The following is a 58,615-nucleotide window of genomic DNA, read 5'->3' as shown; positions in this document are numbered from 1 at the left end:
GTCCAAGTCGAAATTTTTAAAGCACAAAAAACATAGGTGTCTCCTCTTATCTAAATAATTACCTTAAATTCAAAATCAACAAGAATTGACATCCTCACTCAAGATCACTCAAAGTGTTTAAGGTTCAAATATAATGCACTCAACAGTCAAACGAGAAATATTATTACCATAGGCTTGCTTGAAAATCAAATCTCCACCACTATACAAAATGAGATGACACACCAATCAAAAGGTATCTCCAAGGTTGTAGTGGGACTTAGGTTAAGGGTATGGAAAAGGTCAGAAAAGTTGGTTATAATTGAGAATCGAGTTGATAAGTTACCAAACTAGAAAAAATCAAATGCTGAATTAAAAGAAACTACATCAACAAGAATATTCACAAATGGAAACGAGCTTTTCAGTAGAATATGACGCTAATTATTCAAGCACAATCATAAATTTTTTTTGTTTTTTTTGTTTTGTTTTTTTTCGATTATTTTCCTTTTTATTTTTTTAGAAAAAAACAAAACAAAATAAAATTCAACAATTCCAAAAAAAGAAACATAGTTAGGCAACTAATCAAATCAAATCTCGACAAAAACGTAGTCAATAAAAAGGATACATTTACAACATAGATTTGGGTTGAGGGTTAACATAAATGGGTTAATAAAAAAAATGTTAGGATCCATGGGGTTTACTAGGGGTTAACACAACAATTAATGTGGTTAAAGTTTAAATGGGTTAAATCATAAATGCCTCTATCATCTTAGTATATCAAATTAATAATATGGTCTCGACATGTATAATCAAAGCAAGTTCTAGAGTAACAAATTAAGTCGACATACTCACAACCAAAAATAAAATGAGCATGAAATAAAATATATGCTCTATAGGCTCAAAAGCTCACAAAAAATAATTGTTTTGATGTCAAACTTGCAATTTTAAAATTTCAAGATAATTCATTAGTTTAGGGAGACAACTTAAAATAATAATTTTTGAAAACAACTTATCATACGTGACTCTCTCGTGGCTTAAAGTATAAATTAACAAATACATAAAAATCCACAAATTAATCCCAAACAACATCAATAAAAATGCCAAATGGAAAAAATTCTCTCTAATGGAGGGTATGAGAAATTTACTTACACACAATTAATAATTTAGGGATTTTATCACAAAAATATAAACAACCTCCCCACACTTAAGATGTACATTGTCCTCAATGTACAAACATATATAAACACAGAATAAGCACAATATCAAAAGAGATGGAGAGAACTGAAACTGCTCTGAATTTGGATGAAATTGTCAGAATAGTGAAAATCAAAATCGTGGGTAAATCTAAATGAAGTACATGTTTCTGAGCAAACTAATAAGAAAACAGATAAAAATAAATAAGATAAAGAGATAACAAACTAGAAAAAACAACCAACAAAATAATAAAAATAATAGTGCATAATAAATGAAAAACAAAACATAAAAGTCTCAAATATAAAATAAAACAACTAACAAAACAAAAATAAAAAAATAAAAAAGAAATAAAAGTACAACTAGAAATAAAATAAATAAAGTAGAGAATTAAATTAGGTCATGGATACGCATCGTGTGAGATGTTGATATCGTGAGGCGCATGACCGAGTGGAGAGATATGGAAATGCTGGCAGATCTGCTGCAAATATGCCTCAATGGTATCGAGTTGTACTAAATGTTACTGCTAAGTATGATAAATATCGTCGAGTATGATAGAAAGCGTGGATGCAGCGGTTAATTGGACACAGCTGCAAATACGCCTCTCTGTAATCGCTCACTCTGACTATGAAAACACTGGGTTACAAAATGGGCTAGATTAATTGGATGTTGTCCATGCGTGCTCTATTAGAAAAATGCATCTAAAGTGCCCATGAAGCTTGTACTTTCTTTTTAGCCAGTCAAAGTATGAGCTAGGATAGCGTGAATGTATCGCAAGGCTGAAAGAAAGCAGCGAGCCATAAACTGGCTCGGGTTATATGGAACGGTAACCTCAGAAATCTTTGACCAGCAGAGAGAGGCCCGCATAATGGATGCGTCGTAAGAGGGAGAAAAGTTCGGTCATTGCTAAGAAGTCATCAAAGTATAGGTCGATAGCGACACCAAAACCTGTAATACTAAAGTGCCAAGTGATACCCCCAAGATGGAATGATATAACTCGTGGATCATCCCCCAACGGTAGCACTATTTGTAGAAAAAAAGGTAGAGCAAAACTCCAAAGTGAGCTGAATATAGGTCGGCTCTGCAATCGCGAAAAATTGTTCCCATGGAGTCGCAACCAAGAGTGAATAAATCAGTGCGAATAAACCCATAGTCTAAACGACTTCCCAATCGATGCACTGATCCACACCCAATTCTCTGTCCTTCAAATATTGATACCTCTCCTTATGGGGTGGGTGGTCGAAGGTGAGGTATCGGTGGTGAATGGTCGCAATTGGAGAGGATGAAAAGGAGGTCCTAGTGGCTTTTCTTTTCTTGGAATGAATGATGACCTTGCTCTTTCCTCGTGTGTTCTGCATCATGTACCTAAAAAACAAAAAATGAAAAAATCATCAGAGGCTTAGAAAAATTAGCACCACACAATAACGAGTCTAGCAAATAAAGTCAACATATGAATTGAAACACATCGACAAACGAACAATCTCATGCGAACAAAATTTACTCCTAATATGAAACTATAGCCAATACAAATACTAATGAGTCAGAAATACATCAACTAAGCTGACCAACTAATACTAAATATATATATATATATACTAATAATGAAGAGAAAAATAAAACTAATATTAAAACTAAACCACAAAACCAATACTACTAACACTAATAAGAATAATAATAATAACTAAAGTAAAATTATCTAAAGAAAAAAAAACTAAACTAATCACATGCACAAATGAGTAACAGTACTACCAAACAAAATTATAATAACAATAAAAGTAATAATAATAACTACTAAAAATAATAAAAATAAAAAAATAAAAAATGAGGGGCCAAACAGTGGTAGGGTACTGCAGCGACGGTTAACGGAAGCATGATGTAAGCGATAGGAATGAACAACGATGTGGGAAGGGCTATGGCGAGAATGGTTGTTTGATGGGAAAAGTGGACAAAAGAGGAGTACAAAATGGGGAAACGGGGAAAGGGGACTACTCGTTCACAGGTGATATGAGGACGAGATCGAGGTAGGCGCGAAAGGCTCTGATGGTGACTCGGGAAGGAAAGGGATTGTTGGGACGATTATGGCTTCGGCAAAGTAAAGGGGAATGTGAGGGACGACACGACTAGGGGTAGAGGTGCATGGTGGCGATGACAGGAGATAGAAAGGTGGTCGACGACGAAGATGGACGAACGAGGAAAGGGTTAATTTGCGACGAAGGGTTGGAGTAAAAAAGGGATAAACAACATCCAAGGGAAAGGTAATATGGAAAAAATTTAAGGTTTGTGTTTAAACAAGACACGATCGTGTAAATGGTCTGTGTTAGACCACACGACCGTGTCTATGGACCGTGTAAGAGATGTTAGCCCGTGTCCATTCAAAATTTGAAAAAAAAATTCTACCCAGTAACCATATGTGTCAAGGCCGAGTGTCACACGACCTTGTGTTAGTCCATGTGCGATCATCCTTCACTTCTCCCACGTCTGTGTGCGAGACCGTGTGAATCACATGGTCACACACATGCTCATGTGACAGGCTGTGTGTCTCACACTACTGTGTCTCGAGTCCATGTAACTCACTGTGTTAAAATAAAATTGAAAAAAACTAACTCTAATATGCACATGTCTCCAGTCCAGGTCATGTGGCCCTCACGACTATGTCTCCAGGCCGTGTGACCCTTTTTTTTTTTCAATTTGTTTTAGTAATAAATATAAAAATGAATGTCCTTTTTTGAAGTTTTTTTAGAAAATAAAATAAATAAATAACACAAAAACACTCGGGTTGCCTCCCGAGAAGCGCTTATTTAGAGTATAAGTTTGATTTCCCTTTTTAAGCTCACGATTAAAGCAGATCTTGGAGTCGAAGCTCCTATAACATCCCAAAAATCGAGCTAGAAAAAATTGAGTTTGAGACCAATAGTGGAAATCTCTCGATTTTGAGTTTAGATTTTGGAAAATTTTGATAAGTAAATTGTTTTGGTTTAGTTGTTAAATGTTCTAGTTATGTATGTGAGGAACTAGTTTTGAATCCTCTCTCTTGAAATTTTGCTACTTTTGACTAAATCCCTATCTTTGGACATGTGGGTTATAAGTTAGATTTAATCAATTGACGACAAGAATAAACCTGCTGGTTTAATGGTTAAGCTTTTGTGTACCTTTTGGTCTTGTGTTCAAATCCTTGTGAAAGTAATAGGGAATGTTTTATTTTTGAATTTCTTTGTAAGGTAGTTAGTTTCGGTTGGTTAAATTAAACTTCCTAGAAACCTTCTAGGTTGGTGGCATTGTTGTGTTTTTCTTTTTATTTTCCATTTTCTGTTTCTACCATTCCTCTGTTATTTCTTTATTTTTCTTCGTTTTGATTCTTCTCTTCAAACTACCTTCCTTTTTGTTCTATTATGCCAAATTGATTCTATAAGGGGTCAGACTAGTCCTTTTTGGTTCAATTCATTATTGGTAAGTTTGATTTAAATTTAGTGTCGAAAGTTCTTCAACGTAACTTCAGTCTCGAACATTAATCTTAGTATTTTGAGTTTGAATATGTTATCTGATTTGTTGTTGTAATGTCGTTTTAGGGACGAGAATTCACCATTGTTACTTCTGCATCAAATCCGTATCAGGTGGGTATTGATAACCCAACTTTCATTTCGAGTTTAGTCATTGGAAAACTGATTGTCGACGCCACACAGCTGTATACCAAGCCATGTGGTAGGTCGTGTAAGCCACACGGCTATGTAACTCATAGTTCATGAAAATTAGAGGCACACGCTAGTCGTGTGTGGTTATGTATTATGCAAAATTCACAGGGTCAATAACACGAGCGTGTATCCAGGCCGTGTAACTCACTGGTTGCGGATTAAGACCACACAGGCAGGTGACACGGGTGTGTGTTAGGGCCAGTTATCCAAGCCGTGTGAAACCACACGGGCGTGTGGACCAATATTTAAAATTTTTTCCTCGAGCCACAAGCGTCATTCGAAACAAACGTAAGCCTATTTTAAGGTCCGTATGATCTAAATTAGGCTATATAACTTTATATCTGATGATGAACAACTTGTGACCTATACATATGTCTGCTATGCTTGAACCTAAGTAAATAGGATCTGCCAGAACATAATGTGCTATTGTCTAATGTATGCAAATTATCTAAGTGCGATTTGTATTTTGTTAAGTTTGTTGGTACACCTTTATGTGACTCTATTGCTTAAAAACATGTGATATCTGAATCTATTGAATTGATTGGTACTGATTCTGATTTATAACCATGCATGTGACTTCATGGCAAATCTGATATTATTTTTTAAGTTTTGGTAAATATGTTTTATAACACATGGACTCCCATGCCTACTAACTCTGTTACTATATGATAACATGATTTACATGCTTGTCACTCTGCTTTTGTATATGCATGCTATGGCACATTGCATGAGACTTGGGATGATGTGAAAGAAGGAAGTTTCTAGTAGTTGGTAATCTGCATTCTCTGGTGGTTTATCCACGCTTCTATTCTGGCAACTTGGCTGCAATATGGTGGCTTGACCACATGTATTTGATCTGGTAGTTTTAACTGCAAAATTCTGGTGGCACGGTCCACAGTCATCTGTTGGTATGATTTGGTTGGACAAGTTCTGAGGGAGCTCTATTTTGGTTGTAGCGGAGTTGGGTAGGATGTTTTCTAATAAATTTGCATTCTGATCTGTTTGAAAAATACCGCATCTGCATAACACACATCCTCTACGTAGCTCTGTTTAGTTCTACTCTACTCTACTCTATTCTGTTATGTTCTGCTCTGTCCTGTCCTGGTTGGGTTATGTTATGTTGTTCTATTATATTACACTTGCTATTAAGTTCGATGTGTTTACTCTGATTTATATACTATGTTTTGTTAACTATAATTGATGTTGGTTATACACTGGGCTTTATAGCTCAATTTTTGGTTTTATCTTTGTGTGTTGAGGTAAGTCTCAGACTTAAAACCGAGCGGCGTGTGGGAGCTCGGTTTGTTTCGCAATAATGTAGAAATGTCTAATCTTGTGGGTTATAATATGTTTTTGAGCTCGTTTTGGTTTTTACTAAATTTATCAGTAGTTTTTAACGTGAAACTACAAAATCATTCAAGTTGACAAAATGGATTTCAATTTTCAAAATAAGACTCTGAAAATATGTTCCGCTAATAGTCAAGTAACCTTTGAACATTTCTGGATACTTTTTGAAATCAGTTTTTGATGTGTTGATGTAACTCCTCCAGATTTTGTCTTAACTTCTAGGCGGGGTTTGGGGTGTTACAGCTCTTCTCTTTCGTTATTAGTTTTACCACCAAAATAAGGTTTGAGACGGGTATTGTTTACCTTGAAGGTGCTGAATTTTTAATATGTTACCTCAATTGTACCGTATGGAAAAACGATTTTTACCACATATGGGTTAGACCCTCTTGACATAAATTCTGGAGGAAAAATTTGTGAATCTAATTTATCTAACAATACTGTCCCCAACTTTGAATTGGTTCATTCTCTTCACATGCACATCATGGCGTCGCTTTGTTTCTTCAAAGTGTTTTCTTGATTTCTCATCAACTTTCATTTGCCATTTATCTATTTCGTCGAGCTGCACCATTCGCTTTTCACTTGTCCCTTGAGTTCTATCACTTTGAATAAAATATGGCTCCAATATGTTTTCATGAGGGATTTCCTGCAAAGAACGTTGAGCCACATGGTTACTAACATTAACAAAATAATCAGTGTCATCTCACTCACTAGGAACTTTCACAAAATAATGTGCTTGAAGAGTAATCTTTTCATCACTTACACAAAGCACAAATTCACCAGTACCCACATCAATAACAATTTTAGTAGTGGCTAAAAATGGTCGACCTAAAATCATAGGTACCTCAATATCCTCATCCATGTCTAATACAACAAAATTAACAGGAAATGTAAATTTATCAACTTTCACAAGGACATCCTCAATAATTCCCCTAGGATACCTAATTAATCTGTCAGCTAATTGAATACTCATCCTAGCAGGTTTTGGTTCTCCAAGACCAAGTTGTTTGAACATCTTATAAGGCATGACATTTATACTGGCCCTTAAATCAGTCAAAACTTTTTCAACATTTGAACTACTAATGAGATAATGAATAGTAAAACTCTTTGGATCTTTAAGTTTGTTGGGTAGTTTGTTTTGGAGAATGGCTGAGCAAACTACATTGAGCTCCATAGTCGACAAGTCGTCTAACGTCCTTTTATTTGTTAACAGCTCCTTTAAAAATTTTACATACTTTGGCATCTACGAAAGGACTTCAACAAACAGTAAGTTAATGTGCAACTTTTTTAAAAGTTCAAGAAATTTACCATATTGTTCTTTTATGTGGTCTCTCTTTCATGTTGCTAGATATGGAACTCGTGATTTGTAGTCTTTAATTACTGGCTTATGATCTTTCTTACTTTCCTCAACCTCGTCACTTTTCACAACAACTTTTAGTTTCAACTTCTTTTCAAGCTTGACTAACCCTTCCACAATTGGAACAGTAATTGCGTGGATTTTTCTCATTTGGGTTAGTTTTAATGTTACTAGGTAAGCTACCTTGCGATCTTTCCGAAACAAGTTTGGGAAATTGTCCAATCTGATTTTCAAGTCCTTGAATCAATGCTTGCTGATTTTTCAAAGCTATCTAATTTGATTTTCAAGTTGTCCAATTTTAATTTTTCAAGCCTAGAATCGAGTTTCTGACACCGAAATAAATTTAGCCACCATCTCCTTAAGGGTTTATTTCTTCTCTTACTAGTTAGGTTGCTGAAAACCCGGAGGGGGTTGTGACCTTTGATTTTCTTGATCACCCCAAACGAATTTTTGATGATTCCTCCATTCTGCATTATAATTATTTCTATAGGGGTTATTTTGATATCTAAAATTATTACCCATAAAGTTGACTTGTTTATACTCCATGTCCAACTTGAAGGATGAATAGTCTGAATTAATCATCCCCACCCCATTCGCATCACATTGCATCACTAGATTCACCTGCTTAGAAAAATTTAAACCATCAATTTTTTTTCTATGAGCTTCAACCTGATTTGCCAACATAGAATCTGTATCAATATCAAAAACTCCGACTGCCTTAACAGATTTTACTCTCGTAACTTGCCACTAACAATTATTCAGTGTCATCTCCTCAATAAACTCTTGAACTGCCTCAGGTGTTTTGTTATTCAATGTTTCGTCAGCTGCTGCATCAATCATCTGTCTAGTCGAGGGGTTCAAAACATTATAAAAACTTTGAACTTGGAGCCACAAAGGTAGTCCATGGTGAGGACACATTCTCAATAAATCCTTAAATCTCTCTCATGTATCATAAAGTGTTTTAATATCAAACTGAACAAAAGAAGAAATGTCGTTCCTCAAATTAGCTATTTTAGCTGGAAACTCGTGATAATAAATTTAACCATTGTTTTGCCTTCCTCCTCAAAGAAAATGGGAACAACCGTAAACATATGATATCAATATTAACGTCATTAATCTTGAATGTGTCACAAATCTCTAAAAAGTTAATTAAATGAGCACTCAGATCTTCATCTTGCAGCCAATCAAACTAAACATATTGTTATACCATCTGAATTGTGTTCGGCTTCAATTCAAAATTGTTTACAGCAATAGTCAGTCTGACGATACTCAATTCAACCCTAATTAGATGGGGCTTAGCATAATCATACATAGTACGAGGAGGAGGAGTTGCAGTAAGCTACTGATTATTTTGATTATCACCCATCTCTACAGTAATATCCTTTTTCTTAATCGTCTACTATATTTTGTTAATTTTGCCTTACTTTTCTAATATTTCTACGATTTTTACGAGCAGCCTTTTCAACTTCACTATAAAAATTAATAGTTCTGACATGTTTCCTCTAGTCATAAACCAAAAAACCTATCAAAATCAAACAAACGAAATTAGAATGTAAAAATTAAATTAAAAAATGGCTAAATTAATAGAAATAAAATTTTCCTAATATTTTAGTCATTGGCAACGGTGCCAAAAACTTAATTATAGTCGTAAAACAACTAAAAATTTGACAAAGGTAAGTGCACCTATCAATTAACTGTATAGCTATGGTGAGCAAAGATATCCTTCCCACGAGAACTAAAAGTACTAGTAATTATCGCCTTCCTATTATTTAACCAACAAATTGGAGTAATTGATTAAAACTAAAATTAACTAAATCAATTAACTAAAGAACATGACAAAAAATAAATCAGAAAAATAAACGATTAACAACCAAGAAACAAGCCTAGACTTCATCTATCACTATAAATCTAAATTATGCAATTTCTTTACTTAGTATCTTGATCCATAGAAATTCTTAAATTATGCTAATATCTCTCTTTAAGATTAAGAGCAACTAACTCTAGGTTGATTAATTAAAATTTCTTTCTAATTAAAACTTATATTGTCACATTAACTCGATCTATGAATCCCCCTATTAGATTTGACTTTAATCCGGTAAATTTATGTCGCCCTATTTCTAGGATTGCATGCAACTCCACTCAATTATGCTAGATCTACTCTTAAACATGGTTTATTCCTCCTCTGATTCAAGCACATCAAACATGGATTAATAGTCTAGAAATATCAAACCAAGAATTAAACATAGATAATTAAGAACAAGACCTAAATATTTAATACTTAAAAAGAAAAATCACATAATAGAATCCATCCTAGAGTTAATCTCCCTAGGTATTTGGAAAATTAGTTCATGATAATAATTAAAAACATCTCAAAGATAGTATAACCACAAGGAACAAATAAACTCATAATAAACTTCAAAGACATCAAAAGATCTTTAATCTCTATAGAAATCTGTTTCAGAGTCGGCTCCAATGGTGTTTTTTCAAGTTTTTTTTCTTGAATATTTTCTGACGACACTCTCTATCTTCTTAATTTTGTCATATATAGGTATTAGAATGCCCAAAAAAACCTAAAAAAACACGCTTTCCCGCATATTTGGAGTATAATTTGTGAAATCGACATGGTCTGGCACACGCTCGGGTGGCTCACACGGCCGTGTGTCCAGCTCATGTGGCTTTTGAAACTTGTTTTGATTTTCACTCATTTTGCTTCGGGTTTTTTACAAAAATATTATAAAAAATAAAAATTTACCAAAATATTACAACTATTTTTTTATTTACCAAAATATTACAACTTTTCTTTTATTTACCAAAATATTTAAACTTTTTTATTATTTACCAAAATATATAAAAAAACAAAAAAAAAACAAAACCTGCAAAAAAAAATCTGACAATGTACTGGTCACGCCAATGGTATTGGCGGCACCAAAGGTGCCAAAACCATTGGCGGCACCAATGGTGCCAATACCATTGGCGGCACCAATTGGTTTTATGGGGGGTCGGTGGTGGGGCAGAAGAGAAAAAAGGAAAGAAAGAAAGGAGAGGGAAGAAAGAAAAGGAAAGGAGAAGAGAAAAAAGGAAAGAAAGAAGAAGAAAAGGAGAAGAGAAGAAAAAAGAAAGAAAGAAGGAAAGAAAAAAAGGGAAAGGAGAAGAGAAAAAAAAAGAAGAAGAAGAGGGAAGAAAGGAAAAAAGGGAAAAAAGGTAATTTTATTTATAAATTTGAAATTTTTGTAATATTTGTGTGTTTAAAATTTATGTAATGTACATTATAGTTATTTTATTATTTTATTTAGCATATATATTTTATAGTTATTTTATTATTTTATTTAGCATATATATTTTATGAAATATATTTAGAATGAAAAAAAAAGTTAAAGTACATTGTATGTTGATTAGGAATTTTTTATGAAATTTACTTATGAATTTGAAATTAAAATTTTAGGAAAATAGCATTAAAAGAAAAATGACAAAGAAGTATATTTAAGAAAACATAAAATACGAAAAGAAAAATGAGAATTGTATATTTATCGAAAATAATAAAATGCGAAAAATGTACATGTAATAAATGTAAAACATAATAAATTGAAAATGTAAAATTATAAAATATAAAATTACGATTATTTTAAAATAATAATATGCGGATAAAAAAATACGAATAAATGGCAAGTAAGATTGTATTAGTAAATGTTTTTAAAAATTCAGAAATAATTTATACAAATAATTGGAAAAATGTAGTGAAATAATATAAAATAATAAAATACAAAAGAATATATTTTTATTGAAAGTAATAAAATCGGAAAAATAATAATACGACCAAAGGGGGGGAAAGGGTTTATTTCGGGTTATTTACCAAAATATTACAAAAATATTACCAAAATATTATAAAGTTTTATTTTATTTACCAAAAGAATAGAGGAAAAAATGGTTATGGATGGGAATAAAAGGCGGTACCAATATGTGAGTAATTATTTTTAATCCTTCCTTATTTATTAATAAATTTCAAACATTATGCCTTTGAAATAATGTAAAATTATAAAAGACTAAGTTAATGATATTTTTAAAGTGATAAAATGCGGAGAAAAAATACGAACAAATGGCGAGTGTATTACTAACTTTTTAAAATTCGAAACAATTAATACAAAATATTTCAAAGAAAATGTACTAAAATAATTTAAAACAATAAAATAGGAGAATAATATTTTATTCTTTAAAGTAATAAAATTGAGAAAATTATACGAGCAAAGGCGGGGGTAAGGGTTAATTTTTACGCAAATTAATTTAAATAACACACTCGATTAATAAATTTCAAGCATTATGCCTTTGAAAGAATGTAAAAATATAAAATTAGGAATTATGATATTTTAAAGGAATAAAATGAGAAAAAATACGAATAAATGGCCGAAGTTAGATTTTTTTACTAACTTTTTTTTCAACTTGCAGGCATCGCAATGGCTCGATTGATTGGAAACGCTGAACATATATCTGATGCGGCTAATAACTCGGTATGATTTATTATTTGTTAATCAGGAGTTCTATTTATTTAAAAAGGATATACACAGTATATAGAAATAAATTATGCAATCGTAATATTTTTTCTGTTATTCAACACTATCAGGAATCGTACCGAGTATTAAGGGGCCGCGTGAGTGTTTTAAAGATAGCTCCGGATGCACGATTTATGCCGTACCTAGAGTTAGCCGGATTTGGGTCAGTAGCATTGATCCGGTCATCCGACTTGCAATTTGATTTATTATTCGCGCTAGTGGAGCGGTGGCGTCCAGAGACCCATACTTTCCATTTTCCGTGCGGGGAGTGCACAGTGACGTTGGAGGACGTTGCAGTGCAGCTTGGGCTCCCAGTTGGTGGGAGTCCCGTTACCGGACTATCTTCATTAACCGATCCGGCTGCAGTTTGCTATCAACTCCTAGGAGAGTCACCATGGGACGGTGATAAATTTTTCTCCGTCTTAAAATTTACATGGTTAAGAGCCAAAATTTGTCGACTATCAATGACCGCCAGTGAAGGTGAGTTGATGTGCGCTGCTCGAGCGTACATCATGCATATGATAGGGGCACTACTCATGCCTGATGTAAACGGCGACAGTGTCCATTTGTCGTACTTGCCTCTGCTTGCTGATTTGTCCACGGCTAGGTCGTACAGTTGGGGTTCGGCCGTTCTAGCAACGTTGTACAAGGAGCTTTGTCGGGCGGTAGACCCGCAAGTTAAAGACATTGGCGGATGCCTGATACTGCTGCAGTCATGGGCCCTTTATCGGATGCCATTTTTGGCACGAGTTAGTCACCAACCCTATCTATATCCACTGCCACTCAGGTGATAAAATGAAAATTGTCATTATTTGTAGTCATAATATATTGAGTAATGTTACCAACCTTAAACCCTATACTATTTTTGGTAGGTGGACGACCCGTCCAGGAATCAGAAAGTCGAGTGATGTCCCGATATACCGCATGAGGATTGAACAGCATGCTCGGGAAGGGGTATGTTTCTATTCTAATATTCATGACATACATGGTATTTCCATATGTTACTCACATGTTTCTATTCTATATGTTACTCACATGTTTCTATTCTATATGTTACTCACATGTTATCGGTCTAACTTGTTACAATGTTATTACTCATGCAGTTTATATGGATGCCGTATCGGAGGCCGGAAATTGCAAATGTTGTACCCCCGTTCGCACTCGTTGATTCCCACACATGGTGCACAAACACACCAATTATAAATTTCAACATCATCGAGTGGTATCACGGTGATCGGGTGCTTCGGCAGTTCGGCTGCATCCAACCTATCCCGGATCCACCATGCCAGTTGCGGGAAGATCACGGCTTGACAAAGAGAGGAAGGGTTCAATTGGACTGGGGAATATATCACCGAAAATACGTCGCACTGTGGTACGATCGAATGAGCCGAATTCCTCAGATGGTTATGGCTACCGACCTGCAGCCATCTCGAGAGTATACAGAATGGTACCATAGTCGCGGGAAGCCGTATTTACTTGGAGCGCAATCGACGATAATCCCCCCGTACGTTCAGCAAGTTAGGGAATCGGAAGCAGACAGCACGATGGATCCAGATCCGACGGCATTTTGTCTTGCAGAACAGGCAGAGCCCGGACAATCAGAACCAAATGAGGAATCACATGGCTATCATCCGGATTTGTTGGGCGGTGAACATTAACCGAGCTATGCAGAGGGCAAATATGCGTTTGATTTTGAACTGTTCAGCTCCCCCCGGCCGCAGTACGGTATGCCCGGCCCATCTAACACGTATCCGTCGCACTATGGGACTCATGATGGTTCAATTTCATCAGCGGCGAACGAGGGACAGGACATTCCCTCTATGTTTTCCACGCCCCCACCTGCGGATGATGATGATGTTGGTTGTCACCCAGGCCGTCAGCGTCGACCTCCGCGTAGGTATACCCCCCGGACAACACCATCGAACCATCAAATGTAGGGGTTTAATGCACTCATTCTATAACTCGTGTTATTTGTATTTTAGATATCTCGGATGTTCTGAATTTTATCTATAGATATCAATTATTCAATTTTTTCATTATATTAAAGCTGAATCGAATTATGAATGCCTCTATTTTTTCATTATAATCTTAATAATTCGACAACGCTCACATGGTATATTATAACTTCATCTGGAAATAATATGGATACAACTTAAGCGTAAGCATAAGCCGAATAAGAAAAATTATTATTATTAAAATTACCAATCCCGATTTCCCCCCAATCCCAACGACTGTCCGACATGAAAGTTTCGGTTAGGTCATTTATTCCGGCTATGACCACTTAACCTACATATTCCACAGCGGTTTCCGTCAGATTTCTCCCTAATGTCCATCTCATTACGGATTCTTTTTGACTGCGGACGACCCCTTGGATTCCTCCGTAGCCCTGCGTATGGGAGAAGCTCGAAAGTGATCCGCGGCACCTCCCACGTAGATAGGTCCGGCAGGACGGGGAACTCATTCTCCCAGACACGCAATGTGCGCTCCAGCGTGTACACATCATCCACATATTGTTCAGCAGCAATGTTGACTTTAGCACACGCTGCCACGACATGCGCACAGGGGTAATGAAGTGTTTGAACTTCACCTTTTCGCCGTCTGTTCCCGAGATCAACTCCGTAGAACCTAGGTCGACGACCGATGTTCTCAGTAACTCGAAACGTTTCCAGTCGTCGTGAATATATTTCCACGTTCATTGACCTCGCCAACCGACGATTTACGACCATTGCATCCCTCACATGTTCAACAAACACATGTCCCGCTTGAATCTGGTCAACTTGCTGCTGACCCATTCTTGGCATCAAAGTGGCCAGCCTGTAAAAAGTAGCAGAAAATACCGATGCAATCGGAAGATGACGTGTTTTCAACAAGACTGCGTTGATCCCCTCGACTAAGTTTGTGGTCATGTGGCCATAACGAAAGCCCTCGTCAGCACTTTGAGCCCACTGCCACGGCTGCATTGTGCGCAACCATTGTCGAAAAGATGTGTTTGTCTGCCCCTCCATGTCAGTCTCAAGTCGGGTCATTCTTTACCGGAAAATATGTGGCTCTAACTCATACGTTGCATACGTATTAACGAAAAATAAGTGCTGACGAGTGGATAAAATCAAACATTACAGCTTGTATTGAAAATATAAGGTTATCATTTACCCATTGCCACGACTTGTCTCTTCCAGTCTGCATTCTTATAATCTTTATGGAAGTTTGACGCAATGTGACGAATGCAGTAAATGGATCTCCACGGCACACCGGAACGCCTAATAGCTGCAATTAAACCCTTCCCTCTATCGGAGATGATGCAAATGTTATCGTTCCTAATAACATACCTTCGCAGATTTGTCAGGAAAAATTCCCAAGACTCCATGTTCTCTTTATCTACGATAGCAAATGCTATCGGGAGCACGTTTCTGTTACCGTCTTGAGCAACTGCAATAAGCAGTCTCTGTGTATACTTTCCATACAGCTAGGTCCCATCCACCTGCACAAGTGGCTTGTAGTGGGGAAATGCCCGCACACATGGATCGAACGTCCAGAACATCCGATGGAAAATCCTTTTTGCCGGCTCTAACTGCTCATCCGGGCCGTAAGATAGATGATGCGCAACTCAATCACGCCCCGTGCGTACTCCCGCATAGCAGCTATCCAACCTTGAAGCTCGTTATACGACGAATCGTAATCCCCATACAGTTGCTCTATCGCCATCTGTTTAGCTACCCATGCCTTTCGATATGAGACTCGATACTAGAATCGTGCTTGTATTTCCGCAATGAGTACCGAAACTCTAATGGTCAGCATATCCTTCACCATTGGCATGATACATGCACAAATAGTTTTCGAATCAAGTTTTCCATGATCTTCTATCATACGTGTTGATGTGCATGTATGAGGACCAACAAATTTTCGTATCTCCCACATCTGAGAACTTCTAATGAATGCAGCTCGTACCCGCCAATTGCAGCCTTCCGCTGCCTTCCAACACTCCCCAACATATGTTGTTGGAGTAGACACGAAGACTTTATAATCCACCGATATCTTCATGCTGTACCGTTTAATGGCATATACGCAATCTTCTTTGCAACTGAATCTCTGGCCTATGAATAACTCATCATCATCAGATGTTACGGCCTGCCCGTGAGCATGATATATTTCAGGGTACTCCGGAAACTCAGATACATACGCTGCGTCGGGATCTATGAGCGACATGTGTGGCCCAAGATTATTGTGTATCACAATACGCCGCATCTGCTCCCCGACTAAACAAGCGTTGACATCTTCAGCGTCAATATCATTAGGTACATCGTCCAAATCGGGATCAGCGTCACTATCGACCTCTCCATCCCAATGATCGCCACCACCTTCTTCTTCGCCGGCACATTCTTCTTCACCACCAACCATGTCAACATCGGGTGTAAAATTCAGGTCGATACCGATCCCACCCATAGTTGATTCACTATCAACGTATGATATTGGAGCCACCATCCGCGGTTCTTCAGCCCCGTCTTCTTCATCAGATGCATTTTGCTCCATACCGACTAACTCAGCAAATAAGTGAATCGGTGCATTCTTCTCACTCCCATTCCCACAGTACAGATTGACCATTGTCTCCACGTCTTCGTCGTCTACAAGTTCCATTTCGACGAATTTGACCGGGTTTGTCGAAACTGAAAACTTGTAGAAAATTTTTGATATCCTTCTCCCACAACGTCTATGGATTTTTGCATTAATCCTTGCCTTCATTTCATCGAACGATACATTTTTATTAAATCTCATTGCTATTTGTTGCCGACATTCAAATACACATCCAACACTTGTTGTCAATATGACTCCATCGAAATAAACGCATACAAGAAACTTAGCATCCATCTTCAATATTTAATCTGTCAAAAAAAAAAACAAAATATCATAAAAAATCTCGAACGGTAACTGAATTACTTAAAAAAATTTATACTCAAAATAATACACAAAATAATACACACTAAAATTATTAATTTTATACTACGAATAATATTAATAAATTTATACTCAAAATAATACACACTAAAATTATTAATTTTACTAACAAAAACTAACTATAATAATAATACTAATTTTTACTAACTTGTTTATTTTCGTAAATAAAAATAATAAGTAACCATAATAATAATACTAGTTTTACGCTAACAATAATAATAATATTACTAAGTTACATCTTAATACATTAATAACATCTTCATACTAACAACAACAACAACAACAACAACAACAACAACAACAACAACAACAACAACAACAACAACAACAACAACAATAATAATAATAATAATAATAATAATAATAATAATAATACTAACTAATACTTTTATTTTGAGTTTTATTAATCTTAATAACTAAACTACAACAAAAAATATTACAAAATATACAAAATAATAACAATAATATAATCAATTATTTTTTAAAAAAATACCTCCTTTTTTTCTTCTTCTCCGCGCCAACTCTTCTTTTTTTTTTTTGAATTTTCTCTCTTTTGCTTTCTTTTTTTTTTTTTTGATTTTTCTCTCTTCAGCTGGGTAGAGGTTGTATTAATAATACCAGTGGTGCCGCCAATGGTATTGGCACAATTGGTGCCGCCAATGGTATTCGCACCATTGGTGCCGCCAATGGTTTTGGCACCTTTGGTGCCGCCAATACCATTGTCCTGACCAGTACATTGTCAGATTTTTTTTTTTGCAGGTTTGTTTTTTTTGTTTTTTTTATATATTTTGGTAAATAATAAAAAAGTTTAAATATTTTGGTAAATAAAAAAAAAGTTGTAATATTTTGGTAAATAAAAAAAGTTGTAATATTTTGGTAAATTTTATTTTTTATAATATTTTGGTAAAAACTCTTTTGCTTCAAAATGCTTTCCTAAATATAGAAATATGAATTTAAAGGATTAAAAGCATAAAATTCACCGTTTTACATCAAATAATCATCCAAAATGCATTAAGAACGTGATTAAAATATATTACTTTTATCACTTATCACAAACAAACTGTATGACATTAAGGCTGTAATTATTTTGGTAGATTGGGTTGTTAGCAAGTGTTGTACTGAGAGTTTGTATAATTCATTCTCCGATCAAGGCCGTTGGATGTTTAACTAAACTGTATAATCTCTAGTCTCCATTACCATTTACGCTTTACTATTATTTATTACATTTTTGCTTTGTCATAACATCCTCTTACAATATTACCTATAACATTCAATTAGAACAATCTTTAACATAAGACATTTTTAGTTTCTTATACTATTATTTAATTTTTCACCCAAATAAATTAAAAAGTTAAAGCACTAAATAAAAGAGAAGATTGAAAAAGGGTGTCTTTTATCTGCCAACTACCTCTAGATCCTCTAGCTCCCTTGTAGAAGCCATTGCATACATCTTTGGGCAATCAGCTACTGAAATTGTAAACAAAGATGGACGTTGCAGGGTAATACTTCCCACACAAAAACTTGTCAACCTTGAACATGACTCAAGTCTTAAGCATGGGTAACAAGGGTGTAGCCATTTCAGTTTCCTCTGCTCCTTTTTTGATAATCTGCTCCATCATAGGGCATTGTTTCACTTTTATTTCTTCTAGTTGCGCAAGATCTAAAGCCATGGAAACGCTAAATATGTATGTCATGCTATTACACTCATAAACTTCTAAAACCGTAAGTTTCTTCAAATCCAAACTTCCATGAATGTTCTCCTTCCATATTTCAACTGACTTGGAAAATTCTGAGAAGACTAACTACCCAATAGCTTGGAAACCGGCCTCCAAAATCCAACAACGAAACAAGGATTAAAGCTCATAAAGGTTATAACGAAGCCAACCCAAACCATATGAAAGAAAGAATGATATTATGGAATAAGCTAGGATAACCAAAGCTAAATTAAAGGAATATACAATAATACCTTTATTGAATACATTTCTTGGATAGTGTTGTTAAGGTCACTACACCAATGTCCATTATCTTTTCCACATTCTACACCAAGAGATAATAAGGTTTTCAAGAGTGTAGAATCTCTCAAGGAAAGAAATTTGGAAATCAATTGATTTAGCACCAACGCCAGGCACTTCACAAGCTTTTATTTCATGAAAAAGGCTGCTTGAAAATTGACCATCACTTACCATTGCAAAGTAATCACTATGTAATGCCAAATGTTGTAGTTTAGGGATGACCTGAAAACCAATCAAAAAATAATTTTGGAGTCAATATGAGAAGAAAAGTGCATGCAGAAAGAATAGCATTTGTTACATAAATGAAACATCAAATATTTTCAAAAAATTCTTAATTAATATCATACTCTCTTCATCAGTAAATTAAGTTTTCTAAATAATATTTCAACCTTAATTATCATAAATTTTTTGTTAAATAATTAAATAAAAAGTTACTTTTTAGAATTAAGTGTAATGATAATTATACAAAATTTGTTAATATTAAGTTTAGTACTTGTATTGGTAAGGTAAGATACCAAACATTAATAAGATATATCGGCAAACATATTATAAAATGTTAAATTGATTGTTTGTAAATTTATATTATGAAATTGAGTCATATTAAAGTAAAATTTATCAATAATTCATATTAGATCAATGAATATGGCTGCCACTAGCCAGCAACAACATACTCTAGTAGAGAGCAATTCAACCTGCAATAAAAGGGCATCTCCCATAACTCTTTATAAAGCAACTGCGCCAAAATGATAAGCGAAATAATCAATTTCTGCCATTAAACTACATTTTATGCTTAAGCTCATTACTAAAAGCAGGATATTTTTAACACTCATACCTTATGAAACACAATCATGTTTGTGATTCTTTGAATCTCATACTTTTCTAAAGCAAATATTGAGCTGAAACTTTTCAATAAGAATAGTCTATAAAGTAGAAGGATGTAATAAGTTTAAGAAAATACAAATTTAAGGCTCTTTTCATAGTAATGGATTGAGTGATTGTCACTGCATGAGTGCATGTAAATTGTTGGCATATTTATTATTTGCATCCGCTGTAATTTCATCATTCATCCCCTTATATAAAAATGGAACAAAGTAATCCAAAGTTCTGTTTTTTCCCTTCAATCAAACACACATGTAAGGTATAGACTCACACAGTTAGTTGATTGGTTGTGCCGTATCTTTCTCCAGTTTTCCACACCCATGCTGCTCTGTTCCTCTAAGTAAGGTTAGTTTGCTAGAGAAAAGCAAGTAGTACAACAAGAATAGGGAATCAAATATCTAAGAAAAATGAACCAAAAAAAAAAAAAAAGCACGAAAGAAAGCAATGATACAAGAAAACAAAAATGGGATATCACCTTCCAATGTAAAGAGTTGGAAAGCAAATCTCTGAGCTGTTTCTTTCTATCCCAAGAAAATAATGTCAGTGCCACTAGTGGTCATAAGATTGGCCTTTGTCCTGTTAAATCATTTTCTCAACCATTCACAATGTTCATTCTCAATTAAATAAGTACGACTCACTAATTCAGTTGTAACAGAAGTAGTATTTGAGGGAAAAACTTATCAATTTACTTATAAGAGTTTAACTAGGGAAAGAAGTAGAGTTTATTTTTACTCAAAAAATTTTTGAAATCTCACCTCACAATTGTTAACAAACGGCTTCTGATGTCAAAGTGGAGAATGTCCCTTATCCACAATGCACTTCAGAGACAAGGGTAGTAAAACGACGAGTGACCTATACATATCCAAAGAAAACAGTTATTGGTTATGATATTGGAAAATATAAATCAAAATTTATCGTGGAACCTAATCTTCGCATTCTTTTTGACACCATCAACAACAAATACAAACTGAAAGAAGGAAAAAAAGAGTTAAATATTGATTTATTTACCTTAGAAAAATGTCTCTATTGATTATCATTCACCAACGGATCTCCCATCTGCAAACACCACAAATAACGCAATTAGAAATAATTTAATCTTCCCTACCTCCCACCTCCCTTACCTATCCCGATTCCAACTCCCATTCTTTTCATACTTCCCCTCTGTAGCAGAAAAAAACCTTATAATTTGATCTCCGAATAACAAAACTTTTAAGTACTTTGGTTTCCTAGAAAATACAGAAAAAAGAAGTGGGCATTCGGTTTCTCAAAGGGAATGTTTAATTCTGTCACTATTTGGTAAGCTCCAAACCTTGAAATGATTCTATATCTTAATATTCAGCTTCATTTCGATCATGTATCTCATTCAAATAGGTGTATTATTCATAAATGAAAACGTGCAAATTTTGCAGCCTTTGCAGTAAACTTGTATGTAAAGTCATTGATCAACTTTCAAGTCCCTGCACTCTTTGTAAAATTGAAATTTAGTCTTTATATTTTTGTTTTTAGGAATTTAGTTCCTCCACCTTTTAGATTTCAAACTTTAGGTTAACTATTAACACTGTTAAAATTATTTTATTAAATTCAAGTTCATTGTAAGTTTACAAACGTCGTAATTATTTTTTTAAAAATTTCAAAATGTCACACCAACAAATTAAAAAAAATTAACAATGTTAACAATTAGATCTGAATTTTTGAAATACAAAAATAGATAACTAAATTCCTAAAAATAAAGGTACAAGAACTAAATTTTAAATTTGTGAAGAGTTCATGAACTTCTGACATATTTTAACCATAAAAATCAATAATTATAAATTATAGGGTAGCAAGTGTGAGTATTAATCCGTTAAGCCGATATAAAAGTTGCGAAGGTGAGCATTAATCCATTTAAACCAACATACAATTTTTCTAAATTTATGCATGCCTTTTCTATAAACAACTGCTGAGTGGTGGCATTAAGGTCGCCTTCCCAACGCCCTACATATTCGCCTTTAGTATTTTGTAGTCCAAGCACCATTGGTGTACTTAACTGTCCCTTTGTGAAAATTTTCTTCTTTGGACACAAATCTCATAATTAACCTTCAAGCAAGCAAGTGTTCCTGCATGCTCGTTTTCATCTCTTACTCCTTCACATGACAATAATTCATTGAAGGTAGTCCTTTTTGTGGGAACAATGGCAGCAGCAAACATCAAACAAAGTTACAATACAGTGTTTGCAAGACTGAAGCAAGAAGAATCGAAGCAAAGAAAAAGCAAAGCAAAGCAAAAATGAACAAAAATTGAATACTCAGCAAAGTTGTAACTGAACATTACATTTTTCATTCAAAATTTGAAATAAAAGGAGTTACAATTTGTTCATTTGACAGTTACCTACTAATCTAACTGCCTCCACTAATTTACAACCAATGTAAGCTTAAGTCAAATACAAAATGAGCTGACATATCAGCTTTTACATCAGCTATCTAATCACTAACTTAATCTTACTAACTATTAAAGCTAGTTGCAATTAAACTGAACTAAATTACAACAAAACAAAACAGCAATGCCAGTTGCTTCATTTGGTCCAAAAACCATTCGTGCGCACCAAGCAAAATGAGCTGAGCTCGATAGCTGCTGATCTCGATAGTAGCATGCTTCTGGCTCCATGTTGCATTGCAGTCCAGCTTTCAACACTTTTCCAAAAGAAAGGCATTCAAGATTTGGTAATGATTAAATGAAACAATCTGAGATAGTAACTCATGTTTCAGGACAATCAAACTTTCTTATTTTGGGACAATATTGTTTTGGATCTGCTCCATGTCCATGCCATACCTTTATATTGCCATTCCCAACCAAAACCAATTCTTCTAAATTGGGGAATGTTTCCTGATAAATTTACAAACATATATATGTTAAATAAAAGCAAATTTCTAAAGTGATTGATAGAATATGCAAATCCGTTTAGATCGATCTTTTATTTAGTTTCTTTTATGAGATCTTACCTTAGTGACCCAAAATAGGGGTTAATGAACAGAGATAACGGGTTGGCTCTCTCCTTGTGTTTCTCTACAGTTGATATACTCCCCAGAGAATGTCTCCACCTTGCTGCATTCATGCACCTCCAATTGTTTTAATAATGGCCAATCTGTAGTATGCACCTTGGAGTAGAAACCCTTCAATTTGGGTAGCTTACGAAGTATCAGCTGTCTTATTTTAGGAAACATAAACTTTGTGGTTGATTTGAGCTCAATCGATTCATTTGAGTTGTGTCCGATTATTTCTTCTACCGACTCACATTCCGATATTTCCAGAATATTTAGTTTTTCAAGTCTTTCCACCATATCATATGGTAAAACTCTCAAAAGTTTGTCACAGTGTTCCACCAAAAGCAAGGTTAATTCATGAAATGAATCCATAGTGAGTTTATCTTGCCATATCTTTCTACACTTTCCCACGCCTACAATTCTCAAATCGTCCAAGCTAGGAAACGCGACCTGCGGGAATTATTTACGTTGTTAATGAGGAAAATAAGTTAGAATTCTACTTAGATATGAAAAGTAAATTTACTACAAGAAAACAAAAGAAGAATATCACCTTTTGGTTGAAAAGTGTATTGGTCTCCGAGTTTTCTTGATGGCAGAATGTCCTTAGTTTTGGAAGCCTATTGAGCTCCAGTTTTTGTAGCTTACTGAACAAGTAAGTCTGAGGTATCCCTTCTTCTGCTACGGTTGCTAATCCATCTGTAAAGATTATTTCTTCCAGGTTCTCGCAATCAAGAAGGCTAAGTTGACGGAGCCCCTCAAAAGTTCTGACTAAAAAGGATGGGAATAGATATTCCAAATTATGGCAACGACTTTTTTTCTATTTTTAATTAATTGTTGGATAACTTATATCTTTAAGCCAGATTCTAATTATGTTAAATCGTAACCATTTAGAAGCTAAATTTTGATTTTATCAAATCGTAACCGTTTAAAAATATTGTTTCTTCAATGTCTTTGCATTACCAACAAATTTCTCTAAACATGAGAATCCAAAAGCATGGTTGCATGAACAAAAGCTCTTGATGATGAGAATGATTCAAATGAATGAACATCTCAAGAATAAATGCTCTCATCTATGTTGAATAGAATGAATAGTGCAATCCTCTTACATCAACTATTTATCGACTGTGATTAAATGCACAAGATGAAAGTGGGATGGAATTTGATTAGGATTAAATATTTATTCAGAGATGATATTTTTAAGGATTTTAAATTCTATTTTTTAGAATTTAAATTATTGTGTAAAAATTGAACCAATTTGCTTTTATTGTACCATGCTTTTAGCTATTGTGAATGCATTAAATTTATGAATCCATGGCATTTTGATACTTCTAGAATTGTCAAATGTTTGAATGACACAAAAGATGGCACTAAATTCTTTAATTTTCCGCATCCCACCACTTCTAGAAAACTTCTGCAAGTGATAGTTTGTTTTTCTAGAGATGTGTCAACTCAGGAAGATAATACAAACTTAATTCCTTCAAGAAAGCAAGCGTTCCTGTATTTTCATTTTCATCTCTTACTCCTTTACATGGAAATAATTCATTGAAGGGAGCCCTTTGCCAAAAGAAAGGTATTCAAGATTTGTTAATGACTAAATGAAACAATCTGAGATAGTAACTCATGTTTCGGGACAATATAACTCTCTTAGTTTGGGACAATATTGCTTGAGGTCTGCTCCATGTCCATGCCATACCTTCATATTGCCATTCCCATCCAAAACCAATTCTTCTAAATTGGGGAATGTTTCCTGAGAAATTAAGAAACATATATACATTAAATAAAAGCAAATCTTCTAAAGTGAATGATAAAATATGCAAATCTGTTTAGATTGACCTTTTATTTAGTTTCTTTTATGAGATCTTACCTTAGTAACCCAAAATAGGGGTTGTGGAACAGAGATAATGGGTTGGCTCTCTCCTTGTGTTTCTCTTAAGTTGATATACCCCCCAGCAAATGTCTCCACCTTGCTGCATTCTCTCACCTCCAATAATTTTAACAATGGCCAATCTGTAGTATGCACCTTGGAGTAGAAACCCTTCAATTTCGGTAGCTTATAAAGTACCAGGTTTCTTATTTTAGGAAACACAAACTTGGTGGTTGATTTGAGCTCAATCGTTTCATTTGAGCTGAGTCCATGATCATCAGCAAGTCCAATTATTTCTTCTACCGACTCGCATTCCAATATTTGCAGAGTTTCTAGTTTTTCAAGTCTTTCCACCATATTAAATGGGAAAACATTCGAAAGTTTGTCACAGTGTTCCACCAATAGCAAGGTTAATTCATGAAATGAATCCATAGTGAGTTTATCGTGCCATATCTTTCTACACTTTCCCATGCCTACAATTGTCAATTCGACCAAGCTAGGAAACGCAACCTGCGGGAATTATTTAAGTTGTTATTGAGGAAAACAAGTTAGAATTCTACTTAGATATGAAAAGTAAAATTACTACAAAAAAGAAGAATATCACCTTTTGGTTGAAGAGAGTATTGATCTCTGAGTTTTCTTGATGGCAGAATGTCCGTAGTTTTGGAAGCCTATTGAGCTCCAGTATTTGTAGCTTAGTGAACAAGAAAGTCTGAGGTATCTCTTCGTCTGTTGCGGCTGCTAATCCATCTGTAAAGATTATTTCTTCCATGTTCTTGCAATCGCGAAGGATTAGTGTATCGAGCTGCTCAAAATTTTTGACTAAAAAGGATGGGAATAGATATTCCAAATTGTGGCAACCCTTCACAAGTAAGAATTCTAAGTTGAGAACACCAGGGGATATAGCCCAGTCTGGTTTATCAGGCCATAGTTTTTTTATGTTAGTTGATGATAGTTTCAAGAGCTGCAACCTGGCACACAAAACCTGCAGACACAACCCTCATTGCATGAATTATGCATGTTTGTGATGATAAATACATACACTCATTAATGAATGCTAAAGAATTTGTTATTAATGTGATTGATAAACTTCAAGTTCAACTAATAGAAACAAAACAAATTGAATTATCATTAAAAACAATTATATAATTAATGTCAGACTTTTTTTTCTCTCAAGATTAAGGAATTATCTTTTCTTAAGGAATGAAATTCTTATTTCACGGCTCAAAGAATTCTAGAAATTGACATGGAGAATTACACAAATTTCAAAAGGCTATTTCTAAATGTCCCTCATATTAGGTGATTTCTATTAGAACCTTGGCTTTAAAACTTACAATGTTACAAAATATTTTAAGGTGATAATTTCATCAAGGTTAGAAGATGTACTCCATAAACAACCTCTAGTCTCCGACTCTCCGTTACCATTTATGCTTTACTATTATTTATTACATTTTTGCATTGTCATATCATACTCTTACAATATTAGTTATAACATGCAACATAAGCCATTTCTAGTTTCTCTATGTAGAAATTATGTACTCTAGTTTCTTATTCTATTATCTAATTTAAATTTTCACCCAAATAAATTAAAAAGTTAAAGACACTAAGCAAAAGAGAAGAGACTAACCTTATGGTTGAAAAAGGGTGTCTTTTCTCTGCCAACTTCCTCTATATCCTCTTGCTCCCTTGTAGATGCCATTGCATACATCTTTGGGCAATCATCCACTACAATTTTAAGCAAAGATGAACATCGCAGGGTAATACTTCCCATACAAAAACTTGTCAACCTTGAACATGACTCAAGTGTTATCCACTTAAGCATGGGTAACAAGAGTGTATCCATTTCAGTTTCCTCTGCTCCTTTTTTGATAATCTGCTTCATCATAGGGCATTGTTTCACTTTTATGTCTACTAGTTGCGAAAGATCTAAAGCCATGGAAACGCTAAATATGTATGTCATGGTATTACACCCATAAACTTCCAAAACCTTAAGTTTCTTGAAATCTATACTTCCATGAATGTTCTCCTTCCATATTTCAATTGACCTGGAAAATTCAGAGAGGACTAAATACTCGATAGCTTGGAACCCGGCCTACAAAATCCAACAAAGAAACAAGGATAACCAAATCCAAATCCAAATCCAAATCGCATGAAAGAAAGAATAACCAAAGCTAAATTAAAGGAATATACAGTAATACCTTTATTGAATACATTTCTTGGATAGTGTTATTAAGGTCACTACACCAATGTCCTTTACCTTTTCCATATTCTATTTTTTGCAATAATGGTGGATTAGTTAAAACTCCCTTACAAAATATCTCCAATTCAAGGCAACCATTCACTACTAATTCCTCTAAACACGGGAATCCAAATGTGTGGTTGCCTGAACAAAAGCTCTTAAGTCGCGGTAGATTCACAAGTTCCAAACTTTTCAAGCTGCTGAAAATAATGTCAGAAGTTGCTTCATCTCCCTCAGTTGCAACTATTTCCTTCATTGAAATGCAGTCTCTTACCATCAACTTCTTGAGCTGGGCCATACCTTGGAATACTAAACATGTATCTAAGTATTTCATTGTTTTGCAATTCGACACATCCAATGTGGTGAGATTTTGAAATGATGCTGAGGATGATCCTAAGCTGATCAAATTGTAACAATCGTGAACTTCAAGAGTCTCAAGTTTGGGCAGAATCTGGCCCACTTGTGCGTCTTGCTTCCATAAATAATCTTTTAGATTATTAAGACGTTCCAATTTTAAGTTTCTAATTGTTGACAAAGTCCCGGCATATATCTCCTCATTACCGGTATCTCCTTCAGTACAGAATAGCTCTTTTATATTACAAGAGATAGTAAGGTTTTCTAGAGTGTAGAATCTCTCAAGGAAAGAAATTCGGAAATCAATTGGTTCAGCACCGCCGCCACTCACTTCAAAAGTTTTTATTTCATGAAAATGGCTGCTTGAAAATTGACCATCACTTATCATTGCAATGTAATCACTATCTAATGTCAAATGTTGTAGTTTAGGGATGATCTGAAAACCAATCAAAAAAACAATTTAGGAGTCAATATATTCATCTTTGAATTAAGAAAGAAAAGTGCAGACAGGAAGAATAGCATCTGTTACATAAATGAAACACCATATACTTTCAAAGAAATTCTTAATTAATATCATATTCTCTACATCAATAAATTAGTTTTCTAAATAATATTTTAATTTTAATTATCATAATTTTTATGTTAATTAATTAAATAAAAAACCAATAATAATAGTAAATTAAGATTGATGGTTTAGAGTTTAATCTAAAATTTTAGATTTTAGAGTTCATGGTTGGATTTATAATTTATGGATAAGGGTTGAGATTTAGAATTTAAGAAAGTTTCTTTGATTTGTTAATTAGAGTAAAAAGAAAGTTACTTTTAAGAATATTTTAATATATAGAGTAGGAGTGAGAGGATTCATACCTTTTCAACCAAGAAAAGTGGTGGAGGGATTGAGGAGTCAAGTTGTCCATTGTTAGTGTTCACTTGCGTACCAAATATCTTCATTTTCCCACACCCAACTACTTCCAACTTGTTTAACATTGGCCACTTTGCGATATGTTTACCCGGGTAGAAACATTTCAATTTCGGTAGATTCGAAAGTGCAAGGGTGCATAGTCGATCAAACTTGAAATTGACAGTCGCTTCCCAATCAGATCCTTCCCCTAATTTGGAAACAATCTCCTCCACTCCACAAAGAAATATATGAAGATAACCAAGTTGCGGTAGGTCTTGGGCTATTGAGGCTGGAAATACATTCTTCAAACTTGGACAGTCAAAAACAGATATTGAACAGATATTTTTAAATGAAAAAATTACTCTGGGATCATTTTTCCAAATATATTTCAACTTTGGTAATCCTACAATATGCAATTTTTTGAGTTGAGTGATTGGAGGTAAAGCGGGTTTTTTTTCTTCATGCACGATTTCAAATACTTGTTGTAAGGAACCACAAGTCTTTATGGTTAGACGTTGCAGCCTTTGAAATGTTGTCACCATATTAGATGGAAAAATGGTTAACAACTTATCACATTTTTCAACTCTCAATTCTTGAAGTTTCGGAAATGAATTTGGTGGAAGTGGGTTCCGCCATAACATCTTCATCTTACTCAAGTAGGAAACACTCATTTCCTCCAAACTGGGAAATGCAACCTGCATTTATGCCAATGTAATGGAATTAAAAGTTAGTTGTTGGTTTAATTTATTGTCAAACAAAGAGAAAATGAGTAAACCTAAAAATTAAGAATTAACCCACCTTATTGTCAAACAAATCACCGTGACTAGAGATTCGTTGGTTCCTTTCGCTTGTATATCTACATATGAAACCCTCCAATATTGGACAGTTGTATATCGTCATTGACTTCATGAATGGAAATCCAATAACTTTATTTTGCGAATTGGAGCAAAATCCACTCAAATGCGGAAGGTCCTTTAGCTCTAAGGACTTTAACTGAGGAAATAATGATAAAACCGTAGCAGCCTGACTTTCTTCTTCTATAATATTCTCCGAAAAAATTATCTCTCTTAAGATGTTGCATGCAGTTATCTCAAAGTATTTGAGATGAACTAGATATTTAGCCATAGAAAATGATAATAGGTATTTTATGTTTCCACAACCATCAATTTTCAATGTGGTTAACTTCTCGTGAGTACAAAAAGATACATTTGACAATTGGTTGTGCCATATCCTTGTAACATTAAGTGATGACAACCGCAATTTCTCCAAGGAAGGAAACGATATCTACAACCATACACATAGTTAATTCTACTTTCAAATAAATATTGTAAATATATATATATATATATATATATATATTTCTAATGAAATATTTACTTTATAATTCTATTTTTGCAATTACTAAATACAATAAAAATTATCCGTTTGAAATTTCTAATTGTGATATGCTTCCAATTGGAAAACATGACATATATTTTCTAAAAATTAAAATTTATTTATGAGAACTTTTTTTCCTTAAAACAAACATACTTATTGAACATACAATACAAACATGCTAATAACTCAAAAAAACCAAAAATAAAGTCTGCCAACCAATAAAAAGTGTCATAGTGTAGAAAAATTCTAGTAAATATAAAATATGTTCAGAAAAACGAAAAAAAAAAACACCACCACAAGAGCAATATTGCATGATTCAGAAAAGGAAAGAAAGCCCCGAAAGAAAAACTAGAAATATATTGAACTATACATACCTTTTCTCCGAAAAGTGGCAATTCACGTTGAGGCAATGAGGTACCATCGATTTTGTCTTGACAGCAAAAGCTTACGAGTTGAGGAAGACCCTCCAATGTCAAGGTCTGCAATTGTGGAAATTCATTTCTATCATTAATTATAGATTCAATATCCAAACCATTTTGGATGTGCAGATTCTGCAAATGTAATAGCCTTTCCAAATCTGTTAACTCCTCCAGTGCAATCTTCACACCTTTCAGTTCATCCAATTGTAAATCTTGAGTTCTCTTTGCCAACTTCTTAATTCCATGATCCAAATCATCAATGCTTGTGTTTAGCCTGAGTTTTAAGGTTCTTGAATATTGATAGTTGCCAAACCGCTCCCATTCCTTTCCTATGCAAATCCTGTATCTTTCCAACTTTTGCAACTTTTGAAAGAAGTCCTCTGGGGCAGCCTTGGCGTTCGGAATTTGAACTTCTAAAGTGGACAAATGAGACAATGTGTTCAGTTCAGCAAGACTAGCATTGGGTTGTCCCCATTGAATAGAAGTGCCACCCATATATAATTCTTCTAATTTTGACAAACTTGGCAACACGTCAGCTGAAATTGTTTTGAGTTTAGTACAACCACTTACATCTAACAACTTTAGCTTCAACAAGTGCCCAATTTCCTTGGGTACAATTTTGACATCAGACCCAGCAAGGCTAAGCACATTTAAGCTCTTGAGTGCTCCAATAATGGTTAGGTTATCACCCAAATTGCAGTGATCTAGGCACAATGTACTGAGGCTAGTTAAGAGACCAATTGATGAAGGTAAAGGAGAAAAATGCATGCAAGTCAAACCTAAGACTTTAAGATTTTTTGCTTCCTTGAAGAAGTTATCCGGCAACGTCAAGGAGAGATCCTTGCTTAACAAAAGGAAAAGAAAAAGCTGCGGACTATTCAACTGGTCAGGAAGCTCGTTGATACTAGGATCCCGCAAAATAACCTTGTTGCACTCTTTCATTGACTCTCCAGTTCGCCAATCTGTTACAACATCCTCATCCTCGTCCTTATCCTCCTCTGTTAAAGCAAGCACTTGATTGTCCTTTGAAGCGATTGATTTGGCCACAATATAAGTAAGATCATGCACATCAAAGTACTCCTTATTGGAACTTTTGCTATCAAGCAACAAACAAGATTCTTTGAGGGTACTCAGCATTTTTAACAGCCTATCTCGTGCTGCTTTCATGCTGTTGGCTCCTTTAATTAGACCCAAAGCAAGAGCATATCTCAACAAGTCTTCAATCCTAGTGTCACGACGCAGTAAACTGCAAAGTAGGAAAATCTGCTTGAGGTCTTCACTAGATAAATGATCGATACTGTACTTGATAGCCGAATATACCTTATCAGATATATCATCCGAGCTTTTTTCTAAGCAAGGCCTCTGTAATTGTTGTAAAGCATCCCTCCAAAAAAATAAAGGCTTATTTCGCAACGACCTTGCAACAGTTGCAAGGGCGAGTGGTAATTTTGCACATTTCTTGGCTACCTCAATTGCTGTAGATCGCAGCTCCTCATCACTTTCAACAATGTCCCCGGCCATCTTCTTAAAGAACTCCCAAGCTTCTTCGCCATCTAAATCACCAATTGCAAAGGTCTTTGTAGCATCCTCCCCGTTGTTTAGAACATTTTGATATCTTGAGGTCAACAGTATTTTGCATCCTTTGTATTGACTTCCAAATGGAATTCCGACTTCCTTTAGATCCAGTTTCTTCCAAAGATCATCCAAAATAATAAGAACATTTTTCTCATTCTTTAACCTTTCATACAATTTACGGGCTCTTACACCCGGACTGTTTTCTTCAAGCTTCAAGCGCAATGAGTATGCTATTTGATTTTGGATTTCTGTTGGTGCAACAATAGAATCAAGCAGACTCAGCAAGTATCTTGTCGAGCAAGCCTCGAAACTTGCTGAGCAAACAAACAATTTCGAGTTAAAGAAAGAAGAAAATAAGCTGGGGAAATTTGAGAGAATATTGATGAACAAAACTGATTTGATTCATGCAAAAAAACAATGGCTTGAAGCCAAGACATAACTCAAGCATAAGGCTTGTCAAAATCAACAAGTAATTACCTACCTCCACTAATTACATAGAAACTTGAAATCTTAGCTTGTAAACTTATACAAAAGTGTGTTTACACTCATACATAAGCTAATTACATCAATCGAAAGCTAACTTAGTTAGAAATGAACTAACACTCATTTCATCAACTAAATATAACAAAATGAACAAAATGAGCTTGCATCGCAGACCCTTGCATCTGTTCCACTTTGCTTGGTCTTCATGGCTCAGATGGAATCGAGTGTTGGCTTCATGTCGACCAACTTCAACACTCCTCCTTGGTTAGCATGGTGCAAACACCTAATTTTCTTCTTAAATGCTCAAACCTTGTGACATTAAGGGCTTTAGTCAAAATGTCGCAAGTGGTCCTCTCAATTGCAAGTGAATTAGCTTCACTTCTGAGCTTGCTCCATTTCTCGAACAACATATAGCTTAATGCTAAAATGCTTTGTTCTTCCATGGAACATGTGATTTTGGCAATTGCAACAAGAGATTGATTGTCACGGAAGATCTCTGTTGCTTCCTTTGATCCATATTCAAATCACCAGATTTTCCTAAGCCAAATGGCTTGGTTGGCAAGACTTGTCACGCCACATACTCGCTTCAGCAGAGATTGTGCCACCAGACTTTGCTTCTTCGAGCTCCAGCAGAACATAGCTGAACCAAGGTTGAAAGCATACCCTGAGGTGCTTTTCATGTCATCTATCGATCCAGCCCAGTCACTATCAGTGTACCCAACTAGATTTAGATTTCCTTTCCTGCTGTACCTTAAGCCATAGTCCAAAGTGCCTTTGACATATCTGAGCACTCTCTTGGCAGCCTGAAAATGCTTCTCATTGCAACAATGCAAGAACCTTGAGAGCAATCCTACAGCATACATTATGTCTGGTCTAGTGGCAGTCAAGTATAGCAAACAACCAACTAGACTCCTGTAGGTAGTTTCACATACCTTCTCAAAATTTCCTTGGCTCGATAGTTTTTCTCCAACAGCAACAGGTGTTTTAGTTGGTTTGCTGTTTTGCATGGAGAACTTGGTCGAGTCTTTGTGGCAAAGCTCTTCGACTTAAAATATTCCATTCGTGCTTGAGTCACCTCCATTCCAAGAAAATAGGACATCTCCCAAGATCGGACATTTCAAACACCTCTTGCATCTTGGTCTTGAAATTAACCAAGACCTTTTCGATCTCCTCCTGTCACCAAGAAGTCATCAACATATAGGGACACAATGAGTTGTGTTTGTGTCCCTTGCTTCTTGACATACAGATGTTGGCTCACTCTTGCTTCGATTGAATCCCGGATCGGTCAAGTAGCCATCGATTCTGCTTGTGCAGGCCCTTGGAGCTGTTTTAAGCCATATAGGGCCTTCTTCAATTTGTAGACCATATGCTCTCTCCCAGCTATTTCAAACCCTTGTGGTTGTTCAACATAGATGTCTTCATCTAAAAACCATTCGAAGGCTGATTTCACATCGAGTTGATGAATTTTCCATTCGATTTGGGCTGCTAAGGCAATCAATGATCGATGGTGTCGAGCACGCCATTGGTGCAAAGGTCTCGGGTAGTCCAAGCCATACCTCTGACTGAACCCCTTGACAACCAACCTTGCTTTCAGTTTGTTCAAGGTACCATCAGCATTTTGCTTGGCTTTGTACACCCATTTCACCCCAATCACCTTCCTTTTGACTGGCCTTTCAACCAATTCCCAGGTCTGGTTCTTCTCAATCATGCTGATCTCCTCAGCCATTGCCTGCTTCCACTCTTGCTGAGCTTCAGCCTCTTCAAAGTTACTTGGTTCAGCTATGGCTATATGAGCCCTTTCATAAATCTCAGTCATTGATCTTGTTCCTCTGACTGGTTCATCATCAATGTCCATTTCAGGAACACTTTGTTCTGGCTCAGCTTGGTTTGTTGTAAGTTCTTCAGAAACTTCCTCAGGTTCATGCCTTTCCGGCCCAACATGACCTTTCATCAAATACCACATCCCTGCGACACTTTGTTTGTTGAAGGATCCAAGATCCTATAGCCTTTCTTAACAATGCTGTAGCCCACCAGAAGACCAGGTCGAGCCCTTTCAGACAATTTGTCCCTTTTAACAGCAGGTACATGTGTGTAACATATGCATCCAAAGACCTTCAGATGAGCCAGTGATGGCTTGAAGCCAAACCAGGCCTCGAATGGAGTCTTCTGATCCAAAGCCTTGGTTGGAAGTCTATTTTGAATGTATGTTGCAGTGTTAACTGCTTCTGCCCATAGTGCTTTAGGCAGATTCTTCTGAATCATTAAGCACCTGGCCATATCCATTAAGCTCCTATTCTTCCTTTCACTTACACCATTCTGTTGAGGTGTATAAGTGTTGGTAAGCTGGTGTTTGATGCCTGCCTTATCACAGAAGGCTTGGAACTGAGCTGAGGTGTACTCAGTCCCATTATCAGACCTTATGGTCTTGACTTGCGACTGTTTACATCTCGTGCAGCAGTTTTAAACTTCCAAAACACAGTGGCCACTTCTGATTTCTGTTTTAAGAAGTAAAGCCAGCAATATCTAGAGAAATCATCAACAAACAGTATGAAGTACCTGTTTCCACTTAGTGACTCAGTCCTCATAGGGCCACACACATCAGTGTGCACCAGTTGGAGTTTTTCAGAGGCTCTCCAGGCTTGATTCATGGGAAATGGCAATCTGGCCTGTTTTCCTAGCTGACACACTTCACACACATCATCATGGTCCACTGAGTTGATGAAGTTTTCAGCCAGGTCTTCTCTGACCATTCGGGCCATCGATCTGAAGTTGGCATGTCCCAGCCTTTGATGCCACAACTTAGATTCATCTGATGTGGCTGTGTAGGCAATGTCTGACTTCTTTGTCCAGTCAACCACAAAGCTCTTATCACCATAGGATCGCCATCGGTTTGGATCCACTTGGATCACCGATTTGGCATCGCTTGTCCTTGAACACCACAGAGTAACCTTTCTCCAAGAATTGAGCTATCTTTGAGTAGGTTTCTGTCAATTTCAGGCACCAGAGCACATTTGAGATCATTTTGGCACCTGTGGGAGTGCATATCAGCACATCACCTTTGCCTTCAGCTTGAATAAAGTGCCCATTACCAATTTTGACTTTGGTTCTACAGTTTCTGTCTAAAGACTTGAAGATTGCAGCATCAGGTGTCATGTGATTGGTGCATCCACTGTCTAGGAGCCAACCAGATGAGAGCCTTTCCTGAGCAGCTGAGCATGACACAGCAAAGACTTGCTCCTCTTGGTCACTGTCCTCCTTAGCTACTCGAGCCTCAGCTTTCATCTGTTGAGACTGGTTCATCTTGTTTTGGTCTTGCTCTTGCAAACTCTCTCAACATGACCCTTCTTCTTACAATGCTGACACACAGCATCTGGATTGAACCAGCATTTTTCTTCTGGATGACCAGCCCTTCTGCAGTGCTTGCAAGTTTGACCTTCTCTTCTCGCAGCATCATTCTTTGGCTTGTCTCTCCAGGCCTTCTTGCCTTTGTAGGCAGTATTTGTCCTTGCTTGAAAGGCACCTTCTTGATGCTCTTCCAGTCTACTTGCTCTCCTCTGCTCTTGAGCATATAGAGCATTGATCAACTCAGTCAGGGAAATGGTGGACTGATCCTTGAGTCCTCGAGAGATGAGATTTTTGCCTCATACCTCTCAGGCAGAGTTGCTATTACTTTCTCCACTATCCTAGCTTCATTAAACTGCTCTCCAAGGAGCCTGATGCTATTAACCACAGCCATAATCCTGTCAGAATATTGTTTGACAGTTTCTTCTTCTTTCATCTTTAAATTCTCGAAATCTCTCCTCAAATTCGATGAATATTCTTTGCCTTGTCCTCTCTCGTCCCTTGAAACTCTTCTTGCAACTTATCCAGGCTGTTTTGGTGATTCACAGCCATAATCCTTGTGAAAATCACATCGACATCGAGTTCGAATGCAAGACATGGCCTTGTGCCTCTTGGTCCTCTCATCAAGATGTCTTTGCTGATCCGAGCCATCGTTGGATTGCCTCTAAGTGGTTCCGGTTCAACATCTGAGTTGACCACCTCCCACAGATCATAAGCCTGCAGGTAAGTCTTCATTTTGACCACCCATATGTGATAGCCTTCTCCATTGAATACTTGAGGTGCAGCTGGTGAAAAGCTTGATGAAGCCATGGATTTGTATAACAGGTCCCTTAAGAAATAAGCTCTAGATACCAATTGTTGGTGCAACAATAGAATCAAGCAGACTCAGCAAGTATCTTGTCGAGCAAGCCTCGAAACTTGCTGAGCAAACAAACAATTTCGAGTTAAAGAAAGAAGAAAATAAGCTGGGGAAATTTGAGAGAATATTGATGAACAAAACTGATTTGATTCATGCAAAAAAACAATGGCTTGAAGCCAGTACATAACTCAAGCATAAGGCTTGTCAAAATCAACAAGTAATTACCTACCTCCACTAATTACATAGAAACTTGAAATCTTAGCTTGTAAACTTATACAAAAGTGTGTTTACAGCTCATACATAAGCTAATTACATCAATCAGAAAGCTAACTTAGTTAGAAATGAACTAACACTCATTTCATCAACTAAATATAACAAAATGAACAAAATGAGCTTGCATCAGCAGCCCTTGCATCTGTTCCAGCTTTGCTTGGTCTTCATGGCCTGTATGGAATCGAGTGTTGGCTTCATGCTGACCAACTTCAACAATTTCCTTAATGTCAGCATTTTGACGTGCAATTACCGTAACTACTGAATCGAATAACTTAACCTCACGGAGTTGTCTCTCAACTTCGTTGACCAGCCATGATTTGCCCACACCAGGCATCCCGTACACTCCAATCATGCTTGTTGTTGCATCTTTCAGTAACTCCATGATATCATGGAAAACCTCCTCTCTTGATTGAAAGGTCTCAAAGTCTGTATGGATTATGGGTTCAGCAACATAAGGGCATCCCACGCGCTCAAAACGGCCATCGTCGATAAGCTTTTTAAAATTGGCAGCATCTTCTTCTGCTTTCTTGCTAAGCTGGTAGCGAGACTTGATGTTGGGACACAAGCCAAAGAAGCACTTGGTCTTTGCTTTGACTTCAAGATCGTTCACTTTCTTCGCCTCTTCAGTGAAGATCTCATCCACTTTGTGGCGCCATTCCTGGACATTGGTTTTAATATTCTCCAAGTTCGCTAGTGCAAAAGCAACATCTTCCTGCACACTTGTTCTTTCTATATTCAAGTTCTTTTTTTCCTTCTCGAACTCGGCAACAAATTTCTGGTAGAAGATTACATATCTAATATGACGTATAGCTTGGCGGAAGATACCTTTCGCAGCAGCGGTTGTGACCTCGTGAGCAGCACCAGTAAATATTGTATCCATTTTTTTTTTTTTTTTTTGGCTTTGGGGTTAGAGATGACAGTCAGAAAGAGTAAGAAACAAAATAGAAAAACGAAAGAAGGAAGCAAGAAGAAAAAAAAATGATGTGAAGAAGCCAATAGCCGATAAATGGAAATGCTGAAAGAAAACAGAGAATGGATGTGGGTATTGTCTAGGGTAAGTGTTGGATCGTATAAATAGGTTTTGAAGTTTGAACCTTATTTTGTTTTTGGCTTCTCCTATATCTAATACCTTGTTAAACAACTGAGGAGGTTGGCCACTTGTTCAATAACAAATCATTTGTATCATGATAATTGATATGGTATTGTTTCGGTTCTACTCTAAACTGTATTAAGGATGATATAAATAATTGAGGAGGTTGGCCACTTGTTCAATAATTGAGGAGGTTGACCATGCGGGTCTCAGGGAATACCATGTGACGGAAAACCATTTGTATTATCATAATTGATATCGTATTCTTCGGGTCAAAACTTTAGTGTGTTTGAGCTTACTTTAGTTAATATTGGTGTACTTGTATTAAATTATAAAGTCAAAAGTTAAAGTTGAAATATATTTTATACACTTGTTTGACATTTAGTTTTTCTATTCTTACAATTAGGAATTTAAAATGTAGCATTAAAATTCTTCTATTCAATTATATAGTAACATTTATAAATTAAAAAATTACTTATTAGCTATTTTACAATAAAAAATATTATAAATATTGATTAAGGTTTTCCTAAAAACACACATTCAACTTCATGATAAAAAAATTTGTTTGAATAATGTTTTAGTAAAATTGACATCAATGTTTCGATTGACATAGTTAACAATATTAATTATTTAGACTAATAACATGATAACGTGAAATGACCAAACTATGTTAAAAACTAAAATGTATATGTGACACTCCATATCCGACTCAACCATCTAGTCCGATTCATCTAACCACTTGTACTGATACAAATTTACTAAGATCCGAAAATGAACCCAAAACACATCTAATTTAGCTCAAAAGAATACCATTTCAATTCTAAGTATTATGAAACACAAAATACTTGTTTCAAACCTCATATTTTCCTATTTAAACACATCAAACACATGGTTATTATCATGGTCACAATAGTTCCAATTTCAAATATCAATTTCACCTATAAAGAATGAATGCAACCAACGAAACAGTGCAAAATCATTAACTTAAGATCATGCATCTCAACATAATCACATATTAATCATATCATCACATTGTTTCTATGCTTATAGAATATTCTTATATTACAGATTTCAAGCATAGAAAATGATAAATACTAAAAGTAATATGTTTTAATCATATTATTAATGCGATTTTAGGTGATTATTCGATGTTAAAGGTGAATTTTATGTTCCTAATTTTCTAAAATCATATTTTGATACTTAATAAAACATTTGGGAGGAAAACAACGAAAATAAAAAAAATCAGAACAAGTTACAAGTGCCACATGGGCAAAAGAAATTTTCTTTAGAATCTCTAAATTGATGAACATATTCTCTACAATCTCCGCTTCATCTTTTCTTTTGATGTCTAAAGAAATTTAAGAAAAATGATGAAAATATGAATTTTTGGCAAAATACTAAATTGTCTAAAATTTAAAGTTTTACCTCTACCCCATGAACGTGACAAGAATCACTTATATAGAAGACAAAGAAGTTTCTTCATTTTCTTATAAAAATATCTCATTATTTTTTATTGAATAAAACATTAAAATATCTTATAATAAAATATTAATTAAATAATAAACCAATCAATTTTTAACACTTTCCACGTTTAATCATTACACCATATAATTATCTAATTTTGTAATGATAATTTTACCTCTCATGTTTTTTCAAATTTCATCCTTAATCACAACTTACTTTTAGAAAAATTGTGACTTACTCCCTCGCATTTATTCTCTTATTTAATTTGGTTCCTACTTACCAATTTCCCATCACAAGAAATTGGTTCACTTTTGGTCCTTCAATTTTTCTTGTTTTTACACCTCAACCATTTGAATTCTAAATAATTATACTAGTTTCTCAAACTTTTCACATCTTTACAATCTAATTCTTGCCGTAAATTAACATATTACATCATACCTCTTAATTCAAAATTGTCCTTGGCATCACTCAACCTTTTCTTTTCTTTTCTTTATAATATATCGATTTTAAGGGTGTTACGTTCTAAAAAAGGGATTATATTAAAACTATAAGTAATAATTGTAAAAGTAAATGTATGCACAATGTTATTTATTAAAAATTATTCATTATTTGAAAAATTAAATTACAGTAATTTATTACTTGCGCATATATGTATTAAATGGAAAAAGGAACTTAGCCTAAACTAAAATTGTCAATGTATTCATGTGTATTTTAATTTGTTGACATATAAAACTTTTTCTTTTAAAAATATTTAAAATTTATTTAATTTATATATATTGTTTAACTTTTTAATATTATTTTAAAATATTTCAGGAATGGTTGGGAAAATGATAAAAATGTTTGAACAAGAGAATGTTATTGTTTCAAAATCCAAATCAGACTTTGAAACATCAATGGCTACATACATATTGTAAGAGGCCTAATTTTGTTCGGGCCCTAAACCGAAACCAAAAATAAAAATAAAAATTAACAGTCCCAAAGCTCAATTACATGTCAAGCTTAAAACAAAAACCTTAACTCAAAGTTACAAGCCCAATGGCTCAAAACACTTAAAAATTTTTAGAAAACAAAAAAACCCTAGGTCCTTTTGCGCCGCTTATCCCTTAGCACGTGCACCGCCCATTCTGCCACCGTTTCACCAAAATAGCCAAAGGTCTGCCTCCCTGTCGCCGTTAACCGCATTAGTACCTGCAAGAAAAGAGAAAGAAAAAGGACCATGGAAGCAAAAAAAAAAAGCAAAGAACAGTGGCTAAATAGTTGCAAAAATAGTAAAATATAACATGTAAATTGGCTATAAAAGCCGCAACAATCCATGTAATTTAGGGTAGAAAAAACGAGCAATCGAAACAAAGGAGAAAGAAAAATTCTAAAAGGGTGGTCTTTTTTCTTACACTATTTTATATTTTTTTTGTAAATAAACATAAAATAAAAAATGAGTTGAAAACTTACTGTGCTCTTCACATTTTGCCATAGTGAGTGTCCGAGGACCGTCATCTCTAATGAAAGATGATATCTTTCGGTCTCGGGGAATCAAACGGCACAAAAAGCAGCAATTTTTGCACTTTTCAGCCACCGTGGATGGCGGAGCCGTCGCCGGCGACCGGTTGCCGCCACGGCGGCCCAATGGCCAGCCTGAGAAGGCTAATGAGAGAAAATAGAAAGGGGTTTTCTAGTTTTTTTTTTTTTTTGAAAAGGTGTTTGAAATGATATTTTTTGAAAACTTTTTGGTATTTATAGGGACTTACACAACATCATTTTGGGCTTGACCCTTAGATTCCCAAAACAACGTCGTTTTGAATTACAACCTGAATTCGGCTCGACCTTTTAATAGGATCCACGTGCTTTTAAAAAATTACATAATTGCACCTTTGGTCCTTCCGCTTTTGCGGCTTGTTTGAATCTAGTCATGTCTTATGTTTTGTTTTTTTGCCACTTGATTCTACTTTACTTTCATTTTGGTCCTCGGACCATTTCAAGGGATGGGTACATGAAACGGCGTCGTTTCAGTCTACCCAATATCCGACCCGAACCACCCTAGGATCCGCGTGTTTTTCTTGGGGGATATTTATGTTTCAGTTCTTACGCCTTTTAAGTTATTTTAATTAGGTCCTAATTCCATTTATTATTATTTTAAAAATTATACCATTTACTTTCAAACCTTTTCAAATTTGGTCCTCGGATCGTTGACCCTCGGGAAGGACGACGTCTAGGAGTTTTGGGATATTTTCCCATTTAGCCCCGTTATCTTTAGTGTGTTATGTTTTAGTCCTTTTAGTTTTGTTGTTTATTTGTAATTTATATTCCTTAATTTCATTCTGATTTCAAATTGATCCTTGATTCATTTAACTTCAATTTTAAAAAATTGTTTTATTTACTATTTATTTATTTATTATTTCTTTAATCTTTTTAATAATTAAATTTCATTTATTTATATTCCTTTTATGTAATTTTATATTTAATTATCATTGTTATTATTCTTATTATTATTATCATTATTATTTATTTTTCCTTTATTATTTAATTAGTATTAGAATAGTAATTAAGGTGCTTATCGCCATGCTATTATTAGTGCAATTTTATTGTCATTATCTCTTTTAGTTTTTGTGTGTTCTTGTTATTTTTTATTTTTTTATTGCTTTTATATTCTGACACTTTCATGTCTACTATTTGTTAATCATTCATTTTATTTTTACCTTATTTATTTTGTTATTCTTATGATTTGATTATTAATGTTATTATTGTTAATTACATTAGTAGTACTATAGTATTCCTCATTTACTTATTATATATTATTTTAATGTTCTTGTAACACCCCTAACCCCAAACCGTCACGGAACAAGGTTATGGAGCATTACCGGACATATCGGATAACTTATAACTAATTCACAATTAAATAATGATATAGCATACTTGTATCAAATATGTCATATTAGTTCCATTTCATACTTATAACCAATTTAAACATCATTCTACAACCGTAATAACAAAACTTTTATTCTTAACCTATACATCACCTAGGTACATGCCACATTATCAAACAAAGGTACATCACTAAAATTTCTCTGAGTTCGGGATTGCTCTGGATGCTGGACCGGACACTGGCTTTCTACTAACCTGCGCACGGAGACAACCGCACGCTGAGTATAGAAATACTCAGTGATATTACCATAATTCAAATTAATAACATTAATCGATAAATTATATACATTTAAATTTATGTCTACAATTATTCAATACATTTTCTCGTACTTTAAATCAACCTGATAATTAAAAACAATAAGCAATATTTCAAATCTTGTATTTAGTTGTATTCATACCTTATTTCACTATCTCAATTCTATTGGATTTTTCGACATCTCATTCTAATAATTCATTCCAATTCATACAAATTCAATCAATTTATCAACTCATTCATTATCATTTCTATTTATATTCAATTTATACTTTTCAATCTTTTAATAATCAAATTAAACATTTAGACCAACATGTTTCAATAATAATAATAACTAATTTTATAAAATTTGTATTCAAATTAACTCATACACTATTTCTTAATTCAATTTATACCATTAATCTTTCAATAAACATTTAATACATTAAATCAACTTGTTTCAACAACAGTAATAATAATAACTATCTTTCAATTCGATTCGTTCATTTTAAATCAATTTTACATATAATCTTTTAACACTCAATTTATACATTAAATCCATAAATAAATTTCAATAACTTGTATTCAATTAAATTCACATATTATTTCACTATTTCAAATTATTTTATTTTCACTTCTCATTTCTCAACAATAGCTATTTTAATTTGCTTTTCTTCACTTAGATTTTTACATTATCTCATACTACCAAAACCAGTTCATGAACTATATCATTATCTATTTCTCGAACCCATGGTTCATACATTTCATTACAATTATCACTACTAATAAACAATTCAATCTTTTAATATTATCAATTATTTATATATATAAATATCATTCTTATTTCTTTATTTCAAATTTCACTTTTCACATATACTATATCATTCGAGATTAGTTTTATCAGTAATTTATTTCATTTGCCTCTATTAACTTGACTCGGACTCTGACAGATACGCGGATTCCACCCAAACACACCAGAATATCCAACCAAAACACACCTGAAATAAATATAAACCCTCCATAACACACCGATATATCATATCCTCCCAAACACACCAATAAGGCATTAAATGCCTCTTCGGATAAACCGAAGCATATAATAACATAATCATCTTCTCGGCCGAGCTACAAATCTCCTCATCACATCACAAATCCTATGGCATGCCATTTGTATCCAATCTAGTCCGATAAGTTAATAGAGTATTCGAATCACATTTCAATTCAATCACTTTCTCATACTTTCAATTCCAATTTAATCACAATTTAATTCAATACATTTTTCACCTTTCAATCAGTATACCATCAAATGCTCATACCTATTCATACTTCATTTTAATTTCATTCAATTCACATACAATTCAATATCATTTAATTCAATATCGATATTCACCTTATTTTATTTACTAAACATATTATTTAAAATTCACCAATAATTAATATTAATAAATTCAATACCATATGTAATTTTCATTTAATTCAATCATGATTCTTACCTCAATTTGCTTATCATGTATATTAATTTAAATTTTAACAATTAATAATTAAATTCGAATTATGGTAATACTAACCGTAAATTTTCTCGAGTCACTCCTTGTTCACCTTCTCCTTTCCTTTCTCGGACAATGACTCTTGCACGACATTAGCTACGTAATTAAACAATTAAAAATCATTAATACACAATTTCATTAAAATATTTTCATTTATGCCTAAACTTTACCTAAATTCTAATTTAATCTCTTATCAATACTAATTTTATTTTTCCAATCTAACTCCATATTCTCTCTTAATTCTTACTATAAATTCACTTTAACTCTTCATTTTCACCATAATCCATAATTTCAAAATTCTCTCAATTTAGTCCCTATTAATTCAAAGCCTATAATTTATTTTACAAATCAACCTTTTACTAACTTCTAACTTGAAATTTAGTCAATTTAACCCTAATCCTTTCATTTATTCAACATAATCAATGTCTAGAAATATAATAACTTCCCAAATTTCAACATAAATCCAATAATACTTTGTTCTAGGATACCAAAACTAAAAATTATAAGAAAATGACTTAATTTAACTTACCAATTAAGCTTGAAATCTTGAAATCCCAAATTTTCTTCCTTTCCTTCCCTTTTTCTTTTCTTTCCTTTCTCCCTCTTTTGGTTTGCCTACTCTGTTTCCATTTCTCTTTTCTATCTTTTATTTCTTTTATTTAATTAGTTTAATATAATAACAATAAAATAATAATATAATATTACTTACTTAAATAATAAGTAAATATGTAATCATTACTAATATATGTACTTCATTTTTCCACATGTCATCATATGCACCATACATTTGTCAACAATTTTTGTTTATTTAAAATATAATAATATAATATAATAAATATAATTTACAATATAATAAAATAATAATATACTTTAAAAAAATCTCAGATTTTATCATGCATATGCCGCCTCATTTATGGGACTTGGCATATTTACCTATTTAGTCCTTTTAACTTTTCTTTAATCTATAATTAAACTTTTACCCTATTGCAATTTAGTCCTTTTAATCAATTAACCATCGAACATTAAAATTTCTTAACAAAACTTTAATACTACCTTAATGACACTCCGTAAATATTTATAAAAATATTTACGACTTAGTTTATAATATCTAAGTCTCGATACCTCGCTTTTGACCCAATTACCTAATAATTTCTTTTAAATCACAAAATTCACTAATTCTAAAATATTTCTAAAATCACACTTAACTTATAATTATTAATTAATAATTTTTCTAACTTTTCATCAAATTTAGTGATCTTAAATCATTATTCGACACTCATGAAAATTGGGTCATTACAGTTCTACTTATATAGTCACTTAACATTATTTCATTATCACTATCTCATACATTATGTTTAAATAATTACTCGTTTTTGTCTTGTGCCCAACAAGTTAAATGTACATTACCTTAAACGTTATGTTCATCATCGTACGATGCATAAAATTTTTTAAATCAAGGTAATATACATTATTTTAGAATTAGAAAAGTCGTGTTCCTAACTTATGGAATATGGCTTCTTTCTAAAACCGAGATAGTCAAATATTTACTTTAAAATAAATAAAAAATGAGATTTAAGTAACGATCAATTGGTGTTTATTCTCGTTTTCGAGGAATTAAAACATTGTGTCCTAACTTACAGGACATGATCCTTTTTCTCAATTAACCTGAAATAAGCCCTTTTCGCAAAAATTACTTTAAGTAAGTAAGTGCCTTAATACAAAAAAAAAAGATCGTGTTTTAAACTCTTTTCAAATTTTCAATTCACGACACTAAGACATTAACTAATCAACTAGGTATCAATTTTGGTCGTTACGAGGGTGTTAATCCTTCCTCGTGCATAATTGACTCCTAAACCAGTTTCTTAAATTTTGTAGACCAAAAATTATTGTTTTAGTAAATCAAACCGTTTATTAAAATGATCAAATTACGAGGTGATCTGATCACGCCTTATAAAAAAGGATTAGTGGTAACTCACATTTTCGTTTTTAAATAAAAAGTCGATTTCAAAAAGGTTTCGACAGCTTGGCGACACCACTGGGGACAAAATAAGAGAGTCAAGCCGCGAGTTGATTACTTTTGGTCTTTTTGTCGAAAATTGATAATTTGGTTTAAATTTACGATCCCTTCGTTGCATGTCATCCTTCATTTTTGTGGTCTTCATCATTTTGTTGCATAATGATATGTTTGCTTTATTGGTTTGAGTGTCTTGGTATATTTTTGTATATTGTATTGCATAATCATTTGATTTTGCCCTTCTTAAGTAGGAGTGAGAAGTTATTCCTTCGTGTGGTCTTCACCTCCATATAGGATAGTGGATCGCTTTCGGGATACATCCGTACCTACGTCTTCGTGAGATTTTCATCTCCGTATAGCTATAGGGAAATGTATTCCCTTGAACCGAACTCGGTCCGTATGACCCTATAATGGGTGAGGATCGAGGAATCTTTTGGTTCAAGTACCCTTACTTTAGAACTGAACTGCATATAATGAGTCCTAAGAGCCTACCCTAGGTAGAACCATACCAAACCTCTAGTGGTCACCCGATTAGGTGTTTTATTTATTTTTTTCTTTGAATTCTAGATTTGTATAAAATCTACTGACTTGTTTTGTTTTGTTTTGACTGTGATTGCATTGCATTTTCATCATAGAAAAGGGTGTTGGTTCACATTCAGTTACTAAATAGAGAGCTTTCATGGAAAATAGATTTCTTGATAAAGTGAAAGACAATGTGGCCATCCTGATATGGTTTGAAAAGACACAACAAGAGAAGGGTGATAGTATAATGGAGGGATATATGTCAGAACTGTGGGATCTCACTCACATCAGTGTGACTCAGAATAATCTCCAAGAGTTGAAAGAAATATGGGACCAATGGGAAGACGAAACCAAGTAGTTATTATACTGTAACTATGGTGATTTGCCTTATCTACTTGATGTCAAAGTGGACAAGGACTTATTCTGAGCTCTCACCCAGTATTGGAATCCCACCTATAGCTGTTTACTTCTGAGAAGGTAGATTCGGTGCCCACTGTAGAAAAGTACACAACTCTGCTCCATTGCCCGATGATCCAAGCCGACAAAGCTTATTCTTAAGCTGCCAACATCTCGACTTTCTTGAAGAGGCTAATGAGCATAACGGGAATGAGTGAGTAATGGGTTACGGCCAGGATTAAACAAAAGAGAGATAGTAAATGTATCCCTTGAAAAAGTTTGTGGGATTTGATCTTGACATATCCGGATATGAAGAAAAGATTCGATGTCTTCGCCTTGAGTATTTACAAGTTGGTCATCTTTCCCAAAGCATTAAGGCATATAGATGAGGCAGTTTCAGCTTTATTTGACCGACTTGACAAAAGGGTCACACTCGTCTCGACAATTTTGGCCGAAACTTTTAGATCTTTGAATGCATGCCGAATATGATTGGTGATGGGGTAAAAAAGTCAAAGGCAACGTCCCTGCATTAAGTCAAGAAAACACTCGGCCAATAGAAGAACACCTACAAGTGATCCCGTCTGAGCTAGATATTATAAAGTAAGATTTTGAAAAGTAGAATTCGAAGCTGGAGAAAAAGATAGAATAGTTGGAAAAGATGCAGCTAGGATTAGACGTTGACATCTAGAAGTTAGAAACCAAGAAAATGAGAAAAAAAAAGAACAAGGCCGAGGAAAATTTGGACAGTCTAAAAACAAATTATAAGAAGCTGCATTTGTCAATAAGGACTGCTGTGTTGGGAAAAACATCGAAGTAATGGCAGCAATAGATCAAAGAAGAAAAGATTAGGGTTGATCAGTGGGAAAAGAAATTCCAAGATGCTTGAGTTCGATGAGATGCTCTAGAAAAGGATTTGTTAGAAAACTGAAATAAAAAGGTTGGATTGAGAGCCAGGGTAGCAGAATTAGAAAGGTCGCTGCATCAATATCGTAGTCGTAATTCCGTAATTGAGTTGAAAGTAAGCCTAAATAAGATTGAAAAGTTGAAGGGAAAGATAGAAGACCTCAAAACCGTACTACAAAATTGTGAACTCCGAGTTGAGCTTCTTGAAATAAACAATGAACACTGGAAAGTGCAACTCCAACGCTCTCAAGATAGATGATATTTTAAGCATATGTTGATGATTCCTAATTATTCACTGAGTTCGTAATGAATTCACCCACTCCTCTCTTACTTCATAGGTAAGTAGGTTGCGGATGACAATGGCAAGGTAGATGACCCTTGCATGTTAGTGACCCCCAATATGCATGTGAAGCCCTTTGTAGGAATATCTTACAATATAGCAAACCCTATTAAAGCATGGGAACTCTTTTGTGAATGACTTCTTTGTTTGCGAAGCCAGTATTGCATGTGAACTTAGTCTTGTATGTTCAAATGCGAACTTAGGAAGTTTGAGAACTGCAATTACTTTGCAAACTCATGTTTTTGTGAGAACTTATGCTTTATGTTGTACTGCAAACTCATATGTTACTCTGTTAGGCGAACCTATATTGTATGATGTATAAAGCCTAAGTTGAGGTGCGAACCTTAATAATAATTTCTATGTACTTGTACTTATGTATGATTGTGTGTACCCTAAATTGCTTGTTCGTATCTTACATGGGAACCCTTAAACCTTTCTATTGTTTGACATGCGAACCATTCCTTTGTTTGTTTTGCAAGCTCACATGTTTTACATTTTGTGTATGGTATAATTCCGTTGCACTGTTTTAACTTAACATATTATTTGTTATAAGTAAGTGATGTGTTGGAGGTTAGGTTGAGAGTTAATAGAGAGTCACTTATAACTCGCTAAAATTGGGTCGAACTTACTTGGCCGGATTTAAGGTGTTATAGGACAATTACCTAAAAAAGATTATAGCATTGTTAGATGTGTGAGGAAATACATATCAAGGTAATTATTGTCTTTTCCTCTTTACTCTTTGACACTATCTAAGCAAACTTTATTAAATGATTAAATTTTCTAAATTGTATCATATTTCGGGTTCATATCAACTAACTGCATTAAAAATCTTATATATCCATCATAGTTGATCTTTCAATACAGAAAGCAAAGCTTTATGCCTTAAATAAATTACATTCAAATATTTTTATTTTATCATTAACTTTGTTATTTGAGGATAAATGATAAGAAATATTGTTATTTGTTAGGCTTTCTAATCATGATTCTCAGGATATGACAACATTCTCTATGCCTGAAAAAATTGGAAGAATTGGATGTTTCTTTGAAACAGATCAGCGATCCATCATTTACAACTACAAACCGTAAAATGAATATTCTACATTTTAATGTTCAGTTTCATCTCGATTATGTGGTCTCATACAAATAGGTGTATTATTCATAAATGAAAAGGATGCAAAGTCATTGATTAACTTTTAAGTCCCTGCACTCCTTGTAAATTAGTAACCTAGTCTTTACAGTTTTGTTTTTAAGAATTTAATTTCTCAACTTTTCATATTTCAAATTTTAGATAAATTATTAACATTATTTAAATTATTTTGTTAAATTCAATTTCATAACGTCTTTTTTAGTTACATTACTACTCTAAGTGAATATAACTTTATTTTAAAATTTTAAAATTTTATACCAACAAATTAAAATATATATTAATTTCTACTCTTTTACCCTTTTCATCTTCTACTCCTTTCAATAATGGCTCATTTAAAACTCCCTTACAAAATACCTCCAACTCAAGGCAACCTTTTACTATTAATTTCTCTAAACATGGGAATCCAAAAGTACAAAAGCTCTTGATGCTCAGAATGATTGAACTATCTCAAGAATAAATGCTCCTAGTTATGTGGAATAAAACAAATAGTTCATCGACTATGATTAAATGCATAAGATAAAAGTTTAACAGAATTTAACTAAGATTAAATGTCTATTCATAAGATAAAATTTTAAGAATTTTAAAATTTTTTATTTAGAATTTAAATTAACCTGTAAAAATTGATTTAATCTTGTTCCTTTTGTTGTGCCATCACACTGGTGCAGATGTATTAGTTATAATTATATATTTGAATTTTTTAATTTTATAAAAACATTTTAATTAATTATTTAATTTTTCGTTTTTAAATTTATATTATTTATCAAATCACTCTAAAATAGATAAAGAAGTTAGATATTTAAATTATTAGAAGCTGAAAGTTCTGATTCTTTTATGACCGGTTTTCTAAGTCTTGCCTTCAGAATCTTAGGTGTCTTATCTTTTAGCATCCCTTAACTCATGACACGACTTTCCACTTCTCAAAACATGTTGCAATTAGTGTTTTGTCTGATAAATTTAAGTTATAATTGTAGGTTAAATTATTTATACATTTCTTAACAAATTTATGAGTGTTTCTTCTTTCATATTTTTAAAAAGAAAAAAAATGAATTAAGAATTCTTAAAAAAAAAAGTTAAAAAGAATCAAAACTGACTTGGAAGACAAAGAATAAAGTATAAAGAAGTTTAAATGTTTGAAGTTATTTAAAGGTTTTTTTTTCCAAATTTCCATAAGAATTTTTGTATCTTTTTCAAGTTCAGATTGGAAAATCATAAGGGAAACAATTTTTGGGTTCTAAATATTCTTAGAGTTGAAAGTACCACAATAAAAGCTGTTAGGAAAGTCATGAAACTTTGGTTTTTTCCAATCTTTTAAAGAATACATGTAGCTCAGTTCAGCACTGACAATTGAGGTTACAAATCAAAATGCAATTGCTCATGTACAACACTCTGGTAGACTAGATTATCGGATGCATTTCTGAACTTAGGCATGAGAATATGACTCTCAAAGACATTGAAAAAATGGAACATATCCTTGTTAGACATATGCTCTTACCTGAATTTCAAACTCAAAGTTGGAGTAACATAACTAGGAAGTGAAATAACAACTTTAGATCAGTGAATATGGCTACTACTGAGCAGCAGCAACATACTCTAGTAGACAGCAATGAAAGGGGCATCTGCCGTAACTCTTTATAAAGTAACTGCGCCAAAATGATAAGCGAAATAATCAATTTCTGCCATTAAACTACATTTTATGCTTAACCCCATTACTAAAAGTAGGATATTGTTAACACTGGAACACAAAATCATTTCTGTGATTCTTTGAAACACTTACCTTTCTAAAGCAATATCTCCACTTTTCCTTCAATTTGGCCTTTCTGTAGTCTGTATCCTTGAGCTAAAACTCTTCAATATGATTAGCCTGTAAAATAGAAGGATGTAATAAGTTTAGGAAAATACAGATTTAACGCTCTTTCCATAACAATGGATTGAGTGATTGTAACTGCATGTAAATTATTGGCATGTTTATTATTTGCATCCGCTGTAATTTCATCATTCATCCCCTAATATTAAAATGGAAAAAGGTATTCCAAAGTTATGTTTTTCCCCCTTCAATCAAACACATATATAAGATACAGACTCACGCAGTTAGTTGACCGGTTGTGCCATATCTTTCTCCAGTTTCCCACACCCATGATTCTCTGTTCCTACAAGTAAGGTTAGTTTGCTAGAGAAAAACAAGTAGTACAACAAGAATAGGGAATCAGAAACAAAAAAAAAAAAAAAATGAAAGAAAACAATGATGCAAGAAAACAAAAATGGGATATCACCTTTCAATGGAAAGAGTTGGAAAAAGAATCTCTGAGTTGTTTCTTTCTATCCCAAGAGAATAATGTCAGTGCCACTAGTGATCATAAGATTGGCCTTTTTCCTCTAAATCATTTTCTCAACCCTTCACAATTGACTTCTAAAACCTTAAGTTTCTTGAAATTTAAACTTCCATGAATGTTCTTCCATATTTCAATTGACTTGGAAAATTCAGCCTACAAAATCTGACAAAGAAACAAGGATTAAAATTCATAAAGGTTATAACGAAGCCAACCCAAACCATATGAAAGAAAGAATGATAATATGGAATAAGCTAGAATAACTAAAGCTAAATTAAAGTAATATACAATAATACCTTTATTGAATACATTTCTTGGATAGTGTTGTTAAGGTCACTACACCAATGACTATTATCTTTTCCGCATTTTGCCAATAATGGTGGATGAGTTAAAACTCCCTTACAAAATATCTCCAGTTCAGGGCAGCCACTCACTATTAATTCCTCTAAACATGGGAATCCAAATGTGTGGTTGCCTGAACAAAAGCTCTTAAGTCGTGGTAGATTCACAAGTTCCAAACTTTTCAACCTGCTGAAAATAATGTCACAAGTTGCTTCATCTCCCTCAGTTGCAACTATTTCCTTCATTGAAAAGCAGTTTCTTACTATCAACTTCTTGAGTTGGGCCACACCTTGGACTGCTAAACATGTATCTAAGTATTTCATTGTATAACAAAACTGCACATCCAATGTGGTGAGATTTTGAAATGATGCCGAGGATGATCCTAAGCAGATCAAATTGCAACAACGGTGAACTTGAAGAGTCTCAAGTTTGGGTAGAATGTGGTCCACTTGTACGTCTTGCTTCCATAAATAATCTTTTAGATTACCAAGAGCTACCAATTTTAAGTTTCTAATAGTTGACAAAGTCCCAGCATACGTTTCCTCATTACTGGTATCTCCTTCGGTACAAAATAGCTCTTTTATTTCACAATAAGAGATAGCAAGGTTTGCAAGAGTGTAGAATCTCTCAAGGAAAGAAATTCGAAAATCAATTGATTTAGCACCGTGGCCAACCACTCGAAAAGATTTTATTTCATGAAAAAGGCTGCTTGAAAATTGACCATCACTTGTCATTGCAATGTAATCAGTATCTAATGTCAAAAGTTGTAGTTTAGGGATGACCTGAAAACCAATCAAAAAAAATTTTGGAGTCAATATGTTCATCTTCGAATTAAGAATTACTATTTTTTCTAAATAATATTTTCAAAAACTCTTAATTAGAGTAAAACAAAGTGACCTTTTCAACCAAGAAAAGTGGTGGATGGATTGGGGAGTCAAGTTGTCCATTGTTACTGTTCAGTTGTGTACCAAATATCTTCATTTTCTCACACTCAACTACTTCCAACTTGTTTAACATTGGCCACTTTGCGGTATGCTTACCACTATGCGGAAGTGTAAGGGCGTATAGTTATCAAATTCGAAATTGACAGCAGTTTCCGAATCTGATCCTGCCTCTAATTTGGAAACAATCTCCTCCACTCCACAATCAGATATTGCAAGAAAACCAAGTTGTGGTAGGTCTTTGGCTACTGAGGCTGGAAATACATTCTTCAAACTTCGACAGCCCAAAACAGATATTGCACAGATTTTTTTAAATGAAAAAATTCCTTTGGGATCATTTTTCCAAATATACTTCAACTTTGGTAATCTAAAAATATGCAATTTTCTTAGTTGAGCGGTTGCAAGTAAAGCTGTTTCTTTTTCTTCATGCATATTAGATGGAAAAATGGTTAACAACTTATCACATCCTCCAACAGTCAATTGTTGTAGTTTGGGAAATGCAACCTGCATTCATGCCAATTTAATGAAATTAGAAGCTAGCTGTTTGTTTCATTTATTGTGTGGGTTTCTGGAAAAGTGAAAAAAATATATATTTATTTTGAGTGTGATTGTTGAAAAAAAGAGATGAAAAAAATAGGAGAAATGTTTATTTTTTATCCTAATGTATAAAAACAAATCATTCTAAATTGAAATAAGAAGAGAGAAAATGAGAGAGATGCTTGTTAGTCTAAATATATACATTTTTCAAAAATTTCATTTTCATTCCTCTCATTTTCAACTGTACCAAAAAATGAATAAAAAGAAAAATATTTTTTTTTTCACTAAACCTTAAACCCAAAGCCAACAAGGAAAAAAAAATGAATAAACCTAAAATTTAAGAATTAACCCACCTTATTGTCAAACAGATCACCTTGACTAGAGATTCGTTGGTTCCCTTCCCTTGTATATCTAAATATGAAGCCCTCCAAGTTTGAACAGTTGTATATCGTCATTGACTTCATAAATGGAAATTCAATAACTTTATTTTGAGAATTGAAGCAAAATCCACGCAAATGCTGAAGATCCTTTAGCTCTAAGGACTCTAACTGAGGAAATAATGATAAAGTCATGGCAACCTGAGTTTCTTCTTCTATATCCTCCCAAAAGATTATCTCCTCTAAACAGTTGCACTTAGTTACCTCAAAATATTTGAGATGAACTAGATATTTAGCCATAGAAAATGATAATAGGTAAATTATGTTTCCACAACCCTCGATTTTCAATGTGGTTAACTTCTCATGAGTGTAAAAAGATACATTTGACAACTGGTTCTGCCATACCCTTGTAACATTAAGCGATGATAACTGCAATTTCTCCAAGGAAGGGAACGATATCTACAACCATACACATAATTAATTCTACTTTCAAATCAATATTGTAAATATATGTATAATTCTATTTTTGCAATTAACAAAAAATAAAGTCTGCCGATCAAAAAAACGTGTCATAAAATAGAAAATTTCTAGTAAATATAAAATATGTTGAGAGTATTGGGGACAGAAGAACCCATCATATGATCAGAAGAAGGGAAAAAATCTCACATAACTAAGCGACAGCGCAAGAGCAATACGGCATGATTCAGAAAAAGGAAAGAAAGCCTTGAAAGATATTGAATTATAGATACCTTTTCTCCGAAAAGTGGCAATTCACGTTGAGGCAATGAGGTAGCATCGATTTTGTCTTGAGAGCAAAAGCTAACGAGTTGAGGAAGACCCTGCAATGTCAAGGACTGCAATTCAAGAAATTCATTTCTATCATTAGTGATAGATTCAATATCCAAACCATTTTGGATATGCAGATTCTGCAAATGTGATAGCCTTTCCTCATCTGATAACTCCTTCAGTGCAATCTTCACACCTTTCAGTTCATCCAATTGTAAATCTTGAGTTCTCTTTACCAACTTCTTAATTCCATGATCCAAATCATCAAAGCTTGTGTTTAGCCTGAGTTTTAAGGTTCTTGAATATTGATAGTTGCCAAACCGCTCCCATTCCTTTCCTATGAAAATCTTGTATCTTTCCAACTTCTGCAACTTTTGAAAGAAATCCTCTGGGGCAGCCTCGGCGTTTGGAATTTGAACTTCTAAAGTGGACAAATGAGATAGTGTGTTCAGTTCAGCAAGACTAGCATTGGGTTGTCCCCATTGAATAGAAGTGCCACCCATATATAATTCTTCTAATTTTGACAAACTTGGCAACACGTCAGTTGAAATTGTTTTGAGTTTAGTACAACCACTTACATCTAACAACTTTAGCTTCAACAACGCCAGATTTCCTTGGGTACAATTTTGATATCGATCCAAGAAGGCTATTGAAGTAATGGTCGAGATGCGACAACCAAGACTATCGAAGGCACTACATGCGTAAGTCTTTGGTTCTTCAAGTCGACAAAGTCGTTTATGTTTCATTTTGTAATTTTAAGTTAGAGTAATGTAACTTAGTTGCATTATAACTATGTTAGGTTTATGTTTGATGTAATTTTGATGTTGATTGAGTGATAAATCACTTTGTTTATTTGTTCAAGCTAATTAGCACAAGTTACTATGTGTATTAGTGGTAGTAGTGAAGTTTAGGTCAACCTCTTGTTTTGTCAAGATTGTAAACTTGTTTTATGTATTGGCTTTGTGCCATATTAGGTTTGTAGAATGAAATCAATGAAGTTTTCATCTCTATGCTCTCTATTTTAGTTTTATTTCAAAATCTGTTTGAGTTTTCTGCTTTGTTTCTACTGCAAGTCACGAGACTTGCTCGACAAGCATTCTGCTGAAGCTTGCTGCTGTTGCACTTAGATCCAACAATTGGTATCTAGAGCCATATTCTTAGAGGACCTGTTGTAGTTTAGTATCAAAACCATGGCATCATCAGGTTTTTCACCAGCTTCACCACCTGTCTTCAATGGAGAGGGCTTCAACATTTGGGCAGTTAAGATGAGGACTTACCTGCAGGCATTCGACCTATGGGAAGTTGTTAACTCAGATGCTGAGCCAGCACCTCTTCGAGCTAATCCAACAGTTGCTCAAATGAGGCAACACGCTGATGAAAGAACAAAAAGGCACAAGGCCATGTCATGCATATAGAATTGTGTGACAAATGTGATCTTTATGAGGATCATGGCCTGTGAAACACCAAAGGAGGCTTGGGACAAGCTGAAAGAAGAATTTCAGGGGACTGAGAGAACAAGGCAACAATAGCTGCTCAATTTAAGAAGAGATTTCGAAAATCTCAAAATGAAAGAGGAAGAAACAGTTAAGCAGTACTCAGATCGGATTATGGTTGTTGTAAACAGCATAAGGCTCCTTGGAGAGCAATTCAGTGAAGCTAGAATAGTTGAGAAAGTTATGTCCACTCTACCAGAGAGGTATGAAGCCAAAATTTCATCTCTCAAAGACTCAAGGGACTTGACAACTATCTCTTTAACTGAGCTAATCAATGCCTTGTATGCACAAGAGCAAAGAAGAGCCAGCAGACAAGAGGAGCACCAGGAAGGTGCTTTTCAAGCCAAAACAAAAGAAGCCTCGAGCACCAATGCTCATAAAGGCAAAAAGTTCTAGAAAAACAGGCCTAAGCCTGATGCTGCTAGAAGCAGTGACCAACTCTGCAGACATTGTAAAAGAGCTGGTCATCCAGAAGATAGATGCTGGTTTAGACCAGATGCAGGATGCCAACACTGCAAGAAAAAGGGCCATGTTGAAAAGGTTTGCAAGAACAGAAGCAAACCAAGACAGAATCAATTTCAGCAACAAAAGGCAGAAGCTCGAGTAGCTGAAGAAAGCAGTGATCAAGAAGAACATGTTTTTGCTGTGTCATGTGCAGCAAGTCAGAAGAAGAGTTCAAAGGGCTGGCTTCTAGACAGTGGGTGCACAAACCACATGTCACCAGATGCAACTATCTTCAAAACCTTGGACAGAACCTGCAAAACCAAGGTGAAAATTGGAAATGGTCAGTTTATTAATGCTGAAGGAAGAGGAGATGTGCTGATTCATACCTCTACAGGTAGCAAAATCATTTCAAATGTACTTTTGGTACCTGAAATCGATAGGAACCTTCTCAGTATAACTCAACTACTTGAGAAAGGTTACTCAGTTGTGTTCCAGGAGAAAGAATGCCAAATTTTTGATCCAAGTGGATCAAATCTCATAATGATCACCATGGTGATAAATGTTTTGAAGTAGACTGGCCAAATGACTTGCATTCAGCCTGCATAGCCTTCACTGATGACTCTAGACTCTGGCACCAGAGGCTTGGACATGCAAACTTCAAATCCATAGCCCGAATGGTCAATGAAGGACTTGCTGAAAATTTCATCGATTCAGTGAAGAATGATGAGCTTTGTGAGATATGTCAGCAAGGAAAATTGGCAAGATTGCCATTTCCTACAGGCACAACATGTAGAGCATCAGAGAAGCTGCAGCTTGTGCACACTGATGTGTGTGGACCAATGAAGACCGAGTCTCTCAAAGGAAGCAGGTACTTTATACTCTTTATTGATGATTTGACAAGATACTGCTGGATTTATTTTCTAAAGCAAAAATCAGAAGTTGCATCTGTGTTCTTGAAGTATAAAGCTGCTGTTGAAACTGAGTCTGGTTGCAAACTTAAAGCACTGAGGTCAGATAATGGAACTGAGTACACCTCAGCTCAGTTCCAAGCCTACTGTGAAGAAGCAGGCATCAAACACCAGTTGACTAATGTGTATACACCCCAACAGAATGGGGTCAGTGAAAGGAAAAATAGAAGCTTGATGAACATGGCAAGATGTCTTATGTTTGAGAAGAATTTGCCCAAAACTCTGTGGGCTGAAGCTGTTAACACAGCAGTTTATCTCCAAAACAGGCTCCCAACTAAGGCTCTAGCTGAGAAGACTCCATTTGAAGCCTGGTTTGAGTTTAAGCCATCACTGGCTCATCTCAGAACCTTTGGTTGTCTGTGCTACACTCAAGTTTCAGCTGAGAAGAGAAGCAAACTAGATAAAAGAGCTCAAGCAGGGATCCTGATCAACTATAGTTTGGTTAAAAAGGGTTATAGAATCCTAGAACCTGCTACAAACAAGATACTGGTTAGCAGGGATGTTGTTTTCAATGAAAAAGGATACTGGAATTGGGAAAAGGCTAAGCCAGAGGCAGTGGCTGAAGATCTGGCATTGGACCAAGCTGAAAATAATGAAAAGACACTTGAAATGGATGTAGATGATGTTCCAATCAGAGGTACTCGATCACTGGCTGATGTTTATGAAAGAGCACAAGTGGCCACTGTTGAACCAAGTTGCTTTGAAGAAGTAGAGAGCCAGGAGGGGTGGAAGCAGGCAATGATTGAAGAAATCAGAATGATTGAAAAGAATCAGACCTGGAGTCTGATTGAAAGACTAACAAACTGGAAGATTATTGGTGTCAAATGGGTTTATCGAGTTAAGAACAATGCTGATGGTAGCCTAAACAAGTTAAAGGCTAGACTGGTTGTGAAAGGCTTCAGTCAAAGGTATGGATCAGACTACCTGGAAACCTTTGCACCAGTGGCCAGGCTAGACACCATCAGACTGCTAGTTGCCTTAGCAGCACAAAAACAGTGGTTGATACACCAACTTGATGTAAAATCAGCATTTCTAAATGGATTCCTTGAAGAGGAGATTTATGTGGAGCAACCTCAAGGTTTCAAGGTGTCTGGCAAGGAAGAAATGGTGTACAAGCTCAACAAAGCCTTGTATGGCTTGAAACAGGCTCCAAGGGCCTGGTATAGTAGAATAGATGG

At 34.5% G+C, this 58,615-nt stretch overlaps 4 protein-coding genes, 2 long non-coding RNA genes and 1 other non-coding gene across 8 annotated transcripts; 2 read left to right on the top strand and 5 right to left on the bottom strand.

Annotated features, from left to right (window-relative positions):
- The first annotated feature begins 8,455 nt into the window (after positions 1–8,455).
- Positions 8,456–8,562, top strand: LOC128035016 (small nucleolar RNA R71). The gene has a single exon (XR_008191420.1). It is a non-coding gene; the product is annotated as a small nucleolar RNA R71 (small nucleolar RNA).
- Positions 8,563–11,216: 2,654 nt separating this feature from the next.
- Positions 11,217–13,759, top strand: LOC105801249 (serine/threonine-protein phosphatase 7 long form homolog). Its single transcript, XM_012632571.2, has 5 exons — positions 11,217–11,223; positions 11,998–12,059; positions 12,173–12,888; positions 12,974–13,055; positions 13,205–13,759. The coding sequence occupies exons 1-5, from the start codon at positions 11,217–11,219 to the stop codon at positions 13,757–13,759; spliced, it is 1,422 nt and encodes a 473-aa protein (XP_012488025.2).
- Positions 13,760–24,580: 10,821 nt separating this feature from the next.
- On the bottom strand, positions 24,581–33,181 carry LOC105801250 (uncharacterized). Its single transcript, XM_052623565.1, has 11 exons — positions 32,756–33,181; positions 32,484–32,680; positions 30,072–32,049; positions 29,119–29,604; positions 28,800–29,015; positions 28,287–28,622; positions 27,025–27,855; positions 26,454–26,918; positions 25,431–25,811; positions 24,827–25,336; positions 24,581–24,709 (listed from the first exon to the last, which is right to left on the bottom strand). Exons 1-11 carry the CDS (start codon positions 33,179–33,181, stop codon positions 24,581–24,583), a joined length of 5,955 nt encoding a protein of 1,984 aa, XP_052479525.1.
- Positions 33,182–36,736: 3,555 nt separating this feature from the next.
- LOC105804781 (putative disease resistance protein At5g05400) lies at positions 36,737–37,528 on the bottom strand. Its single transcript, XM_012637534.2, has one exon. The coding sequence runs from the start codon at positions 37,526–37,528 to the stop codon at positions 36,737–36,739; it is 792 nt and encodes a 263-aa protein (XP_012492988.1).
- A 4,584-nt stretch (positions 37,529–42,112) lies between these two features.
- LOC105804783 (uncharacterized) lies at positions 42,113–44,499 on the bottom strand. Its single transcript, XR_001137119.2, has 3 exons — positions 44,430–44,499; positions 43,922–43,996; positions 42,113–42,316 (listed from the first exon to the last, which is right to left on the bottom strand). It is a non-coding gene; the product is annotated as an uncharacterized LOC105804783 (long non-coding RNA).
- A 6,003-nt stretch (positions 44,500–50,502) lies between these two features.
- Positions 50,503–52,124, bottom strand: LOC128034595 (uncharacterized). Of its 2 annotated transcripts, XR_008190673.1 has the most exons (4): positions 51,846–52,124; positions 51,307–51,714; positions 50,997–51,083; positions 50,503–50,862 (listed from the first exon to the last, which is right to left on the bottom strand). It is a non-coding gene; the product is annotated as an uncharacterized LOC128034595 (long non-coding RNA). The 2 variants fall into 2 exon arrangements; XR_008190672.1 differs by lacking the exon at positions 51,846–52,124 and having other exon boundaries at positions 51,307–51,792.
- Positions 52,125–52,901: 777 nt separating this feature from the next.
- Positions 52,902–55,087, bottom strand: LOC128034728 (uncharacterized). The gene is made up of 3 exons (XM_052623564.1): positions 54,496–55,087; positions 53,723–54,205; positions 52,902–53,336 (listed from the first exon to the last, which is right to left on the bottom strand). Exons 1-3 carry the CDS (start codon positions 55,033–55,035, stop codon positions 52,902–52,904), a joined length of 1,458 nt encoding a protein of 485 aa, XP_052479524.1. The 5' UTR covers positions 55,036–55,087.
- Between the last annotated feature and the right edge of the window lie 3,528 nt (positions 55,088–58,615).

Source organism: Gossypium raimondii, chromosome 11 (genome assembly GCF_025698545.1).
Source record: "Gossypium raimondii isolate GPD5lz chromosome 11, ASM2569854v1, whole genome shotgun sequence".
NCBI classification, from domain to species: Eukaryota; Viridiplantae; Streptophyta; class Magnoliopsida; order Malvales; family Malvaceae; genus Gossypium; species Gossypium raimondii.
Note: the sequence above shows the minus strand (reverse complement) of the source record. Positions and strands in the feature narration are given on the sequence as shown.

Excerpts from the sequence above, each read along its gene's own strand:
- LOC105801249 (XM_012632571.2), top strand. Across the intron at positions 12,060-12,172 it reads CTGATGCGGCTAATAACTCG|GAATCGTACCGAGTATTAAG; the intron begins GTATGATTTATT and ends CAACACTATCAG. Across the intron at positions 13,056-13,204 it reads AACAGCATGCTCGGGAAGGG|TTTATATGGATGCCGTATCG; the intron begins GTATGTTTCTAT and ends TTACTCATGCAG.
- LOC105801250 (XM_052623565.1), bottom strand. The coding sequence starts at position 33,181 with ATGCAAAACAGCAAACCAACTAAAACACCTGTTGCTGTTGGAGAAAAA. Across the intron at positions 28,623-28,799 it reads CTTGTGGTTCCTTACAACAA|AATGTATTTCCAGCCTCAAT; the intron begins GTATTTGAAATC and ends CCAAGTTTGAAG. Across the intron at positions 26,919-27,024 it reads AAGAAATGTATTCAATAAAG|GCCGGGTTCCAAGCTATCGA; the intron begins GTATTACTGTAT and ends TGGATTTTGTAG.
- LOC105804781 (XM_012637534.2), bottom strand. The coding sequence starts at position 37,528 with ATGGATACAATATTTACTGGTGCTGCTCACGAGGTCACAACCGCTGCT.
- LOC128034728 (XM_052623564.1), bottom strand. The coding sequence starts at position 55,035 with ATGGGTGGCACTTCTATTCAATGGGGACAACCCAATGCTAGTCTTGCT. Across the intron at positions 54,206-54,495 it reads TGCCACTTTTCGGAGAAAAG|ATATCGTTCCCTTCCTTGGA; the intron begins GTATCTATAATT and ends GTATGGTTGTAG. Across the intron at positions 53,337-53,722 it reads GTGATCTGTTTGACAATAAG|GTTGCATTTCCCAAACTACA; the intron begins GTGGGTTAATTC and ends GCATGAATGCAG.